At 40.8% G+C, this 72089-nt stretch overlaps 3 protein-coding genes, 4 long non-coding RNA genes and 1 pseudogene across 7 annotated transcripts; 7 read left to right on the forward strand and 1 right to left on the reverse strand.

Moving 5' to 3' along the window:
- Window positions 1–10797: 10797 nt before the first annotated feature.
- LOC134217306 (probable cytosolic Fe-S cluster assembly factor AAEL012261) lies at window positions 10798–13162 on the reverse strand. The gene is made up of 5 exons (XM_062696061.1): window positions 12925–13162; window positions 12768–12863; window positions 12050–12317; window positions 11585–11977; window positions 10798–11523 (listed from the first exon to the last, which is right to left on the reverse strand). Exons 1-5 carry the CDS (start codon window positions 12985–12987, stop codon window positions 10907–10909), a joined length of 1437 nt encoding a protein of 478 aa, XP_062552045.1. The 5' UTR covers window positions 12988–13162; the 3' UTR covers window positions 10798–10906.
- A 414-nt stretch (window positions 13163–13576) lies between these two features.
- Window positions 13577–14622, forward strand: LOC134217307 (uncharacterized). Its single transcript, XR_009980987.1, has 4 exons — window positions 13577–13680; window positions 13752–14074; window positions 14145–14193; window positions 14253–14622. It is a non-coding gene; the product is annotated as an uncharacterized LOC134217307 (long non-coding RNA).
- A 2249-nt stretch (window positions 14623–16871) lies between these two features.
- On the forward strand, window positions 16872–28593 carry LOC134217309 (uncharacterized). The gene is made up of 3 exons (XR_009980989.1): window positions 16872–17114; window positions 28270–28381; window positions 28457–28593. It is a non-coding gene; the product is annotated as an uncharacterized LOC134217309 (long non-coding RNA).
- Window positions 17313–27762, forward strand: LOC134217308 (uncharacterized). The gene is made up of 4 exons (XR_009980988.1): window positions 17313–18412; window positions 18529–18749; window positions 18849–18953; window positions 27285–27762. It is a non-coding gene; the product is annotated as an uncharacterized LOC134217308 (long non-coding RNA).
- A 2092-nt stretch (window positions 28594–30685) lies between the features above and the next one.
- LOC134217312 (uncharacterized) lies at window positions 30686–39043 on the forward strand. The gene is made up of 4 exons (XR_009980990.1): window positions 30686–30795; window positions 38135–38564; window positions 38640–38790; window positions 38907–39043. It is a non-coding gene; the product is annotated as an uncharacterized LOC134217312 (long non-coding RNA).
- A 4573-nt stretch (window positions 39044–43616) lies between these two features.
- LOC134210158 (uncharacterized) lies at window positions 43617–45371 on the forward strand (annotated as a pseudogene).
- Window positions 45372–46596: 1225 nt separating this feature from the next.
- LOC134213145 (RNA polymerase I-specific transcription initiation factor RRN3) lies at window positions 46597–48826 on the forward strand. Its single transcript, XM_062691786.1, has 3 exons — window positions 46597–47350; window positions 47418–48035; window positions 48101–48826. Exons 1-3 carry the CDS (start codon window positions 46812–46814, stop codon window positions 48759–48761), a joined length of 1818 nt encoding a protein of 605 aa, XP_062547770.1. The 5' UTR covers window positions 46597–46811; the 3' UTR covers window positions 48762–48826.
- Window positions 48827–50773: 1947 nt separating this feature from the next.
- LOC134210160 (uncharacterized protein K02A2.6-like) lies at window positions 50774–51742 on the forward strand. The gene has a single exon (XM_062686181.1). The coding sequence runs from the start codon at window positions 50774–50776 to the stop codon at window positions 51740–51742; it is 969 nt and encodes a 322-aa protein (XP_062542165.1).
- Window positions 51743–72089: the final 20347 nt, after the last annotated feature.

A 72089-nucleotide genomic window follows, 5' to 3' on the forward strand; every position in this document is an offset into this window, starting at 1 on the left:
ATATTTTGCCACATTTTCACTTCAGAACGCTAGACAAAGCTATAATCTTTAGATATCTGCCAAGAAATCTGAAGTAAACTTTATTATAGATCTGTAATAATCGAAAGAGAATGGAGGCAAAGAGAGACTCTCTTTTGCACATACGACCACACGCTTAAAGTAAATTACACATCGCATGAATAATTTTCACACATGACGACGATGACACGAGAAAATAGCAATCTGTGTGAAAATTATGTGTAAGACATGCACAGTCGTTGTGTAATGTCTTTTATTCCTTTAATATGTGTAAGAAACTTTGCTTCGAACTGTCAAGTCCATTTTGAACGCCATGATGGCGGTCGCGTCCGGCATGCACCGCAACGAAAATGACTTTTTGTGGATTTTCGTTATGCTTCGATACGATACAACTAAAATGTGCGACTATATATGTTTGTAAATATCGCACTTTAGTTTGGTCATATCGAAACAAATGGGGACTCCTCTGAAATAGTATAAAAATGTTGCGATAATTTTCAATTTACATGAAAAAATATAATTGAGGTTAGGTCCGTTTTCCGACCGCTCTCTCACTGTGTGAAATGAACTCATCAAAAATCGTTAACCGTCAATTACACTAAAATGACTAACATGGCAGTTACACATAATATGTGTTGTTCCAGGTTAGGCCCGTTTTGTGTGAACGAAACACAAAATTGTGTGAATGACTTTAAGCGTGCAATTCTCACAGCATTCTAGACTTTTTGTATTGATACTTCAGCATAGGCGTAACTAGAGTCTCGGTCTAGGGGGTCCAGCTGGTGGGATGTAATTTTCAAAGGCGATTTAAAGCACTGTGCGCATGGATTGCAATAGAAATTGTTTGACTAAGTTTATCGCTCATTCGTGCTAGAACTAACATAAAAAAATCGCGAATAATACAATTGATTTCCAATGATGCTGTGATTGGGTCAAATTGCTGTGTCTGTGTCAACTTGTCTTCTCCATGTTACTAAATGTGGATAAGTGTGTAATCTAAGATTCAAGAATCTTTTCGAATTATCTATAAATGAAATTCGATATGAGTATATTTCTGAAAGTTTTCAAGCATTTCCATGCTTACTTAATGCATCAAGATCCCAATTTTTTTAAAACTTGAAATTTTTAAAACTCTTTAGATGTGTAATAAAATCCAAGAAATTTCGTAATAATCAATATAAGTATTCATGCACTTCCGAAATGTATGCTATGTGCTGAAATAGTTAAGTACCGATGAACACAAATTTGGAATCCTAAAGTGTTTTTTATGAGTCATAAAAAAATCAAATTCCAGAATAACATGGGGTTTTTGTTGTTGCTGACGTTAGGAAGAGGCTTTATTATGGTTTTCTGAATAGGTGAGAGATTTCTCTGCAAAAATCAAAGAGACTTGAGAAGCAACCAAATCGATCTGAATTGTGCTGCAAAAGAAATGTTTTCTGATACGAACTGGTTTCTAAATCTATTTTTTTTATCCTAAAAAACAAATTCTAACTAAAGCAGGCACAAAAGAGTTTTCCGGTGATCCTTATGAAATCGCCAAAAAATTAAATGGAACAAGATCTTTTGAGGATTATAAAAATATTTCTTTAATGCAATCTCTGTTGTGAGTGCGAAGGTTGCCTAAGTTTTATCCTAATACTTTCAATGGAATGCGTTGTTGATTTTTCTGTCATTGTAACAAAGATTCTTAAGTTTTATAATTTTATATCTTTCTGTGCCAGAATTATATAGCGAGAGCAAAAAGCTCCATAGGAATTTGATCAACTGTTTTGCGGCATATAGGGGAACTGTTCCATTTTCCATCTCACTGAACATATATCCATCTCATCGCGGAACAAAGAAATATGGCACCAATTTCGTCGCTTCTTTTTGCTAACATGCGTGCTTACTGGTGAAAAAAATCACAAAAATAATAAACAAACCAAATACCTCTTCATTGCTTTGTTTTTCGTGAGACCAATATCGGAGCTATGAGATGAAGTCCAGGAGCAGTAACCCTACCTTGCAATTAACTCGAAGATTTTCGAAAGAATGGTCGTTCGAAATTTCATTGACCGGATTTGTGTACATGTGCTCATTTTGATGTTGTTGCTTCAGTCTTTTTTGAAGCGGATGGTAGTTTAATAAAACAGAAATATTTATATCTTAATACAATTATGTTTTTATGTTTCTGCGACCAGGATACTAGTCAAACAAATGCAGAACAAATTTATTTTTTGAAGGTAGCGACTGAAATGGCAGCCGCTTTGATTTTAGCTTAAACATCGAGAAAATATTGCCAGGGGTCCAACTTAAATATTTCGATGCTTTGCTGAACAAATAGTCATAGACGTGATAACGCAACAAAAAATATGTTTATGGAATTCATAATCAAAATTAAGAAATATGTAGAAAATTTGTGAATGAAATAAAAATTGACTAAGTTGGAATTACTTTTCAAAATTTGGTGGGGGGGAGAGGGGGCACATGTAGGTCTGGAGGGGGCCAGCCCCCCCCCGGCCCCCCTTATTTACGCCAATGTACTTCAGCTAGCTTTAGCTGAAAGAGGATTCCTCGCCAACTGACTGCAGTAATAAAAACATTATTTGATATCAGTGAGGTTTCAATACTGAAATAATGAAAGAGCAGAGAACACTTGATCATTTTTTTAAAAAAAGTTCGACTTTGAATCACAAGTTGGCGCTGCTGTCGGAACAGTCTGTTCGCTAAATGGTGGTATGGGATATTGAATAGTGGACTATTTTGTACTTAAATATCTTTGCCTAAGGTGTTCCAAGTAGTTCCCGCTTGCAAACAGTCAGAACGAACTCCACAGTTCTTTATAGAATGTATGCGTTCGATCACTTTGTTTGCCTAAGTTATTGGTTCGTCAATGTTTTCAAGCTGTGTCAATACTATCAAAATCAATGTAAGATATGCCATGTAAAAGTGGAAACTGTTAAAAAATTTAGTTTATTTTATCATCATTTCTTTGTCAAGGTTTCCTATAACTTTAAACTGTTCTAACAAGTAGCTTTATCGTTTCTAAACTACGGTTCCGAACTGAAGTTCTAATGAAGAAGTCAACTATAGGATTCACTTTTCGGAGGCAAAGTGAAGCTTCCTATTTATTAGTAAGAAAAAAAAACCCTGATTAATCCACTTTAGTAACAGTTGGTTATAGTCATTGCAAGAGTTATCGCTACTTCTTCTTCTTCTTCTTATTGGCATTACATCCCCACACTGGGACAGAGCCGCCTCGCAGCTTAGTGTTCATTGAGCACTTCCACAGTTATTAACTGCGAGGTTTCTAAGCCAAGTTACCATTTTTGCATTCGTATATCATGAGGCTAACACGATGATACTCATATACCCAGGGAAGTCGAGACAATTTCCAATCCGAAAATTCCCTAGACCGGCACCGGGAATCGAACCCAGCCACCCTCAGCATGGTGTTGCTTTGTAGTCGCGTGTCTTACCACATGGCTAAGGAGGGCTCCAGTATCGCTACTTGTTGCGTGCAAATCAGATGAGTATAAGTGCCAAAATGGCAATTTTTCTCCTACTTGTTTGAAAAGTAGTATTTTGGCAATAATTAATCACATTGTTGTGAAAAAGGTACCATTATCGTTAGGTGGTTTCATCAGCGTTTAAAAAAAGTTTTCAACTTGTTCCACGTTCCAACTTGTTCCCACGCTCGCCAAGTCGTTCTGTATCTAGTCAGCCCACCTTTCTCGCTGCGCTCCACGCCGTCTCGTACCTGCCGAATCGGAAGCAAAAACCATTTTTGTAGGGTAGCTGTCCGGCATTCTTGCAACATGCCTTGTCCATCGTACCCTTCCAGCTTTAGCTACCTTCTGGACGCTGGGTTCGCCATAAAGCTGGGCGAGCTCGTGGTTCATCCTTCGCCGCCACACACCGTCTTCTTGCATACTGCCAAAAATAGTCCTAAGCACCCGGCTCTCGAATACTCCGAGTGCTTGCAAGTCCTCCTCGACCATTGTCCAAGTTTTATGTCCGTATAGAGAACGACCGGTCTTTTCAGCGTTTTGTACATTACACATTTGGTGCGGTGGTCATTTTTTTTTACCCGTAGCCCGTAGTAGGCCCGACTTCCACAGATGATGCGCCTTCGTATTTCACGACTAACGTTGTTGTCAGCCGTTAGCAAGGATCCAAGGTAGATGAATTCCTCGACCATCTCGAAGGTATCCCCGTCTATCGTAACACTGCTTCCCATACGGGCCGTGTCGCTCTCGGCTCCGCCCATAAGCATGTACTTTGTTTCGATGCATTCACCACCAGTCCAATTTTTGTTGCTTCACGTTTCAGGCGGGTGTACAGTTCTGCCACCTTTGAAAATGTTCGGCCGACAATGTCCATGTCATCCACGAAACAAATAAATTGACTGGATCTGTTGAAAATCGAACCCCGGTTGTTACACCCGGCTCTCCACACGACACCTTCTAGCGCAATGTTGAACAACAGGCACAAAAGTCTATCACCTTGTCTTAGTCCCCGGTGCAATTCGAACGAACTGGAGTTATCGCCCGAAATCTCCACACCACATCATCCACCGTCGCTTTGATCAGGCGGTTAAGCTTCCCAGGGAAGCTGTTCTCGTCCATAATTTTGCATAGCTCTACGCGGTCTATACTGTCGTATGCCGCCTTGAAATCAACTAACAGATGGTGCGTAGGGACCTGGTATTAACGACATTTTTGAAGGATTTTATGTACAGTAAAGCTCTGGTCCGTTGCCGAGCGGTCGTCAACAAAGCCGGCTTGGTAACTGGTTACAGACGATGGAAGATGATCTGGGATATCACTTTGTAGGCGCCATTAAGGATGGTGATCGCTCAAAAGTTCTCACACTGCAGCTCGTCGCCTTTCTTGTAGATGGGGCATATGACCCCTTTCTTCCACTCCTCCGGTAGCTGTTCAGTATCCCAGATTCTGACTATCAGTTTGTGCACGTAAGTGGCCAGCTACTCCAGGCCCATCTTGATGAGCTCAGCTCCGATACCATCCTTACCAGCTGCTTTATTGGTCTTTAGCTGTTGGATGACATCCTTAACTTCCCTCAAGGGTGGGGATGGTTGGCATCCATCGTTCGCTGAACTGACGTAGTCATCTCCTCCGCTGCCTTAACTTTCACTGCCTGAACACATTCTCTTGACCAACCTGAGCGTTTAAATCTTTTATGATGGTTTTGACGTCGTAACTTGGGCAGCTGTCGTACTCACGTTCCAGCTGAGCGTAGAATGCGTCCTTATCATCATCACTGCTTCCGGAGTATGGGCTATGGACGTTGATTATGCTGAAGTTGAAGAACCGGCCTTTGATCCTCAACCTGCACATTCTCTCGTTGATCGGCCACCACTCGATCACGCGCCTTTGCATGTCTCCCATCACCATGAAAGCAGTTCCCAGCTCGTGTGTGTTGCCGCAGCTCTGGTAGATGGTATGATTACCTCTAAACGTTCGCACCATTGATCCCTTCCAACAAACCTCCTGCAGCGCTACGATGCCGAATCCACGGTCGGTGAGTATGCGTGTGTTCCCGATGAAGGTGAGAGATTTGCAGTTCCACGAACCGAATTTCCAATCGCTAGTCCCTTTTCATCGCAATGGTCTTTGCCTATTGTTTCGGTCCATACTCTTTGGTTGATTATAATCGTTGCGTTGCGACAACGGGGAAATACCCAGTCCAAGAGTTGGTGTGTTCGACATACGAGGCCTTCGTCATTGCCAAAGTCAACAGGGTCTTCTTCTGCAGCTGCTATGCGCCTCCTCGATAGTCGATCGAGCAGTTCGGTCGTATGCTGGATTTTTTGACGGCTAACTTGATGAGGCGTAGGCCTAGGAAGGTGAACTCTAGCAAATGCAAACCTGCGCGGCGCCTGCCTACGGGCACGGAGGCTGATGCAGCGAGCACGCACAGAAGAGGAGCGAATTGAACGACGGGTGGCGTTCGTGGCTGTTAGAGCCGCTCTGAAGACTGAAATTAGATCAAGCATGCGGTGCATCGCGCCTCCTCTGCTTGTAGTATGAAGCAAATGTAAATAAACAATCCCACAATTTTTTCGTTAGTCAGCAGTAGTGTAGGTTAACCAATATCCTACAAGATTCCAGTTCGAAAAATGTTACATTTGCCAAGCGGGGTGGCCCAGGGTGGCCCGCCTTTCCCAAGCGGCGAGGTCCGGATAATACATCTTAGGTAGGCTTGATTTGTTCGTGGATGACAGGCTTACTCCCCCCCCCCTAGCTTCGAGGGCCTATGTCAAAGTGCCAACGCGAATCCATGGGGTGACGGCTATAGGGTCGTAATGGCCAAGACACGTGGGGCGATGGCCCCTACCGAGCGGTCTCCAGAGATGCTGGAGAGGATCAAAGCGGGGCTCTTCCCACGTCATGACCCAAGTCCTTGGCCTCACTTTGTGGAGCTACCAGGAGCCAGGGTGGCCGACGAGGGAAGAGTAACCGTGGCGGAACTTGCGGGGATTGCACAATCCTTTAGTGTAAGTAAGGCGCCAGGACCGGATGGTATTCCGAACCTGGCCATCAAAGTGGCCATTGCTGAGGCTCCCGAGATGTTCAGATCTGTCATGCAGAGATGCCTGGACGAAGAAGTCTTTCCTGAAGCATGGAAAAGGCAGAGCTTGGTCCTATTGCCAAAGGCGGGAAAACCACCGGGGGATCCGTTGGCATATAGACCAATATGCCTGCTTGATACGGCGGGGAAGGTGCTCGAGAAGATCATCCTCAACAGGTTGTTGATACGCACGGAGGGTGCGGATGGTCTATCGAGTAACCAGTTTGGCTTCCGTTCGAAATCGCGATCGTACGTAAACAAGAATAAGGCTACATGGCTCCAAAAAAAAAAGGTTCACATCCGTAAAATCAGTGCGTCAATGCCAGATTACGTGACGCGGCATCGATCAAGAATAGTTCAGATGTGATACCACCACGACAGGATACGTCTTTGGTGCCAATGGCGTAAGCACACCCATCGCATCAAGATCACATATAGGAGAGGGATCAGGGTTTGCAGAAATCGCTCTCAATACATAACGAACAACGATAAAAGAGAGGCAAAAACTGTTCCGAATCATAACAAGCCATGATAACAAATTTATCAAACTTGTATACAAGTGCAAAAAAAACAGAAGCGAATAGGCAGCCCCCACAGAAAAATGGTGATTCTCGCTTTGTTTTCGCTCCTTTCGTGTTGGTTACTGCACAGCTGTGTAGAACAAGTTGAAATACATCATCAGAGCCAGTGCTCCCCGCATTTGGTGCTTTCTAATGTCGTTTTCGTTTTTGTGGTGTAGCTACACCGGAAAGTGCATAATTTTGCACCACATAAACGAACATTTTCAGTGCAGTCCCAATAAGATTGCGAAAGTATGTGTGACATCGGTCATCTTCCATGCTTCTGTCATATTTGTTTTTGTTCTTGCTGCCTGCTTTGAAATATGTATGTTATTCCAATCATTCTTTTTGGGATTAAATTGAAATTGTATGAATAGTGTCACTCTTATAGACATTTTACTTTTACTTTCTGGTTAATTGCATCGATTATCTAAAGCTGAACACAGTACTCACTGTCTGACAGATCATGAATTTTCATGCATGATATTTCAAAACGAATCAAATATTGCAAAATTTCACGGCCAATGATTCATTAAAAGCTTCTTTGTTTCTGATGGAAGTATTAAAATATGCAAAAGCATATTCCAATTAATCACAATACAAAACTACAAGTAGATTGATTTTTCGGTTTTCATTGGGAATTCTTGGGCCATTTCAGGTTTTTGAGAAGAATGTTGGATTCTTAGGGAAACGTTTGTTTGTACTAATCTTTAATTTGCTATTATATAACAATGCGGCGAACTTCGGTTCGTAAGAGACATACATTTTTCTTAGCACTCACAAATTAAGTGGAAAGTAGAACGTGTTATAAATGAAATTGGTTTCCAAAGTTTTCCAGTTTTATAAAATATTACTTTGCAAAGATATTTATTAAACGAATTAAAAAAGCTCGAATCAGTTTATACATTCTAAGCTCGATTCTAAACTAATCTTGTTATACATGTACATTCGTGATATGCTGATTGAGCTAATAGCCGTTTAAAATTACGCCATTTATTATAATAAATATGATACAGAGTAACTTGATGCCCATCCACATACATTCAATTTTCAATTCCACTTGTACACGATATTTATTAAGATTAATGGCGTAATCTGAATAGGCTATAACACATCGCCTCATCTATTGAATTTTATTTCTAAGAGGTGACCTGTCAGCCATTTGAACATATCCCAAGTAACAATTTCCATGCTTCTTGGATTTATCTAATTCTTATTGCGGACTTATGACAGCAATCACCAAGCTGCTTGCTCAGTTTTATTGGCGCTCTTATTGCTATCAATAAACCTCTCATAAATCTGCTGAAAAAAGCTTCAAACGTCAAATGCCTATTGACCATATGAACAGATCTATGGTAGTGATGAAGAGCGTAATAAATCCAATTTTCAACGCTCGAATAAAGCTACAATTTTTGGTCATAATGTGGTCAAATGAATTTCCCCCATAAGAATGTTTGTATTGCAAAGAGTTTATGACGGTGTTATATAAAAGCAAAATTTTTCTGATCAAATTCCATGATGGCCATATTGAAAACGGAACAGCATTTCGCAGTCAGTGAAATATATCACTGAAATGCATGATTTAACGAAATTTTAACCGTTTGTCATACTTTTTCCGATAAATGATTTTATAAATTAATAGTTTGGGCAAAAATACTAATCGATTTAGTGGACATCCCAGATGTTGTGGCAATCAATATTTTCGATTTATTTCCCTGAACTACGTTATATGGCCGGAGCATGGTTTTCAACCTTATTTTTTTTCACAACATTTGACCATAAAATCGGAAGCGCACTTCTTTTCCATGGTACTGAATCGAAAAAAAACAACCTGAAATAAAATATTATGTTGTTGTCATCATCATAATTTTCATCAACAATCCATTTTGTTATTATTTTTCTTCAAAGATTTGTTTCTCTTTTTTTAATGCAACATTTTGACAGCTGCCGCAGCCAAATTCCCTTTTTTGCGGGTGGTTTAAAAAGGGTTTCTAAGAGCTTCATTATCGGTCGCGAGCATTTCAATCACCCGCGCGGCGCTTTCATTTTAATTTCGTCACTCGTTTCCATATCGGTCACTATTTTCGGCTCTCAATTTGGTTGCTGTATTCCGTACCGGTGACGTTTGACAGTTGACAGTTCATCAAATAGCAGCGCTCTTATCGCGCTACCAAATTTGGTCACCTGTCAGTCGCGCTACTGTTATAGCAGCGCGTTTAGTAGCGACCGGTAAAGTGTCAAGTAATGATACTGCGCTGCCAAACGGCTTAAACTCACCACCGGTAATCTTGCTCTAAATGCTCTTATAATAGGTTTATAGTGGTTATCTGGAGAGGGCCACTTGACAATATCTTACTCTTATAGTGGTCATCAGAAGGTTGCCGTGTATTACTCGGTTTTATTGTTAGATCTTATAAATTGATCTTGAAAACCATTCTTAGAGCCGAATAAAACTTAAAATGTTACTTGGGATGTTCTGCGACTTAAACATTACAATTCACAAATTATGTTCAATTATGCTAAATATGCTCAACTACGTTTTCAATTCCATGGATTAACCAGCAAAGGCTCAACTAAAAGGTGGCCCATGTAATAAAATGTGAGCTAGCAAAGCAAGACTGTAATTATTGCTATTGAGTCATTAGATTCTATAAGATAATAAAAATTAACAAAATCTCAATAGATCAAAGCTGAATATTCAAAATCTGAAAAGGTTGTAAAAATCCTTATACCAAAGCAAATACCAAAAACTTGGAATTCAAAAGAGTTTATGGAATGATTCTTCACCTCAAGCTAGTTGATTTTTCCAAAAGATACTTCGAAGAACAAGTTCTGATGTTGGTTCAAAATTTTGGAACTATTTTCAAGTTCCACAAAAGTGTCAAAAGTTGTTTATTAGAATAATTTCATGACTAATAATATATTCAAACCGATGGTCAAGGTAACGAAAGATAAAATTTAATAGCAGTTGAATGTAAGCAATTTCTTATACCTTGATTCATCGCCTAACTTTTATAAACTAATCGATTAGTAAATGTCCTTCACTGTTTTTAATTATCCTTCTCTTATGACATACGTAAAACTACATTTTTATTTATTTTGTATTAGATAAATAGAATTAAAACGCGCAATTACCATTCCCACTTTTTAAAAAAAATCTAAAGAGCCCCACACATAGGATACGTTTGCGTTGCGTTTGACAGTTTTCCCATGGGAAATGTGTCAAACGTATCCTATGTGCGAGGCTCTTAACTCCAACGCGCACCCGGTACATCAAAACCGAAGCCAAAACAAAACAGAATTTGACAGCAACAAGCACGTGGCATGCGGCTGTATTGGTAACACCACCATTCGAACAAGCTACACTCTCGATTTTATGCGTGCTACACTTTCCGTACGGTGCACGAAAAAGTGGGGTTTGAGTGTAGAGCGAAAACCAAAAACGAACAATTTCAGTGCAGAAAGTGTACACCCGGTGCAGCTACACCGCAAAAACGAAAACGACATAAAAGAAATTTATCATGGGGTATAACATCCCGAATCAGTTCTCTATCATGACAGCTTGCGAAAAAAGTCTCTCGCGGTACGCTACATATCTTACATGTATACAGAGATGATAAGTGAGAGACTTGTTCTTTCTCTTTAGGATTCAATCCCTGAGAGGGATTGAAGCTATTATTTATTGCATATTTATTTCTTATTAGGTGGATTTAATACAATATAACAAAACAAATATTTATTATAACAAAAAATCACCATTTTATGTTTAGTGCAGTATTCATTTTCTCAATTTGGTGATAGCTCGTGTGTAGAAACTCTTTCCTCTTATTGTTATCTCCGTCATTGTCAAGGAAAGTCGTGTACACAGTTTCCACGACTTCATTCTCAGGGTTAGACTGCGGCAACATCCTATAAATCGCTTCCAGCTCTCCCGTCAGCTCTCGGGGCGTTTGTCCATTCACAGGTCTTACCTGTGCACCTCCGTTTAAGCAACCGGATGGGCAAGCCATTATTTCTATAAAGTGATAATTACACTTCCCACGTTTCAGCTTCTGAACGATGTTTTGGATATTCCTAAAACCGTTGGCAATTGCAAACCGAAGCAGCACTTCTCCATTTTGTTCGAGTACTGCTTCCCGAAGGTCATTATTACGAAGAATTTTAAACTCTACTCGATCGACGGCTATGTTGAACAGCTTCCAGGCTGCGTATTTGAAGATGTACTCGCTGTATCCACCAGATCCAGAACTCTCGTGCGACCACACAAATATAGCCGGACGTGGTGTTGGCCATGGCCAATCTATTGGCGATCTTTCCACAGATTGAAGCATCTGAATTTCCGTTGCATCCAGCATTTGTTCGATTTCAACTGTAAGATAGCAGAACAATAATTACAATTTTCTTACATAACAATTCACTCGGGAACTCACTGGATGTTATAACACAATCCACATCTCGACAATTATCAACTTCTGAGAAGAAATCCTCTCGAGAAGCTTCCAGTTTCTTATCGTAGCAAGGCATTACTGTCACATGATAGATTCTATCACCGCTAGTACCCATAATTTTAGCTAGATACTTCTTCACCAAAACCCCCATTATCTGTTGCGGTGATCTCGTTGTGGCAATGTAGGGGAGAATAAAATTGCCGTGAGTTTTCTCCGCATAACAAACCCACCCGGGGCACGAAGAAGCCAGCATTGGTAGCAATTGTTTGTTTGTGTTTAAACGCTCAACAAACTCGTTCCGACTCTCAATAAGCGCCAGGTCATCCGCTATTTTTGTGTCCAGAACCATGTCCGCGCCGAGTTTTTTGAAGTATCCTGTAAGATAACATGTTCTGTAATTTTTTTTTGTCTTTATTAGCGAGACTTTTAGCCCTATTAGCAACTTACCTGCAACACGCTCAAATGTTTCATCCGGGCTGAGATTGTACCGCTTGGCCAGCGAAAGAATGGGCTGTTGCGCGACAGTGAACACAATGTATCGCACCGAATCTAGCTGATTGTTCAACTTTGCTAGATTATTCTCGTTCATTACCCTCAGAAGCTCTTCCTGGCTTTGTTGCGTGATGAGAACACCTTCGGCAGACGTAATGCAGCCGGAGCACGCCAGACAGTCGGCCAGAGTGATTTCCACTTTTTCCAGCTTTTGCAGACCGCTCTGAAAAATAAATATTTAAGTTTAATTCAAAGTAAAATTATAATAAACTACACGTTTTGACGAAGGCCTCTGTTTTTCTTTTCCATTATAGATTTACAGATCGATTAATATGCGGATTTTATTACGTCGAACAGATTAAACATCATCTACCTAGATTAGAAAAACTTATACTTGACGACGCTGATATAGATGTTCGGTTAAATATCTTAAAACCTGTAAGATTTAGAGAGCTGGAGTGTTTTATAAAGTTGTCTAATACCATTGTTAATGAGGTAAATGATCAAGACTCTGAAATACAATAATTCAGGCCAGATAGCACTTAGTTAAAAGTTAGGGCCAAACATTACTTTCTTATAATGCATGCGAAAGGCACTTTTACCACTAAGTGAATAAGTAGGTAAAGGTATGTTTATTTAAACGATACGAATTAATCAGGGTTTTGATACGTACAGAAGTAGCCTGCATGTAAGATCCATCGTCTTGGATAGTAATTTTGGACCCGGTTTTCCCCTTGTTGGTTTCGATTTTTACCGGTTTTATACATTCCTACATAGGAAAAAAAATAATGTAAAGACGGTATTTATTGGGAAATCAAAGTGTTACTCACTTGTGACGGCGTAATAAAATCATCCAAGTCAGTTAGTTGTAATGCCCCACTAAAACGCGACATAATGAAAGATTTATCAATAGACAACCTCTTCTAACTAAACTCCTTGTAAATATTATAAATTAAAAATATTAGGTGTAAATTTGTTTTTTTTTTCTTTGTTGTGTGACTGCTATGGTGTAAAAATTAATATGAATCTCTGTTTTTCTGATTTGCTTTCTCCATTTGATATCAGCTGACTTTGACAACAAATTGGACTGGCATCCCTGTCACGAACAGATTTTGACGTTTTCTTTTGAAAGGCTTTTTCTTGTCACACGCTTGTCTGGCTCAACTCAAATTTGGGTCAGTTTAACTCATAATCACATAAACTGCACGCTAACCCTTGTGCTAACCCGTTTGAATTTACCATGCGCGCAGTAAAAATCAACTGTGGCCCATGCGGAATGTTGTCACCCCACACTCTTAGTTTGGTTTACCTATTCATGGGTACTTCATTCACCCATATTTGGGTATAATAAGGATAATATGCATCACCTATATTATGAGTGAATTTTACTAATAAAATTAGTAAAGTTAACTGATATTATCAGTAAAGCGTGTTTTCCTAAATATGGGTGACCGAAATTCACTCATATATGGGTGAAAAAATCTTCTTGTGCATTTCTCGAATCTTTGAAAATTTGGATCATATTTAATATGTCCGAAAGCGGAAGCACATATTCATGCAGGAAACAAAACTCAGCGTTCATTGCGGTAAGTATTTTCCTCTGGAAATTTGCATAACATGTTTTACATTTTCGTTCGTCGCTGTTGTCTCGGAACAGGTAACCGCCGGATCCCTATTAGTAAGATGGAAATACAAGCGGAAGCAGTCCAGAGCTGACGTCTTTTCCAACTGCCGTAAAATGGCCAGCAGAACCAAAAACTCGACAATAACATGAAACTTAAAACTATAAGCTCGACGGATCCATATCAAAGACATCACGGAGACCGATAGAGCCCTCTTGCCACTTTTTCCATCTCCGCTAGGTCTTGAGGATGTGTCGAAAGACTCTGGGATTTCTTGGAAACCAGTTGACCGCTGCATCAGGAAGCACTTGACTTCACCAATCGTGAAGTGACATAGGACCTTGGATTTTAGAGCAAAGTAAATGGATCATATAATAATCTATATTATAGATTTAAAAAGCTACAATTATCATCTGAATCACTTTCAGTTCCAGTTCGGATCCGGTAGAATCCAGATAGCAGGTTTTGATTCAGAAGGTTGGTTATTTGGTAAATGGAATGTTAAGGATTTTATTATGATTTATATTATTTTTTAGGTCTTTATTAATTCTGATAACAAAGCCTTGTTGGGAAATTATGAGGATTAAAACGGAGCCGTCAGTAAAGATTCTGAGAAGCGGGGAGATGCTGTCTCGACGGATCTAATCAGCCGCACCCTCGACATTTCAGAACAGGCTGATCATGAGGAATTTCCAAGAAGAATAAGAAGCAAGTGCGAAAGACAGACATTGAGCGATCGGTGGGTTTCGGATAATATCGAGGAAATACCAATTCCGATCAAACAAATAGGAATTGGATTCAACAAAGAGAAGCAACAAGCACAGACGACGCAATTGATCAAGAATGAATTCGCGGAAGCAACGGGAACATGAGTGCAAACTCGAATTTACCTTGCTGCTGAAATATAATCTGAATTAAAGCTTTTGATTTGAAAGGTAAGTTTTGGTCAAAATTTTATTGTACGCAATGAAATAATTTTTGATTTGGTTTTAGATATTTTTCCGATCTTTGTGTCGTTTGCTCCACTGTACTAATCTGAAGTTGCTGCTAACGGATCTTTTAGTTCATCCGGTGTTATTAAAAACTTTATCCGTATTTCTTACGACGGCATTAACCATGGTTATTGCAATAATAGTTAGTAAAATACGACCTCTTTTATGTTTCCTGTACCGAGGATGTACCGCAACTAGTGTGGTCCCCAGCTCAGCGGATAGTTGACATTGAACTATCTAGCAACCCAACCCCGGAACTGTGACTACGCTATATAGCTGTATAGGTACCGTTAAGGTAAGTTTTAATAAATTACACTAACTTGAACATCTTTGTTCCAATCCGTATAATGGATCATTGAACCACAGCCGGAGGTTGATAGCATAATGTCAACCAGTACCAGCGGCACCAGCAGACCACCAGTTAGCTGTCGGGTTCTCCAGCGGCCCCAGGGTAAGCCCAGGACTATTTTTCAATGGCATGCGATGGCAAACCGGCATCCAAATCTGCAGTATATGAGTAACGCCCCCCGTCCCCCCAACCTCCTACCTGGTAAGCAACAGTTGGCTCGACAATGAGGTCTCCGAAACAACTGTTTTTATGCACCGTGGCAACCACCGATATCCAACTGTATCTGCAATTCCAACGCGTTCCAGCGGGCGTTGGTTTTTATGAACAAAATGCCCTGTGTTTGAACGGATTATCGCTGGCGAGATTGTTGGTTTTACAATCGAGCAGTGCTGGATTATGAGCACCCGAAAGGTAAGGTATTTCTTTATAACGAACAATAACAATAATAGATAACTTTGAACAATAATTCTCAGGTATTCGACTGAACGGTTCCAGCATACCCGATTGAACTGAATCAGAGAATATGGCCGCTATACCTTGAGATTCTGGAGCAATTATTTAATGTCATGATTCCCTTTCAAACACTCAGATTCTGTCAGTTTCTCCATCAGTTCAAGTTGCACCGACAGGTCCAATACAACGCTAGCTGCCATTGCATTCTAGATTATATCATGCTTAATTGTATTTATTTCAAGTATTGTAATAAATTTATTTGTTCTGTTGTTTGTAATACTGTTATTTATTATTTATAAATTTAAAGGTACATTCTGAATGTAAAGCACAATAAACGACGAAAAAATTACCCAAATTTGGGTGAATTTTACCAATAAATTTGCCATATTAAAGTTCACTCATATATGGGTAAAGGGCATTTCACCCATATCTAGGTATGTGCACTTTTTGGCGATTTTAGGTACTCTTCACCCATATTTGGGTGAACTGAACTAAGCGTGTATATTGTCGGGCCACCACCAAACCGGACCGCGCGATTGAGCACTCGCGCTGCGCGGCGAGCCGCGACAATTTGAAATATTTCATTAGTAGTGCGCATCATGCACGCATGGATGTACTATCATGCACACTAATCAGAAATGAGTTGCGACGTCTGATAACTGCAGATATTTCATTTTATTGAAAACAAATTTTCGATTTTCTACTATACACGGAATATATGAACTGAAACATTGGTGAATTTCTCTGAAACCATGGTAAAATTTAGTGAAATTTCATGGTAGTTTTAAAAAACAGAACGTAGTCTACAAAATAGTAGCTTTTAACGGAATTTTTTTCTCTGTATAAAATAACAAGTAAATCAGTGAACGATGAGAATTTCATGAGTGTTATGTCTGTTGTCTGTGGTTCTACACTCAAAAAAATGTTGCGGTAGAAACTACCCGGATAAAAATTTACAGTAACTTGTATGACATAACCCATTGAAATACAATAGATTGTGTGGCAAACAATACAAACTATTGTATGCTTATTGTAAAATGTTCACGGTTGTAAAAGATCTTTATTGTACGTACATTAAAATAACAATATATTTAAATGTTTCCGATATATTCTATTATATTTTTATTGTTCGCTTATGTTTAGTATTGCTCATCCAAAAACTAAACTATTTTTAAAAGTATTCGGCTTGAATGATCTGGAAATCCGTCTAATGTTATTGAATTAATATAATTTTGGAATATTTCATAGATTTATTATATTGATGAAATAACAATTGAAAACAATAAAATTACAATAGCTTTGTTTGTTAAATAAATAAAAATGTTATACCGGTTCTCAAGTATATATTTTCATATTGCAGGTCTTGTTGCAGGTCTAGAAATGTTTTGCAATAAAAAATTGATTTCAAAAAAATGAAAGGGAACAAAAACTTTTGCTTATAATTTTACTCGGAGAATGGCTGGATTCATTTGAGCGTGTACAGTTTTGTTTATAATTAGTGAAGAGATGAAAATAATGAAACTGCATGGTGCAGAAAGTGTTTTTTTTTCATTGCAGTTTCTGCTGCTGGGAAAGCGGTAGATCACTATGGCTTCTGTACCGTGGTGAGTATCTAAAGTGTTGAAGCGCGTTAGAGCATCATTACTGGGCGCGAGTATTTTGATCACTCTCACTGTACTGTCATTTTAGATTAGTCACTCTTTTTCGCATCGGTCACTATTTTCGGTATTTTCGGTTATCATTTCGGTGGCTGCATTCCGTATCGGTGACGCTCGACGTTTGATAGTTCATCAAATAGTACACAGCAAAAAATAATGTAATCTGCATCGATGTAATTCAAGCGATGTACGAAAATTTCTATGTAACTCAAAAATCATAATGCATAATAACATTCATTTTGATGTAATTTCACATTGCCTTGAAATTACACAAAACAAATTGATCATCTTCCCATTACGTCGCTTTTGTGTAATATTCGATTGTCAAAACATTTAATATCACACAGAAAATGATGCAACCAATAAGATCCAACAGACTTGTGTAAAATTACACAAATTCGATACAATATTATGTATCATTGATATTTAATTTCCTCGCAACACTGCGGACTTGACATCTCGAACTTCTGCAACGTTGATTCTGTTTTGTCGCCATGTTGTGTTGGAAGCAAAGTTGTTTGACGGCAATATTCAAGGTTTTCCAGGTTTTCTCGCGGCTAGTTTGATATATTTCGTGTGCATTTGGTCAATTGTGGTCAAAAGAATGTGTTAAAAATAAACGGGAGATCCGAACGTTTTTCCTGGATTTTTCACTGAAGTGTCAGTTTGATTTTCGATGGTGACGGCAAAGCAAAATAAGAAGAAGAGTGGATTTCAGGCCATGGAATTCAGCATGCCGATTCTGACTGCAATCCTTAATATGGGATATGTACAAAGTGCCGATCGTTTGGTATGTTCGCGGATTTCGATGACGACGGCAATGAAGAAAAAGGACGCATGAGGATCCTGAAGGCAATTCTTAAAAATGTGATGCAAAGTGCCACTTCAAATCCTTCGCCCGGGTTTTTGCATTCCGCTGTTCGAGAAACTAAAACGACGAGCGATCAAGTTCTCCATGGAACGTTAATATTGGCTCACGATGAGAAATTTTCGGATCTTAAAACGATTCTACCACTTGCTGCCGAATGTGATCGTTTCTATGCCAAAGTTCAGCGGTGTTGCACTGTGCGTTTGACGAAGGGGACCTCTTTTCGTGATGGGTTGCGGCGAGACGGAGACACATTGTGAAAGTTGCCCCAAACGAAACAGATGGTCTGGTTCTTCCCAAGCTGTTGGTCGACTTTAAGAAGGAAGGCTTGAGCGAACTAACGCTTATCCGGTTGGAGAATAATGTAATGAATAAGGTAAGTATTGATTAGGATATAATTTGAAATAGGGGCATAATCACAATATTACAGTATAATAACATTTTTCTATAAAATTTCATAATGGGAGATCTTTTTTATTTATTTATTATCAGACTAAGGCCGGAGTGGCCTGTGCTACACATAAAAGTCTTCTCCATTCAGCTCGGTCCATGGCTGCACTTCGCCAACCACGCAGTATACGGAGGGTCCGCAAATCGTCCTCCGCCTGATCGATCCACCTTGCCCGCTGTGCACCTCGCCTTCTTGTTCCCGTCGGATCGTTGTCGAGAACCATTTTCACCGGATTACTGTCCGACATTCTGGCTACGTGGAGGTAGGAAATAGGAGATCTACTGTTAACTATTTTACGCGATTTTACCCTAATTATTTTGATTATAAATAGTTATATTTTTTATTTTATCCACTTTTTTAGGCTGAAGATGGAGTGGCATCTGCATTGTTTTCTTTTCGCTCGGTCCATAACTGCACGTCATCTTCCTGATCGTTATTCTCAAGTCCGTCAAAGAGCGGGCGTAACGTAAGTACATAGTAATAAGTTAGGGCCAATGCCCACGTAGGTCTTTCCAAATAACGCAGGTGTGCATCGAAGCGGCAACGCAGCGTTACCGCTTTTTCCCGATGCACATCTGCGTTTTTTTGACGCCGCTTGCTTGCACGCAGTGTTGAAAAAGCAATACGTGTGCATCGAGCCTTAGGCTTACATACCCAAATGATTTTCTCAATATATTCGATTATGAAAGGATTACTTTTAATATTCTAAACAGAAATGGGTCATAACGGATGGTACCCGTATAGAAATCCTATCATTTTGCACTGCATTTTTTTTTGGGGATCCCGAAACGAAATCCTCCTTTGAAGAAAATGAAATCCATCATGGATTCTAAAGAAACTCCGGATTCCGAGCTGTTTCGTTGTGCATTCCAAGAGGATTCGGATTTAGAACCCTCGAATAGTTTAGGGACTCCAAACGGAGTTTGTTGGCTATTCCAAAGGGAATCCTTGGGAAATTCCTAGTGGAACAATTTAAGGTTTCCGAGCAAAATCCTGTAGTGATTTTGAACGAAATACTTTGGAAATGATGATCCTTTGTGTGTTCTGAATGGAATAACTTGAATGTTCTGAGCAGAATAGTTTGAAGATTTGGAGCGGAGTGCTTTGGAGATTCTGAGCGAAATACTTTGGTGAAATATTTTGGGAAGATTTTCTTGAAGAATCCATTCGTGATTCATTGGGGAATCCTTTCGGGATTCCTTGGGGAATCCTTTCGGGATTCCTTGGGGAATCCTTTCGGGATTCCTTGGGGAATCCTTTCGGGATTCCTTGGGGAATCCTTTCGGGATTCCTTGGGGAATCCTTTCGGGATTCCTTGGGGAATCCTTTCGGGATTCCTTGGGGAATCCTTTCAGGATTCCTTGGGGAATCCTTTTCGATTCCTTGGGGAATCCTTTCGATTCCTTGGGGAATCCTTTCGATTCCTTGGGGAATCCTTTCTGATTCCTTTGGGAATCCTTTTCGATTCCTTGGGGAATCCTTTCGGGATTCCTTGGGAATCCTTTCAGATTCCTTGGGAATCCTTTCGGGATTCCTTGGGGAATCCTTTCGATTCCTTGGGGAATCCTTTTCGATTCCTTGGGGAATCCTTTCGGGATTCCTTGGGGAATCCTTTCGATTCCTTGGGGAATCCTTTCAGGATTCCTTGGGGAATCCTTTCGGGATTCCTTGGGGAATCCTTTCCGGGATTCCTTGGGAATCCTTTCAGGGATTCCTTGGGGAATCCTTTCAGGATTCCTTGGGGAATCCTTTCAGGATTCCTTGGGGAATCCTTTCGGGATTCCGTGGGGAATCCTTTCGGGATTCCTTTGGGAATCCTTTTGGATTCCTTGGGGAATCCTTCCGGGATTCCTTGGGGAATCCTTTCGATTCCTTGGGAATCCTTTCGGGATTCCTTGGGGAATCCTTTCGATTCCTTGGGGAATCCTTTTCGATTCCTTGGGGAATCCTTTCGGGATTCCTTGGGGAATCCTTTCGGGATTCCTTGGGGAATCCTTTCGATTCCTTGGGGAATCCTTTTCGATTCCTTGGGAATCCTTTCAGATTCCTTGGGGAATCCTTTCGATTCCTTGGGGAATCCTTTCGGGATTCCTTTGGGGAACTTTTCGATTCCTTGGGGAATCCTTCTTTCGGGATTCCTTGGGAATCCTTTCGATTCCTTGGGAATCCTTTCGGGATTCCTTTGAGAATCCTTTCGGGATTCCGTGGGGAATCCTTTAGGGATTCCTTAGGGAATCCTTCCGGGATTCCTTGGGGAATCCTTCCGGGATTCCTTGGGGAAACCTTTCTAGATTCCTTTGAGAATCCTTTCGGGATTCCTTGGGGAATCCTTTCGGGACTCCTTGGGGATTCCTTGGGAAATCCTTTGGGGATTCCTTGAGAAATCGTTTTGGGATACCTTGGGGAATGCTTTCGGGATTCCTAGGGAATCCTTTCCGGGATTCCTTGAGAATCCTTTCGATTCCTTGGGGAATCCTTTCAGGATTCCTTGGGAATCCTGTCGGGATTATTCGGGAATCCTTTCGATTCTTCGGGGAATCCTTTCGGGATTCCTTTGGGAATCTTTCAGGATTCCTTGGGGAATCCTTTCGGATTCCTTGGGAATCCTTTCAGATTCCTTGGGGAATCCTTTCGGATTCCTTGGGGGAATCCTTTCGATTCCTTAGAGGAATCCTTTCGGGATCCTTGGGGAATCCTTTCGGGATTCCTTGGGGAATCCTTTCAGGATTCCTTGGGGAATCCTTTCGGATTCCTTGGGAATCCTTTCAGGATTCCTTGAGAATCCTTTCAGGGGTTCCTTGGGAATCCTTTCAGGATTCCTTGGGGAATCCTTTCCGGGATTCCTTGGGGAATCCTTTCCAGGATTCCTTGGGGAATCCTTTCAGGGATTCCTTGGGGAATCCTTTCAGGATTCCTTGGTGAATCCTTTCCGGGATTCCTTGGGGAATCCTTTCGAGAGTCCTTGGGAGTTCCTTGGGAATCCTTTCAGGGATTCCTTGGGGAATCTTTCGGGATTCCTTGGGAATCCTTTCCGGGATTCCTTGGGGAATCCTTTCGGGATTCCTTGGGAATCCTTTCGGGATTCCTTGGGGAATCCTTTCGATTCCTGGGAATCCTTTCGGGATTCCTTGGGAATCCTTTCGATTCCTTGGGGAATCCTTTCGGATTCCTTGGGGAATCCTTTCGAGTTCCTTGGGGAATCCTTTCGGGATTCCTTGGGGAATCCTTTCGGGATCCCTTGGGCGATCCTTTCGGGGATTCCTTGGGGAATCCTTTTCGGGATTCCTTGAGAATCCTTTCGGGAGTTCCTTGGGGAATCCTTTCCAGGATTCCTTGGGGAATCCTTTCGATTCCTTGGGGAATCCTTTCAAGATTCTTTTCGATTCCTCAGAATCCTTCCGGGATCCTTGGGGAATCCTGGGATTCCTTGAGGGAATCCTTTCGGGATTCCTTGGGGAATCTTCCTCAGATTCCTTGAGAGTCCTTCGGGATTCCTTGGGGAATCCTTTCCGGGATTCCTTGGGGAATCCTTTCAGGATTCCTTGGGAATCCTTTCAGGATTCCTTGGGAATCCTTTCCTTGGGAATCCTTTCGGGATTCCTTAGAATCCTTTCTTCCTTGGGAATCCTTTCGGGATTCTTGGGAATCCTTTTCGATTCCTTGGGGAATCCTTTCGGATTCCTTGGGGAATCCTGGGAATCCTCGATTCCTTGGGAATCCTTTCGGGATTCCTTGGGAATCCTTTCGATTCCTTGGGGAATCTCGATCTCCTTTCGATTCCTTGGGGAATCCTTCGATTCCTTGGGGAATCCTTTCGATTCCTTGGGAATCCTTTCGATTCCTTGGGAATCCTTTCGGGATTCCTTGGGGAATCCTTCGATTCCTTGGGGAATCCTTTCGGGATCCTTGGGAACTTTCGATTCCTTGGGGAATCCTTTCGATTCCTTGGGGAATCCTTTCGATTCCTTGGGGAATCCTTTCAGGATTCCTTGGGAATCCTTTCGATCCTCGGGATTCCTTGGGAATCCTTTCGATTCCTTGGGAATCCTTTCGGGATTCCTTGGGAAATCCTTTCGGGATTCCTTGGGGAATCCTTTCGGGATTCCTTGGGGAATCCTTTCGGGGTTCCTTTGGGCATCCTTTCGATTCCTTGGGAATCCTTTCGGGATTCCGCTTGGGAATCCTTTCGGGATTCCGCTTGGGAATCCTTTCGGGATTCCGCTTGGGAATCCTTTCGGGATTCCGCTTGGGAATCCTTTCGGGATTCCGCTTGGGAATCCTTTCGGGATTCCGTTGGGAATCCTTTCGATTCCTTGGGAATCCTTTCGATTCCTTGGGAATCCTTTGGATTCCTTGGGGAATCCTTTCGGGATTCCTTGGGGAATCCTTTCGGGATTCCTTGGGGAATCCTTTCGGGATTCCTTGGGGAATCCTTTCGGGATTCCTTGGGGAATCCTTTCGGGATTCCTTGAGGAATCCTTTCGGGATTCCTTGGGGAATCCTTTCGGGATTTTATGGGGAATCCTTTCGGGATTTCTTGGGGAATCCTTTCGGGATTCCTTTCGGGATTTCTTGGGGAATCCTTTCGGGATTCCTTTCGGGATTTCTTGGGTAATCCTTTCGGGATTCCTTGGGGAATCTTTTCAGGAAAGGATTCTCGGAAGACATACCGAAAGTAATCCCGAAAAGATTCCCGAAAGGAATCCCGAAAGGATTCCCGAAAGGAATACCGAAAGGATTCCCGAAAGGAATCCCGAAAGGATTCCCGAAAGGATTCCCCAAGGAATCCCGAAAGGATATCCGAAAGGAATCCCGAAAGGATTCCCGAAAGGAATCCCGAAAGGAATCCCGAAAGGAGTCCCGAAAGGAATCCCGAAAGGATTCTCGAAAGGAATCCCGAAAGGATTCTCGAAAGGAATCCTGAAAGATTTCCCAAGGAATCCCGAAAGGACTCCGCAAGGAATCCCGGAAGGATTTCCCAAGGAAACCCAACAGGATTTCCCAAGGAATCCCGACAGGATTCCTCAAGGAATCACGGCAGGATTCCTCAAGGAATCCCGACATGATTCTCCAAGGAATCCTGAAAGGACTCCGCAATGAATCGCGAAAGGACTCCGCAAGGAATCACTAAAGGACTCCGCAAGGAATCCCGAAAGGGCTCCGTAAGGAATCCCGAAAGGACTTCGCAAGAAATCCTGAAAGGATTCCCCAAGGAATCCCGACAGGATTCCCCAAGGAATCCCGACAGGATTCCCCAAGGAATCCCGACAGGATTCCCCAAGGAATCCCGACAGGATTCCCCAAGGAATCCCGACAGGATTCCCCAAGGAATCCCGACAGGATTCCCCAAGGAATCCCGACAGGATTCCCCAAGGAATCCCGACAGGATTCCCCAAGGAATCCCGACAGGATTCCCCAAGGAATCCCGACAGGATTCCCCAAGGAATCCCGACAGGATTCCCCAAGGAATCCCGACAGGATTCCCCAAGGAATCCCGGGAGGATGCCCAAGAAATCCCGGGAGGATGCCCAAGAAATCCCGGGAGGATTCCCAAGAAATCCCGGGAGGATTCCCCAAGGAATCCCGGGAGGATTCCCAAGAAATCCTGGGAGGAATCCCGAGAGGATTCCCAAGGAATCCCGGGAGGATTCTCAAGGAATCCCGGGAGGATTCTCAAGGAATCCCGGGAGGATTCTCAAGGAATCCCGGGAGGATTCTCAAGGAATCCCGGGAGGATTCCCCAAGGAATCCCGGGGGGATTCCCCAAGGAATTTCGAAAGGATTCCCCAAGGAATTCCGAAAGGATTCCCCAAGGAATTCCGAAAGGATTCCCCAAGGAATCCCGAAAGGATTCCCCAAGAAATCCCGAATTGATTCCCCAAGGAATCCCGAAAGTATTCCCCAAGGAATCCCGAAAGAAATACCGAAAGGAATCCCGAAAGAAATACCGAAAGGAATCCCGAAAGGATTCCCCAAGGAATCCCGAAAGGATTCCCCAAGGAATCCCGAAAGGATTCCCCAAGGAATCCCGAAAGGATTCCCCAAGGAATCCCGAAAGGATTCCCCAAGGAATCCCGAAAGGATTCCCCAAGGAATCCCGAAAGGATTCCCCAAGGAATCCTGAAAGGATTCCCCAAGGAATCCCGAAAGGATTCCCCAAGGAATCCCGAAAAGATTCCCCAAGGAATCCCGAAAGGATTCCCCAAGGAATCCCGAAAGGATTCCCCAAAGAATCCCGAAAGGATTCCCCAAAGAATCCCGAAAGGATTCCCCAAAGAATCCCGAAAGGATTCCCCAAGGAATCCCGAAAGGATTCCCCAAGGAATCCCGAAAGGATTCCCCAAGGAATCCCGAAAGGATTCCCCAAGGAATTCCGAAAGGATTCTCCAAGGAATCCCGAAAGGATTCCCCAAGGAATCCCGAAAGGATTCCCCAAGGAATCCCGAAAGGATTCCCCAAGAATCCTGAAAGGATTCCCCAAGGAATCCCGAAAGGATTCCCAAGGAACTCGAAAGGATTCCCCAAGGAATCCCGGAAAGGATTCCCAAGGAATCCTGAAAGGTGATTCCCCAAGGAATCCTGAAAAGGATTCCCAAGGAATCCTGAAAGGATTCCCAAGGAATCCCGAAAGGATTCCCAATGAACTCGAAAGGATTCCCCAAGGAATCCTGAAAGGATTCCCAAGGAATCCTGAAAGGATTCTGAATCCTGAAAGGATTCCCCAAGGAATCCCTGAAAGGATTCCCCAAGGAATCCTGAAAGGATTCCCCAAGGAATCTGAAAGGATTCCCCAAGGAATCTGAAAGGATTCCTCAAGGAATCCTGAAAGGATTCCCAAGGAATCCTGAAAGGATTCCCCAAGGATTCTCCCAAGGAATCCCGAAAGGATTCCCCAAGGAATCCCGAAAGGATTCCCCAAGGAATCCCGAAAGGATTCCCCAAGGAATCCCGAAAGGATTCCCCAAGGAATCCCGACAGGATTCCCCAAGGAATCCCGAAAGGATTCCCCAAGGAATCCCGAAAGGATTCCCCAAGGAATCCCGAAAGGATTTCCGTCGGAATCCCGAATGCTTTCTCGTCAGAAATCCGAAAGGATTCCCGTCGGAATCCCGAAAGGATTCCCGTCGGAATCCCGAAAGGATTCCCGTCGGAATCCCGAAAGGATTCCCGTCGGAATCCCGAAAGGATTCCCGTCGGAATCCCGAAAGGATTCCCGTCGGAATCTCGAAAGGATTCCCGTCGGAATCCCGAAAGGATTCCAGTCGGAATCCCGAAAGGATTCCCGTTGGAATCCCGAAAGGATTCCCGTCGGAATCCCGAATGCTTTCCCGTCAGAATACCGAATGGCTTCCCGTAGGAATCCCGAAAGGATTTCCGTCGGAATCCCGAATGCTTTCTCGTCAGAAATCCGAAAGGATTCCCGTCGGAATCCCGAAAGGATTCCCGTCGGAATCCCGAAAGGATTCCCGTCGGAATCCCGAAAGGATTCCCGTCGGAATCCCGAAAGGATTCCCGTCGGAATCTCGAAAGGATTCCCGTCGGAATCCCGAAAGGATTCCCGTCGGAATCCCGAAAGGATTCCCGTCGGAATCCCGGAAGGATTCCCGTCGGAATCCCGGAAGGATTCCCGTCGGAATCCCGGAAGGATTGCCGTCGGAATCTCGGAAGGATTCCCGTCGGAATCCCGGAAGGATTCCCGTCGGAATCCCGGAAGGATTCCCGTCGGAATCCCGGAAGGATTCCCGTCGGAATTCCGGAAGGATTCCCGAAAGGATTTCCGTCGGAATCCCGGAAGGATTCCCGTCGGAATCTCGACTGCTTTCCCGTCAGAATCCCGAATGGCTTCCCGTAGGAATCCCGAAAGGATTTCCGTCGGATTCCCGAATGCTTTCTCGTCAGAATTCCGAAAGGATTCCCGTCGGAATCCCGAAAGGATTCCCGTCGGAATCCCGAAAGGATTCCCGTCGGAATCCCGAAAGGATTCCCGTCGGAATCCCGAAAGGATTCCAGTCGGAATCCCGAAAGGATTCCCTTTGGAATCCCGAAAGGATTCCCTTTGGAATCCCGAAAGGATTCCCGTCGGAATCCCGAATGCTTTCTCGTCAGAATTCCGAATGGCTTCCCGTCGAAATCCCGAATGGCTTACCGTGGGAATCGCAAAAATATTCCTGTTGAAATCCTGAGAAGATTTTTGTCGGAATACAAAAAGATTTGTGTCAAAATCCGGGCAGGATTCTTGACGAAATTCTGAGAAGATTCTTGTCGGAATAACGAAAAGATGCTTGTCGAAATCCAAAAAGGGCTCCCGTTGAAATTTCGATAGGTTTTTTTGTTGGTATCCTAGAGAGGATTTCCGTCGGAATCCCGAAAGGATTCACGTTGAAATCCCGAAAGGAGTCCCGTCGGAATTCTGAAAAAAGTCCGGTCGTAATCTCGAAAGGATTTTTGCCAGGATTCCGGAAGAGTTTCATCGGATTTGCGTAAGGATATCTGACGGATTCCCGAAAGCCTGATGAAGATTCCTATCGAAATCCAGGCAAAATCTTGTCGGAATCCCGAAAAGATTCTTGTCGGCATCCGGAAAGGATTCCCGTCTCAAACTTTAAAGGACTCCCGGTGGAAACCGAATTGGATTCTCGTCGGAATCCCTATAGAATATTCGCCGGAATCCAGAAAGGATTTCTTTCGCAATTCGGATAGGTTTCCCGTCGTCTTCGATTCAGATTAAGTTATATATTTTCCTATGTCATACACCCGCATACCAGATCTGCATGCTAACATATTTCATTATTTTCAGCGGCTTCGAAGCGCCTCTGAACGCGATGGGATTCCAGCAAGACATGAGCCACCCTGGGTCTGCCGATCGATACTGGATTCCTGATGCTCTTCAATATACTCGCTTCAATATGTATCGCCGTTGCATTTGATCTACCGGCGATAGATCTGCTGATGCAGTAAAAAAAATATAGTATGTTTTTATCTTGTATTCACGAATCATTTAAAAAACTTGACCAAACAATTATTGATGAAAGAAATCCACCAAAAGAAAACTCAATGGTATAAATGCCTTGTACCTTACACTATTTTACATAGTTTAACTTTACATCGCCTCGCTTACGTTGAATAATTTTTACGTCGGGAAAAAATTACATCGTTACTGTTTATTACACAGCAAGCTCTCGGGTACATCGTGCAGTGTAATATTCAACAATCGACGGATTCGATGGGTTGCATCGATTTCGATGTAATATTCAACAACTTTTTTTGCTGTGTAGCGCTGTTATTTGGTCACCTGTCAGCTGCGCTACTGTTTTAGCAGCGCGTTTAGTAGCGACCGGTAAAGTGTCAAGTAATGATACTGCGCTGACAAACGGTTCATACTCACCACCGGTAATCGTAATCTTATACTACACTGCCAAAAATATCTGTATAAGATATATGTGTCGCCGTTATACATTTTTGCAATAGCTCCACCCTAATATAATCGATATAGAACCACACATAAATTAAATAATTGCTAATTCGAGACCACACATAAAGTTTATTTGGATATCTATTTTATTAGTAGATCGCGTTGAGAATGTTTATGTGTGTGCTGATATATATCATAAGTTAAATCTATGGATTTTTTCCAATAAAAATGTGTGGAATTTTTGTAGTGTACAAAAGTTCAATGTACATAATGAACGCAGTGGTTCATCCCGAACAAAAAATAAATGAAAATTTTATCATCATAATACCTGATGACATGCCTGGTAACATGTATCCTTGTTCCTTTACAGAAATAAAGCTTATGATAAATAAAATACTGCTGCTTGCCGGTCACTGATCGTTCATTGGCTACCATTGGCATTGGCCAATCTCACCAACGGAATGTAATAAGAACTGATGCAGGTATTTTTCTCTTTTCTTCAGGACGTATTTTTTCTAATAAAACTGACATTCTTCTATAATTTACATTTTTCACAGGTTTATATTTCTATGTATTGTCTATTCGGAACAAAGTTAGTACGCTTTTTAAACCGATGTTGGATTTTTCTCCACAAACAGGCAACCCACTTAACTTTGGAAGTAGTGCGCTGGATTCGTCTAAAGATATGCTAAACAACCGGAGGAAAATAAAATAATTTGTAGAACAATTAATTGTATTGTATTTTTATTGTAATATTGAAGTATAATGTATTCTAAATCCTGTTGTATTTCTATTGTAAAACAATAGAAACAGTAATTGAAAACATTTAAAACACAATGTTTTCTATTGTTTTGTCGCTCGAAATCATCCCATTGAAGAACGTAAAATCAATTGTTTTGCTCCGAATTTTGTATGGAAAATTTTCGATTTTTTTATTGTAAAGATACATAACAACCCCCATTTTTAATTGTAAAAGTCCCATTTACCATTCATTTTATCGTGGAAAACCATTATTTCTCATGTGATTTTATTGTCAAAATTCCATTATATTCAATGGTAAAATTATGTTTTAAATGGTGTTGTAACAATAAAATTTATGATATTTTAATGATATTTTTTATCCGGGTACCATTCCGAGGGTTAATTTAAGAATACGCACCGACAAGGCACCGACGATTTTCAGCAGACAACAAACCCGTTTGATTTTACCCTGAGACGAGACCGGCAAAGACAGCTTCTTTTTCCTTGTTTTGACACTTGTTCTTCTTTTTATCACAGTTGATTATCGAGTTTCAACTGTTTCCTTGACTGTTTCACCTAAGCCCCGGGTGGACTCTTCTGAGCACAATAAAAGTGTATCCAATTCACGAATTAGTAAATTCATTTTCATAAGGATTTTTATACCGGGAACAAAACACAAGTTTCTAACTGATTATTAATAAGCTAAACGGATGATTTGGAATACTCGTTTAAGTAAAAAAGTCTTCGTAAAACAAAATTCATGCGGAATATTTTATTTGGGATACCAATATTATCAATTTCCCACCTTATCGGCCGCGACGATTTGAAATCGTCGCAAAGCAAATCGTCGCCGAAATCGTCGCCAGCAAAAATGGCCATAAGATCTGTCAGATCAACTGTGAACAAAATTGTTTGATTTCAATAATCACATTATTTCCCAAAATTTAGTACAATTTTTCATGCATATTTTCATAATTTGGCTTAGAACTACCACAGATTGAAAATAATGATATTGGCGACGATTTTAAAGGTACTTAAAAAGTGATCGGCGCGTTTTGTTACCAGCGAAACTGACAATACTTTCACACAAAAAGCTGCTGGCTGCACCTGACAGTTCGTGACAGCAGTTGACTGGCAGCAGCTGAAGTTACATTTTTTCCTCTTTGCAAGTCCCGTCCCAGATTTTACCATGCGCGTAGTAAAAATCAACTGTGGTCCTGGCGGAATGTTGTTAGGGTTCATTCACAAATTACATAACGCTAAAATTGACCATTTTTAACCCCCACCCACCCCCTCGTAACGTTTTTTGTATGGAATGGTTCTAAAATTTGTATGGGCCGTAACGCTCGTACAGACACCCTCCCACCCCCAAAAGCGTTATGTAATTTGTGAATGGGCCCTTACATGAATTGAATCAGTGGTGAATTTGTCCGAATGCATGGTTAATTCGACACGGTTGTTTCATAAGGGCCAATGTCACAAACGTAAACAATGCCTTTTCCTGCAAATTCCTCGACAACTGGGACCGCTCCCAGCTAACAACCACTTGAAACGGGTGGCGCTCCGCGCCTTCTATCGAACGGAAGTGGAAAATACCGCCAGAAATCTCTCTCCCAGAAATCAGCAGAAGAAGGCAATGTTTACGTTTGCGACTTTCGCCCTTTTGAAACAACAATGTCGAATTTAACTGAAAATTTGTGGTTGTTTTGAAAACATGGCGTAGTCTACAAAATAGTAATTGCTACCATGGATTTTTTTTTCTGTGTACACGGACAGATAAATCAACCCAAACTTTGAGTTCAATATACGCACTGATGCACACAAAAAACAAAAATTGTTTTAATAAATATTTTCAACTTTACATTTAAAAGTTGTTTTATTTTCTTAAAATTAAAAGTTTATTTTTTACTGTCAAAGTGAATTTATGATTTTAAAAGTATTTTTCTCCTGTGCAGAGTGTGAATTTGAAAGTATTTTCTTTCAGTGTTAAAATGTTAAAAATGTCAACACAACCTATCAAAAACAAAACTTTTTGTGATTGTGTGGTTCAGTCAAGCATCCATCACAAATCAAAACATCAATAAAAGTTTTGTTTTAAAACTGCGTTTTTTATGTTTTCTTAAATTGTTGGAGTTTTTCAATCATTTAACGAAAGGTAGGTCTTAAAAACTGGGAGCAACAATTATACTAATGACCAGGGTAGAAATATTTCACAGTCAATGCAGTGACAAACATGGATCTCAGTAAAATCTGCAGTCGCCTTCATCGCCGCCGCGGTGAGTGCGACTGGGTGCAGCCGAAAAATCATTTCCAACACCGACTGTTCAATTTCGCATTCAGCCACTCACAAGTCGCTCTGACACGCTGCTCAGTTCGCGCCTTACCGTATGACTGTGAGTGGCCCATTTAAACGCGTGTTGAATTTTTTCAATTTGCTGGGTGAATGTGTGCATTTTGCTGTGGAGGCATTCCACGGGGGCATGTCAGTCGATCCTGAGCGACCATTTCGAAAATATTTGAAACTCTGCACAGTTTTTCAATTTCATCTAAATCGTCATTTTTCGATATCAAATCTTCATATTGAGTCACGACTAACTTTTCAAAAGGGTGTATGTGAAAATGGTTCAAAAATATTTATATAAAAATAAAATATAAAAACGGAATGTTCGATTGTTATGATTTTTTCAGCAAAGTTAGACAACTAAATGGTGATTCTTAAGAAAATGTGCACAGTAAAAAAAAATTTTTTTTGCCTTTAAAAATATCATTTTTGTCACAAAAACTCAAATATCTCAAAACCCTATCTTTTTTCGAACGTAATTTTAAAAAAAAAAAAACGTTCCATTAGATTAGCTATCTACCATAAAAATTTGGTGATGGTAAACTAATAAACAAAAAAGTTATGACATTTCAAACATTTCACAATTTTCACATTTAGTAAAAAAAAATTTTTTTCTGTGTAAGTTATTTCGAGAATTGCAGTTTGATGCAGATTTTATTGTTAAGGGACGTGATTTAAACAAGTTGTTTTCATGATATTTTGATTTAATTATTCATAGCATCTATAAGAAACTTAGACACGATCCAGTGTTGTGATCAAAAGTATTGATAGTGTCATAATTTTCATTGCACGTGACTGGCGAAAAATTCTTTTAATAGTGTTGAAACCTGTTGATAATAACGTTGATAGAAACACATCAGAAATGTTATTTTTAAGACAAAAGCTGCAAAATCAAAGATTTATATACACGTGTACGTCTATAGTTTACCTGCAAAAAATATACCTCTTAGAGAATAGACTTTATGATCGGGAGGAAACGGGTATCTTCAACAACAACAAATGCATGATAGGTACATACCATGACAATGTTTCACGAAAAAGCAAAAAATTACTACTACTAAGGTTGTTAAAGATCTTATAGTAATTTTTTCTTCAGTCAAGCAAATGACACCAAACTAGTCAGTAAAAACTTAAAAGTGATTTTGTTTATTGAAATATTACGAACAACATGAGTAGCCGCTTTCTCAACTGTTGTAGGCCGTTTGATGGAAAAAGTGTTCAAAAGAGTTACGAAATCTCACCGAAAGCACCATAGATAAACTGAAAGCGACTGGTTATGCTCCAATGTCCACATTGAATACAAATTTACGCATTTGCACGTCCTGCCGTCTAAACGTTGACAAAAGAGCAATCTGTATATCATCGGTTGAGCAGAGCGCAGGAAGTTCGAAAACGACAGCAACTGAGGAATTGCCAGATGTATCGACAACAACTGAGGAATTACCAGAAGTATTAAGTGCTGAGAGCCTTGCCACCGTACCATCAGCGAAATCTGTTTCAACAAATCAATCGGAAGATGAGTGTATCCAAAAGGTCAACATCGAACGCTTTAACGAGGACATAGCTGGGACAAAAGTGACCTGATTAAATGGAGTAAGATGGACTACGTTTATTACCCGGAGAAAAATATCGTGAAATAAACGAAGCTGTACGAAGAAACCTCTTCAAATTAGGGACCTGATGATGTGGAAAATACAGACTACGATGAGGTAATTATAAATATGAAGGAAAGGTTCTCGAATGCAGCCACGACAAGGAAAGAAAAATTATTGATTTTGTCGATGCTGCCAAGTTCGTGGTCTATTCAGGATGCCATTGATGAGTTCAAAACCAATAGAAATACAGTAAAAGAGGCAAAACAATTGAAGAATAACTGTCTTTCAACCAAAAATACTAGGTCTAGTACTGCATTAACAAATGAGACAAAAGAAATAGTAGTTCAATATTTTGAAGATGATGAAGTAAGTCGAGCTATGCCTGGTCAAAAAGATTATGTATCAGTAAAAAAAGATGGAAAGCGTCAAGCAATCCAAAAACGATTAATGATGACGACTTTGAAAGAAGCGTACACACGCTTCAAGGAAATTCACGATAATATTAAAATAGGTTTTTCCTCATTTGCAAGCCTTCGGCCAAGGCAATGTAAGCTTCTTTCCAATTCAGGAACACATAATGTGTGTGTTCACAACCCATGAGAATATTAATCTTATTTTACATAGTTTGAAAAGAATCAATTTAACAAAGGATATTAAAATGTTAACTGGTAGTCTTTTGTGTGAAAATACAACATCAAATTGCTATCTACGATCTTGTTCGGATTGTCCAGATTCTTCATCATTGGAAAATACTTTATTCGCTGAGTTTAAAGAAAAATATATTGATCAGTTATCATTTGAGCAATGGGTGACCACGGATAGGTGTGACATAGAAACTATTCCCAACAAACATTCACTAGTTGAACTAACATCAGTGTGATGATTTAATTCAGCGCTGTGTTGAATTATGTCTGTACTATTTTTTATCACAACTTCTGTTCAAGCTTTGTTCACACAATTTTGGCGAAGTTATACAACTACAACATCTCATTTTGAAAAACAACTTTATTAACTGATTTTATTCTTCGAAAATAATAACGCTTAGAAGGTAACATCAGTAAGATCTCCAATGAACGTATTTTGAAGCAATTGCTATTTTCATGTAATCATTTTAAAATTTTCCTAAATCGGGTCTCGAACTGCTGTCATTTGATCATCCGCCGGTAACGTTGTCATCCGCGCCATCCTTGATTTGTTAGATATGGCTCACTCAATGTATAACATAAATAATCTTATTGCTGAATATGAATCATAATTGGACTCTTATTCAATAAGTCGATCTGTCAAACTACAGTTTGTTAATAACTGTACAAGATTTTTATTTCAACCATTGTTCAGCCAGTCATAACCATCGCACACTAGGAAAAGAACGTAAAAATAATGTCGATAAACGATAAAATAAAATCCGTCCCCAATGCTATTTATGAATTTATGAAAAAAAAATCAATGTATATTCGGCCTTCCTCAGATCTCTTGATAATTGATTGCGATATGATTGTCAAATGCTAAGATTATTCCAATTTCGCCGCAATAAAGATCAACATCCATACGATAATATTGGGATTCCACACATCAAAGATTCAATAATTTCCCGATGTTATTCAACGGCGTTATGTCCGGCTTTTAGTAAATTTCGTTGGTTAGTTTTTATTGCTCCAGCAGTTTTGTTCGTTATAATCTCCGACACTTTAATAAATCACGAAAATAAAAAGCATGTCTTGAAAATAAATCATTATTTTCGTTTCCCTAAATCAAATTTTCCAGATCTAGAATCCAGATTTTCTCTCAAACTGAAAAAAGCATGTTTTTTCCCACTGTGCGATAGATCAGATAAATGTGAAATCCAATGGTTAAGAAGGACAAAGGTTAAGAAGGATGTCTAATGCCTGCTTATTAACTTACTATTCAAACTCAATTCGACCACCCTTTCAGAGCATCACATCATAGTCGAACAGAGAACTTTAAAAATCATTAGTTCAGTACATTGTTAAACTTCCCCAATGTGCTGAAATGTGATAAAACGAAAACGTAAGTTCGACTTCAAATAAAGGTAGTAAACAAATAAATAGGCCATGTCGAATATTAGTTTGATTAAATGCTGAAATGAAATCTGTCTAGCAAATTATTCAGCATCCATTTTATTCAGCTATGAAGATCACTAATAAACAATAGTTCAACCTAGATGCTTATTTGTAGCTTGTCGTTGTTTGTTGGGTTGTAAAACCTGTAGATGAGTTTGTGTCATATTTTTGCTTGAAATTAGAAAGTTTAATCCCTCACGATTTCATTAAAACAGAACAATCCAGCTTTTTAAAAATACGAAAAATACATTACAAAATGGTGAATTTTTAGTCATTTGTGATTTTTCTGAAAATTACAGCTTTGTATTGCAAGATGAAGTGCAGTCCCATCACTGGAATGTACAACAAGCTACAATTCATCCATTCGTTATTTATTTTAATGGAAGTACGCAAATTGAACACTTAAGTTTTATTATAATTTCCGAAGATTTAAGACACGATTCAGTATCCATAAATTTGTTCATTGAAAAATGATTAACTTTTACGCGTTGATAAGCATAAAGAAGTCAAAAGATATATTTCATGTCTGATGGAGCAGCGTCGCAGTACAAAAATCGTAAGAATTTTTCGAGCCTATGTCAATTTAAATCAATGTACGGAATTGATGCAGAATGGCATTTTTTGCTACATCACATGGCAAAGGTCCTTGTGATGCTATTGGAGGAACAATAAAGCGCATGGCCACAAGAGCAAGTTTAGCCAAAGACGTGAGCATCCAATTAAAACTGCGAAAGAACTTTTTGATTGGGCAAATCGTAGAAAAGAAAAGATTTAACCAAATTATCATTTTGTTTTACTACTACTGAAGAGTACGAAATAAAGGCTTCAGAGCTCAGCGAGCAATTTAATAACGCGAAAACGATCCAAGGAACCCAAAAATTTCACTGTTTCATTCCATTGTCGGAAAATAAAATTAAAGCAAAACTATACTCAAACTGTGCTGATAATAATTCAAAAGTGTTCGATATTTTAAAAAATTTGAATAAAAATAAATAAAAATAAGTATTAATAAACTGTTTTCATGATATCATAACCCATACCAAAATTCAAACCCAAAACTCTTAGAGTTTCTATAACAACATTGTGTAACTGCCACATTTAATTTAATACTTAGGATAATATTAATTCATTTTTATTTATTTATACATATAATATTTATACATATAATATACATAATATCGATGAATACATAAATATGGAATATCATACAAACAACTTGTTTAACTCACGCAAGGCCCTTAACAATAAAATCAGCATCAAACTGCGATTCTTGAAAAAAAAATACACGGAAATTTTTTTTGTTTACTATATGTAAAAATTGTGAAATGTTTGAAATGTCATAACTTTTTGTTTATTAGTTTACCATCACCAAATTTTTATGGTAGATATTGCTTTTTGCATTGAAACTTTTCGTTTCGTCACTGAAACCATTGACACTTGTCTTCAGCGACTGCTTCCGCGATAGAGCATTTGCACATTTCATTCACTCATACATCTATATTGCTGTCAAAATGTGCATTTGACAACTAAATTTTCAGCTAAAAGCTCTATTTTTTGACACCGGTGCACTCACACAACCAATCGACATCAGTTGTCAAAAAATCAGGAGTACCAACTTGACCACTATCTCCTTGTCGCCGAGTCTGGCGCTGAGTGCTCGGCGCGGAAACCCAAAGGTGGGAATAAAATTTTGGGGCTTATGCGCAATATCTAATATAATGGACCGTTTTCCCTAAAAAATTACGTTCAAAAAAAGATAGGGTTTTGAGATATTTGAGTTTTGTGACAAAATGATATTTTTAAAGGCAAAAATTTTTTTTTACTGTGCACATTTTCTTAAGAATCACCATTTAGTTGTCTAACTTTGCTGAAAAACGAGCAATGGGTAATGTTTTAAACATAACCGCGAGTAGACGTAGGACTTATATAAACGTAAGATATTATTATTTTGTGTAGAATTATTAGCGATTTATGTATTCAAAACTTCAGGAAATAAGACTAATAATCGCAACCGACACCACTGCATACGACCATCATTAAGCATAGAATGACAAAAAATATGTCCACTTCTTTCATGCATATTCTCCTGCTGGTGACTGCATGCTGTGCACGTAAACACAGCGAACGAACGAGAAAAAATAATACTGGCAGATCCACCGACCGGCAGGGCAGCTCGCTGGCGACTGTACGCAAACACAGCGAACGGACGAAAAGAAAATGCAAAAACAAAAAGCACGTCAGTACGCGCTGCTGTCACAAACTGAAATGACTCACACACGGCAGGCACAGCTTCTTTTATACACAAAGAAAATATTGCGACGGACCTGAAGACCCGTTGGATACTGCATTCTGATGTCCGTGTTAGGAATGTACGGGATTGATGATATATGAAATTGCCATTGGCTTTGACAAGAATTGAAAATTTCAATAGCTAATCGTTAATAATCTAATGTTTCAATGAACATAGCAAATTGCTGGAGAGTGTCCGAGTCGATTGATATATAAATCTTCAAAATCCACCGAAAGATAAAGGCGCTAGTAACGTTCGAAATCTTCCCTTGTAGCGTAACGCTCTCGATTTCCAAAAATCTAAATGACACCCAGTATAGTAAAGAAAGACGTAAGTCCTACGTCAAAATCATAACAATCGAACATTCCGTTTTTGCTGTGCAGCTTTTTAAATATTTTTGAACCATTTTCACATACAGTCGGGATTCGCTGGTTGGGATTTTAACACTTGGGTTGGGCTTCCGCTGGTTGGGCCATGGCCCAACTAAAAAGCAACCGTACGTCAAAATTCAATGTAAACACGGAAAACGGGATTGGGCGTCACTGGACATCATTTGTGATGTTCAAGTCGAAATACACGTGTTCAAATGTCTGTCAGTTGGCCCAACTAAAAACCGAATTCGTTAGTTGGGCCGAGGTCGTGGCCCAACCAGCGAATCGCGACTGTACACCCTTTTGAAAAGTTAGTCGTGACTCAATATGAAGATTTGATATCGAAAAATGGCGATTTAGATGAAATTGAAAAACTGTGCAAAGTTTCAACTCAATAGAAAATCATGAATTAAAAATTTTCTTAAATTTTGATGCTGTTGCTTGGAATCGCTCTGTGGTAGATTTCATCTTCGCGGCGCAGTGGGTGATGTGAGTTCTGTTGTTTACTTTTCTGCCTCTCCGGGAATGTGAGGCTGATTTCAAAGCAGAAAGAAAATAAAAACATGATATAAAAAAACAGCACCTTGATCCAGTGCTGCCGAAAATTTACAACCCTGCTAATGACACACTGGTGGTATAAGTACCATGGTACAAGAATCTTGAAATGAGTACCATACCAATTATTGTCTTTATCAAAGTTATTCTTGGAATAATTTTCTTGTTCTCTTGTACCATGGTACAAGTACCACAGGTGTGTCCTTAGTATTACAAAGAATTCTGATTTTATTGCTCATAAATATTATTAACTTTATCTAGATTTTGTGGAGGTGTCGTTATGAGCGATGATCAACCGTTATCACGCAGATCTGCCGTTTTCACCAGGTTTTCACGCAAAACTAAGTGTTTATCTTCTTCTTCTCTTCTTATTGGCATTACATCCCCACACTGGGACAGAGCCGCCTCGTAGCTTATTGTTCATTAAGCACTTCCACAGTTATTAACTACGAGGTTTCTAAGCCAGGTTACCATTTTTGCATTCGTATATCATGAGGCTAGCACGATGATACTTTTATGCCCAGGGAAGTCGAGACAATTTCCAATCCGAAAATTGCCTAGACCGGCACCGGGAATCGAACCCAGCCACCCTCAGCATGGCATTGCTTTGTAGCCGTGCGTCCTACCGCACGGCTAAGGAGTGTTTATAGCGAATCATAAATTGGCGCGGGCTGCTACCAAAATATGTAGAGTAAGTTTTTAATCGAAGGCTTGCAAAAGTGTTTTCTCGACCGGTAACTAATAATTTGTTTTCTCTTTTATCCAGTTTCTCTCATGGCTCATCGCGGAAGGAATACCAGCAGGAAGTTGAGTTCTCTTCTTGCCCAGCAGATATATTGACCAATGGTTCCCGAATGGACCTTTGCTTTAAGCCTCATATCACTGGTCATATTCCGGATCCTACAAGTATTTCAATAGTAGGTACTTATTTGTTGACTGCAATAATCGCGCCATGTTTTCATTTTTCACATTATCACCGATGAATATTTCTGTATAAATATATACTAATGTTTATTCATATGATCTGTTTCAGTGATATGGTCCCGATCAGTCTCATTTCTACCAGCGATTCGGCTTAAATTATGCATCGAGTTCGGTAGATTTACCGTCATAGCATCAATCGGAAGGTCTTCCTGGAGGACGGCAATGGAAAGATCCTGGAAATTTAGAGTCGAGATTTTGTATAAGTCAATTGTAATGTAATTTGTTTATTTCCAATCCGTCAATTAAAATAATTCAAAATATATCCAAATATTTTCTTGACTTGATTATTTCAATTTTAATAAAAACCCAATAATAATAAGGACATCGTCATTCGAAACAAAAATATTTCACTTTTATTTTTTACAGTGTATCATTTTTGATTTGACAGTACAAAAACTTTTAATTTCAGAGCGCAATGCCACTTTTGAAGCATGATTGTTCCAAAAGCTGGCGTACTTTTGTTCTGAACATATACAACTCTCTACGAAAAAGAACCAACGCAACTTTTTATTTTTACCAACGGTTTTTTGCCTTTCTCGTATACTAAGTATACGGTAAAGGCTGCCTTACACCTCGGGAAAATTTTCCGCCGGAATTTGGTCCCCGTGTATTTTAAAGGGGGCCGGGATTTTGATTTTCCGTGTCCAAATCCCAAAAACATCGCATATGCAAAAATGCATGGGGAAAAAATCCGCGGATCAAATTCCCGAGGTGTGAGGCTACCTTAAAGGCTATATGATCGCTCCAAAAACAAACTTTTTTTAGAAGGCCCGGAGACCCATAGTGTTATATACCAATAGACTCAGTTCGACGAATTGAGGTGATGTCTGTGTGTGTGTGTGTGTATGTGTGTGTGTGTGTGTGCGCAAAACTACTCAAAAAATGTCACTCATTTTTCGGGCACTTATCTTCAACCGATTTGCTCGCAACAAGTTGCATTCGACGCAGAATCCTGTCCCATTGTTTCCTATTTGAAATTGGCCAGATCGGACTATGGGATCGAAAATTATGGCCAAAATATAAATTCATACGAAAAAATCGCGTAAAAAATGTCACTCATTTTTTGGGCACTTATCCTCAACCGATTTGCAAGCAACAAGTTGCATTCGACGCAGAATTCTGTCCCATTGTTTTCTATTTGAAATTGGCCAGATCGGACTATGGGATCGAGAGTTATGGCCAAAATACAAATTCATACGAAAAAATCGCGTAAAAAATGTCACTCATTTTTCGGGCACTTATCCTCAACTGATTTGCAAGCAACAAGTTGCATTCGACGCAGAATCTTGTCTCATTGTTTCGTATTTGAAATTGGCCAGATCGGACTATGGAATCGTGAGTTATGGCCAAAATACAAATTCATACGAAAAAATCGCGTAAAAAATGTCACTCATTTTTCGGGCATTTATCCTCAACCGATTTGCTCGCAACAAGCTGCATTCGACGCAGAATCCTGTCCCATTATTTCCTATTTGAAATTGGCTAGATCGGACTATGGGATCGAAAATTATGGCCAAAATACAAATTCATACGAAAAAATCGCGTAAAAAATGTCACCCATTTTTCGGGCGCTTATCCTCAACCGATTTGCAAGCAACAAGTTGCATTCAACGCAGAATCCTGTCCCATTGTTTCCTATTTGAAATTGGCCAGATCGGACTATGGGATTGAAAGTTATGGCCAAAATACAAATTCGTACGAAAAAATCGCGTAAAAAATGTCACCCATTTTTTGGGCACTTATCCTCAACCGATTTGTTCGCAACAAGTTGCATTTGACGCAGAATCTTGTCTCATTGTTTCCTATTTGGAATTGGCCAGATCGAACTATGGGATGGAAAGTTATGGTTAAAATACAAATTCGTACGAAAAAATCGCGTAAAAATGTCACTCATTTTTCGGGTAGGGTAAAATGCCCAATAGTGGACCCCCTAGTAGCGAAATTTTTCTCTTCCTGGCATAAGGAGTGGAACATTTTAAAATAATTATTCTGCGTGCTATCTAATATCAAGCCCTTCATCTCCTCTTCACGATACATGCATAAAACACTCAAATACACGACGTTATTCATTGAAATTAACATTGTAAAGTCGGACTAAATATGCCCTATAGTAGACCCCCTGGGGGTCCATAATAGGAAATTGCTTCCCTATAGCCGACACTTCATTTGATTTTCATGTTTCGTTTCGGAACGTTCTTCTTCCCTATTATGGACCCCCCAAAATATTCCTATAATGGACACTCTTGTGTTTATTTTCTTTAGAATTGTAAAAAATCAACCAATTTTACTTTCCATAGCATTTTCAATGCATGTAATCAAATCATAGGACTGTAAGGTAGGTTCTCCCGATGGAATTTCATAGTCAAATGTTTTCATTTTGCTGTAATAATGAAAAAATGTCAGGAGGGTCCACTATTGGTTGGGGGTCCACTATTGGGCACTTTACCCTACTTATTCTCAACCGATTTGCTCGCAACAAGTTGCATTCAATGTAGAATCCTGTTGCATTATTTCCTATTTGAAATTGGCCAGATCGGACTTTGGGATCGAAAGTTATGGCCAAAATACAAATTCGTACGAAAAAATCGCGTAAAAAATGTCACCCATTTTTTGGGCACTTATCCTCAACCGATTTGTTCGCAACAAGTTGCATTTGACGCAGAATTTTGTCTCATTGTTTCCTATTTGGAATTGGCCAGATCGAACTATGGGATGGAAAGTTATGGTTAAAATACAAATTCGTACGAAAAAATCGCGTAAAAAATGTCACTCATTTTTCGGGTACTTATTCTCAACCGATTAGTTCTCAACAAGTTGCATTTGACGTAGAATCCTGTCGCATTGTTTCCTATTTGAAATTGGCCAGATCAGACTATGGGATCGAGAGTTATGGCCAAAATACAAATTCATACGAAAAAGTCGCGAAAAAAATGTCACTCATTTTTCGGGCACTTATCCTCAACCGATTTGCTCGCAACAAGTTGCATTCGACGCAGAATCCTGTCCCATTGTTTCCTATTTGAAATTGGCCAGATCGGACTATGGGATCGAAGTTTATGGCCAAAGTACAAATTCATACGGGTACAATTGGGTCAAAAGGTATGGCGAAAATACTAATTTTATAACTACAAAATCAAATGCCATTTTTTGCTCTTATGCTCATCCGATTTGTTTGCAACAAATTGCGTTTGGCGAGAATTTTTTTCATGCATATAAACAAATATGAAAAATAAGACCAATCTACATATTGGTGTTATTTTAGATTTTTCCAAACCTTTTGAACGATCGAGAAAGGCACCATCACCGCTAGGTGGATTAATCTGGGTTTTTAATTTTACTAACGATTTTTCTTTCTGTGTGAGAATACCGCAGAAAAAAATTACCCAAAATTGGGTAGCTTTCCCTTTCTTTCCCATGATTGCTATCAAAACTAGAGCAAGATGCAAACACCTCACCGAGGTTGCTCAGCCCAATAACCCAAATTTGAGTAAATTCAATATTCTCTATTTTGGGTTGATTAAGGTCCGCTTTGGATGAATTAAACACAGTTTTGGGTAAATTATTTACATGGGATTAAAGGCAAACTACCTACACGTAAAAAAATTTAATGTTATATATTATTATCAATTTCCCACCTTATCGGCCGCGACGATTTGAAATCGTCGCAAAGCAAATCGTCGCCGAAATCGTCGCCAGCAAAAATGACCATAAGATCTGTCAGATCTGTGAACAAACTTGTTTGATTTCAATAATCCCATTATTTCCCAAAATTTAGTACAATTTTTCATGCATATTTTCATAATTTGGCTTAGAACTACCACAGATTGAAAATAATGATATTGGCGACGATTTTAAAGGTACTTAAAAAGTGATCGGCGCGTTTTGTTACCAGCGAAACTGACAATATTAAGATTTCTAATACTTTTTTGCCGAAGCAGGCGCTGAATGATATGTACACAGAGAAACAGACGTCTCACTTAGAACAAAATGCAATCAAAATCATCGTCACGAAAACATTACCGCTCAATGCTAAAAGCACTCTAGGTGGACAAGCGGCAACCAGGTGGCGGTAGTGAGCAAACGTCAAACACAAGCAAAACCGATTGAAGCGCCATCGGTGGCCGATCGACCACCTACAAAAAATTGAATCCACCGTTAAAAAGATGAACGATGATACATGTGTAGAGTGAGACGTCTGTTTCTCTGTGATATGTATAAGAAAAAACTTATACATCGCATTAGTCACATACATTCCGAAACTTATACTTTTCATTAACTTATAAATGTTATTAGCTTTTTGATATGGGATCATTCATTAGATGGCATAATGAAGAGTATTAGTATTTTCGAATGGTTTTTTGCCATAACATATAAGGTTATTTTTTTACGTGTAGTGCCAAAAAAGTCATTTTACTCAAATTTAGGTTATTGGCCCAAACTAGAGTGTCTATAAGGAGAGTGGCGCCATGAGATCACCTGTCAAATTAATGTTTTCGGCAACACTGATAGTCAAAGCTGACAACACTGACAATGCTTCAGCCTCATAGTGACTTTTGTTAAATATATAATTTTGTTGATATCTCGTTGTGCTTTTGCTTACTGGTAATTCAAGTCTCAGTGTTTCTATTTCTATAAATATCTACGGTTCGTCCCGGAGCAAACGAAAGAGTTTTTTCGAAAATGAAGTGTCTCGCCAAGTTCTGTACAAATAAGACGACACAAGGATTTAAGAACATTGGGTTCTTCCGGTTTCCAGCGGATGATGACCTGCAAAATATTTGGAAAAAGTTTTGCGGGTTTTCTGATAGTTTCGAGGTCACGTCTAGTTGCAGAGTATGCAGCGTAGGTCAAAATTATTGCATACAAAGAATACATAGTAAATAAAATAGAAAAACAGTTCCATTTTCTGCAGGAAGATGTATATTTTGCATCCAGCAAGGGGAAAATTATGAGGCGCCGAACGGCATATCCGGTGTACGAATTCGTTCCACAAATTGCCGACTTTGATCTTGAAACAGACGATATTCCGGGAGACACTTCGGCATTTAGTGCTGATGCGTCTATGCAAAACATGATCCCAGTTATGTGCAGCCCTCATGATGAACATCAGGCTGTGTGTGCCGCAACAAAAAGGAATTTCGAGAGGTAAAAAATGATATAAGTAGTCCGTATGTATGCTTATAATTTGGAGAAAATTCTAGCCGTTTGATCAATCTAAACCTGGAAGTATTGTCAGTTTCGCTGGTAACAAAACGCGCCGATCACTTTTTAAGTACCTTTAAAATCGTCGCCAATATCATTATTTTCAATCTGTGGTAGTTCTAAGCCAAATTATGAAAATATGCATGAAAAATTGTACTAAATTTTGGGAAATAATGTGATTATTGAAATCAAACAATTTTGTTCACAGTTGATCTGACAGATCTTATGGCCATTTTTGCTGGCGACGATTTCGGCGACGATTTGCTTTATGACGATTTCAAATCGTCGCGGCCGATAAGGTGGGAAATTGATAATAACTAACTTGAAGAAACGCTGCAATGGTCTCGAGGGCGTCGTCAAAGAACAGGAGCAAAAATTCAAGCACAGGAAAAACGCCTGAGCTCGCCCTAAACGCGCTGAACAGGACGTTTAACTCCGACCAAGTGGACATGCTTTTGTACCAAAAGAAACGTCCGAGAGAATGGAGTGATGAAACGGTAACGGAAAGCCTTAAAACGAAATTCGTGTGTGGGAAGAAGGGATATGAGCACCAGCGGAGTAAGTATCCACTGCCATCGGAACGGACGTTACAACGTAAGGTAGAAGATTTGGATTTTAACCCTGGAATACTATACGACGTATTGGAGCTTTTGAAACTGAAAGTTGGCACAATGCTACCAGAAGATCTCGACTGTGGACTCGTATTCGATGAAATGTCTATCGAAGAAGCAAGAAGTTTTGTATTTCGGACAGTAAGTTCTACGGAGATATAACCATAGATGGTCAAACCGGACTGGCAAGTCATGCACTAGTTTTTGTATTGGTCGGAGTCAGGGGCAGGTGGAAGCAAACTGTTGGTTACCATTTGACGGGAAATAGTATACCTGAAAATGATCTGAAAGAAGTCGCCTACAAAATTATCCGAGAAGTAGAATCTTTTGGTTGCAAAGTCCATTTCCTCACATCGGATTGTGGTCCGAATAACAAAAAACTGTGGAATGCTCTGAAACTGAAGTTCCATAGGAACAACGTCATGGAAAGTGTTCCCATTGAACACCCTACGGATTCGACCAGAAAGCTGGAAATCATTCCGGATGTGGTGCATGTCTTCAAATCAACAGTGCAAGGGTGGTTAAATAACGAAGTGCTGTGGCTACCACCAGACGTGGTGAAATCTAACGGATTTTGCACGAACGAAGTCAACGTGCAACACCTGGCGGACCTTGTAAACTATGAACGTGAAAATTTACTTAAAGTGGCACACAGTCTAAAGCCTGAGGATGTGGAATTTGGAAAGACTCTACACGCTTAGATAGGAGTATCTAAAAGTCGGTAAAAAATACCGATAATCGAACTAAAGTGCACATACCTAAAATGTAGGTAATCATTGATTACCTAAAGTTAGGTAATGGTGATAAGCAAGAATTATCGTTAAACAGTACCGATTTCCGATCGTTACTTTTTACCGAAAATTAGGTTTTTGACGTTTGTTTTGATTTTGCAAAAACGTTAAAAATTACCGATTATTCGGTTATTATTTAATGTTTTGTTTAAAGAAAACAAAATACTTCAATTGATTCATTTTTTTAATGTTTATTAAGATAAATTTGGAAACTGGCTATTTTTTCCGGCGGATTATGGTCCCTATTGTATGGCATTACAAATGCTAGGCCCTTAGCCATATACGCAGCAACTTCTATCACTACCTCTCCGTGGTGCTGGCCGAGATACGAGCAACCTTAGGGGAGATCAGGTAACTAATCCCGGCGGGAACTATGGTCGTATGCTAACAGGGAATGGGGATTTGCTCCTCTCCGGAGGTGTTAATCCGATCGAGCGTCTGTTCCTCATGTTAGGAGCGTCCATTGCCCACGTTGAGGACGGCTGCTCATCGTCCGAATACCAGCGAGGGGCTCTAAGCAGACCCGTGACAAACATTCCCAACCAACACGTGCACTGCCAAGCAGACCTTATTGAAGGTTACAGGTGTTCAAGTCTTGATCCATCCTGAAAGTTTTTCGGAGACCAAAAAAACAAATTTTCCGGAATTCTGTAATTAAACACAAGTTCATGTATTGTTCCCGGAAGTTGGCCCTTTTCAATCAACCACTTACCATCAGTTTTAAATCGTTGAATATCTTGATATTGCCCGAAGGATTCAGCGGCAGGAACAGGAAGGCACAGCAAAGACCCAGCAGAAACACTTGTTTTCACAAAGTCAAGAAAAATCTAATTTTAGGTAAAAAATAACGTCATCGTCTAAAAATGTCAAATACTTAAAAGTAGGTAAAAAGAAACGAGAGTTATCGCTAGTTTTTACCGATATTTGTAGTGAAGATCCATTACCTAATTTTAGGTAAAATAAAAACCTAATTTTAGGTAATCTTCTCTAAGCGTGTAGGGCTCGGTTTTGAGTGCAAACAACCCACTTTTGGGTAGTTTTGGTTTTCAGTGTACGTAAAAAAAAGATGTTTTTATTGGTCAACTGTGGTACTTGGTGGAGCGTCACCGTCACTATATAGAAAAAGGCCTTTTAAAAGAGAACGTCAAAATTTCTTCGTGATTCGTGAATAAATTTTTCTGCGAAACGTGTGAAAACCTGTTAAAACGTGCTCGCTAGTAAAATTTGTGTGTATTTTTTAAGGGAAGAAATTTGAATTAATAATCACTTTTATTAGTGCCAATAGTGAGCGTCCGTTGGCTATTAAATTCTGTCTTCGGTTCGCCGGTTTCACAAATTTGTCATGTTAGAATGTCGATCACAACAGAAAAACGTCGTGTTTCGTCAATATTAAAACCGTACCCAAATCTGGACGGATCAAAACTGAACGCAAGCTTGTCGCAGAATAAGGTCCGTTTCGATGACCTGTCCATCGAATCGGTACTCCAAGATGCGCTGGAAAACAATCGTCTGCAGAGGTTTGAGCACCTTTTGGCCGCTTTGAAAGGAGAACAGTTTGACGAAGGCAAGTTCCAGCAGGTTTTCATCGAGTCGAAGCGGTGTGTGCATATGCTGAATGCCAACTTTGGGATGCTGGTGGAAACTCTGATGTCTGTTAAATGGTTAGCTAGAAACCAAACTTCCCGGGAGATTTACATGGACTTTGTGATTGAACTGCTGGTGGCACATAGCAATTATACGGCATTGGCTGTTGCGAAACTGGTGCAACTTTTCGTGCCAAAAGATGAGGAGAAAATCGGCTGGACTAATGGAGTTCCGAATGAAAAAATTTTGGAGGAACTGGCCCCGATTCATGATTTGATAGTAAGACTGAAGAATGTCATTCCTATGTAAGTATAAAAAAAAGTCCATTCTATCTTCTCAGAAGTAAATATTTTATAATTATCAAATTCGTAGGATATTCAATGTTATTTTGGTGCAGCTGAGGAAGCAATTCCCTTACTTTAAGAAGCCAACGCATGTGATTTGTGGATATTTACATAATTTGTTGTGGATAACGGAACATACGTCTATGTTTTCCGAAGAGCTATTTGAGATAATATTCAATCGATTGCTCATTATAGATGTGAATACTCCACGTAACGAAATTGAGGATGCAGAGTATCCAGAGGATGACGAGCAGATTTTCTCAATGGATGATGATTCGCCAGTGTTCGATGAGGAAAACAAAGATAATCTTATGAAGTTGCCAATAGCCGAAACTCTTGATTGCTGCATGCAGCAAATTTTTTCGTATATTCACCAACGGGCATCCTCAGAAAATTCGAGTGACGCAGATCGACTGTTCAAGGTTTTGCTAACTTTGTTCGACAAGCATATTTTGCCCACGCACAATACGCATCATGTGCAATTTCTAATTTTTTATGTCTGTAGTTTCAAGCAATCTTATGTAGAGTATTTCATTACCTACTTGTGGAAACAAGTGTGTAATCCGAACGTGTCGACTCCGATGCGTCAAGCCGCTGTAGGATATATTGCGAGCATGCTGGCCCGTGCGAAATATGTTACTTTAAAGTAAGTACATTTGAACATTTTAATAATTTCAAAACTTCTATATTTAGTATTTTTTTTCTTCACAGTCTCCTAAAATCTACTTTAAAAGAATTTTCTTCCTGGGTGTACAATTACATTCAGAGGACGGACTCAATGCAGTATAATCAATCGCTGAAAGCTCACATGGTATTCTATTCGGTCTGCCAGGCTATCTTCTATGTTGTCGCATTCCGCAGCAAACAACTAACATCAAACGCAAAAAATCTCACCTTTCTACAAACGATGCAGCTATCTTCAATTGTCACTTGCCATCTAAACCCGTTGAGGGTTTGCTTGCCGGCTGTGGCTACTGCATTTGCGGGGGTAACGCGTGCTCACCAACTCGCCTATTGCCACACGATCCTAGAACGGAATGCCCGTCGAAAGCTAGCAACAGTCTACAAAAATGAATCCCAAACGCCGGAAGAATGTTTGGACACTTTCTTCCCGTTCGATCCTTACATGTTGAAGAAATCGGGGAAGCACATCGAGCCGATATTTCTGCAGTATCAAGCGAGCGAAATTGAGGAGAATCATGAAGTTAGTTCACCGGAGTCGCGCGGACGCAAACGTTATGAATCGATTTCGGAGGATGTGGACGATTTCATTCATGAAAGCAAACGACTGAGACACGGCCAAGGCGGCCAGGAATCAGGTGAGATGCACTTTACCTACTCCTACGGAGTATCACCCGGGTTTCATAGCTAGGTGCGTTAATTTATTAGGTATTTTCTGCTTTGTACAATTTATTCAATACAAATCAACAACAAGAACATATTTTGTTTGATATAATTATATCACAATAAATTGAATTTTCCTTCTCTCGGATATGTGATTTTGATGTGATGGGTGGGCTAACGCCATTACCTCTGAGATGGCAGTTAAAGACATCTTGTTGTAGTAGTATCACATCTCGCGTAACATATGATTACGGCTTATAAACCAGAACCATGATTTTTGTTATTCTAGCATCAACGATTGCTTTGTAAATGATTCTTCATCCTAGGTACAACTCCATACTTGATATTTCTTAAGAAACACATTTATTGCTGTTTTGAGTGAACGTCTCATGAACCATTTGCACTATAGTGGTATTTAAGTCCTTTGTTGGCGCCCTCTACTACCATGCGGAATGTTTGCTTTGGTTTTCAGGCCGTTCACTTTATATTGTTTATTTAGAAAAACTAGCTTCAAGTTATTTTAAAATGTATATTCTTACTAGGTATTCAATATATCGCATAGCAGAACTGCTCTGGCTAGCAAATCGAAACAAATCTGATGATGTTACTTGTAACGATGTGTGAATCGAGTTAGCATTGAAGCACCCCTCGTGCAGAGAGTTTAGTGAGAAGAAACATGATGTATAACGTTGTAACATTGATAGTCGAATAAAACATAAGTTAAGACGTATAATTATCGGATAATTAATCGTGTACATCACATTGGCGACTGGACGGGATACGGATCATTCGTAAAAGAACGGATGTGGTCAGCCAACGGCGCAGAGAAACACGCAAAGTGACAAAACCAGCGGCCAGCTGGAAGTTTTCGGCGTTTTCAAGATGGCGGCGCCGGCAAGCTTCCGATGTTTCGACGGAGAGTCTGAAGAATGGGAACTGTACAAAGAACAGTTTTAGCAGTTTTTGTATCCAATAAGATTGCCAACGATATAAAAAAAGCCGTTCTAATCAACCATTTGAGTGCGACGACATACAAGCTGCTGAGAGATTTGTGTACACCGCACCAACCAAAAGAGAAAGATTATGATTTCTTGTGCAAGGCTCTGTCAACGCATTTCACACCGCCGGTAATTGTTCACAAAGAAAGACGAGTGTTTTTTCGAGCACAACGTGGAGAAAATGGCCACGAAACTGCAAACCAATGGATAGTGAGGATCAAGAACTTGGCGGCGAATTGCAAGTTCGGAGACCAGCTGCAGAATGTTTTGGTAAACAAATTTATAGATGGTTTGAGCGGAAAGGCTTTCGATCGGGTCTGCGAAGAAGACGAGAAGCTATCGTTGGACAAGGCTCAGGAAATAGCATTGAAATACGAGCTGGATACGTATGCAAGCGTTAATTATACCAGAGGAGTACGACACCCGGGAAAGCAAGCAACGGAATATGGATCAAAGGAACCTCAGCGAACGGACAAACGTTTTGATGGCGTACCAAAAGTGTGCAACAAAATGGGCCACCAGCGAAAGGACTGTCGCTATCGGAGTCTAACATGCAGGGTATGCAATAAAAGGGTCATCTGCAAGCGGCCTGCGGCAAACAGCAAGCATTTTATATGCCAACCAACCAGGAAAACGTTCCCGAAGTGAGTCGGAAATCCAGTTGGAACAAAATTATATCAGTGAGTCAATTGTTCTTGTGAACAAAATAAGTTCTAAAGAAGAAGAAGAATTTAAGGTAGAAGTGAGAATAGCGAATCAGACATATAACATTGAAATAGATTCAGGGGCAGGAGTGTGTGTTTTTCCTGAATCTTTGTACCAAAGTGCTTTGAGTAGTTATAGGCTAGAGGACACGTCTTTGAAGCTAATGCTCTATTCGGGAGAAAAATTGAATGTGCTAGGGGCTATCAAACCAGTGATTGAGTATAAGGGGATTTCCAAAACAGTGTTGGTAGTAATAGTGCAAGAAGCTGGTCCTCCCTTGCTAGGGAAGAATTTCATGAAAGCCTTCGGAATTCGTTTGGCACTAATAAACAAGATAATGTCAGGTACTGAACGAAAACTGATGGAATTGTTGGAGAAGTACAAAGGCCTTTTTGCCGATGAGTTGGGGAAGTATAAGTATGAAACTATTACCCTTGAAATAGAACCAGAGGCAAGTCCGATTTTCAAGAAACCTCGACAGGTTCCGTTTAAGTTCCATGAGAAGATGGTGAAGGAATTGGATGACATGGAACAGTCTGGCATTATTACGAAATGTGATAGTTCTCCATGGGGTACCCCGTTGGTACCAGTTCTCAAGCCAGGAGGAAGATTAAGGCTTTGTGGAGACTATAAAGTGACGGTCAACAAGCATATCAAGGATGTAAAGCATCCACTTCCAACGGCGGACGAAATCTTTGCAAAACTTAACGGAGGAAAAAAATTTTCTAAGCTTGATCTGTCGAAAGCTTACAATCAGTTTGAATTGTCTGAATCTTCAAAAGAACTGTGTGCAATTTCAACCGTGAAAGGGGTTTACAAGATGAACCGGTTACCGTTTGGTGTTAAACCGGCTTCCGGTATCGTACAACGGGAACTTGAGAAACTTTTCTGTGGTATTCCCGGAGTACAAAACTTTTTGGATGACGCGGTGATTACGGGAGATAATGATGAGGAGCATTTGGAAAGGCTCGAAAAAGTGTTCGAAGTGCTCGATAAAGCGGGTTTGAAACTGAATAGACAAAAGTGCCAGTTCTTCAAAAATGATGTTAATTTTCTGGGATATGTGATAAATGAGAATGGGCTGAAGAAAACGGACGAACGTATCCGAGCGATACGAGACGCACCGGAGCCGAAGAATGTTAGTGAAGTCAGGGCGTTTGCTGGTTTAGTCAACTACTATGCTAAGTTCGTGGATAATTTAGCTACGATGATGATTCCGATCTATAAATTATTGAAAAAGGAAATAAAGTTTAAGTGGAGCGAAGAGTGCAGGATTGCTTTCAACCGAGTGAAAGCGGAAATTTGACGTGATGTCACTTTGGCGCACTTTGACCCGACAGCGAAACTAATCCTTACGTGTGACGCCTCTAATGTAGGAGTCTCCGCTGTCTTATGCCAGGAAATAAACGGAATCGAACGACCAGTTGCTTTTGCATCCCGGATTTTACATGCTTCGGAGGTCAACTACAGTGTAATCGACCGCGAGGCACTGGCAATCATGTATGGAGTGAACAAGTACTTCTTGTATTTGGTGGGGAATAAGTTCACAATTAGAACGGATCACAAACCCTTGCTGAGTTTATTTCATCCTCGCAAAGGCATTCCAACGATCGCAGCCAGTCGAATGCAAAGGTGGGCGCATTTTTTGTCTGGATTTAACTACGAGATTGGACATGTCAAATCCAAAATGAATGTGGCTGATTTTCCATCGCGTTTCCCTACGGAGTCATGGAAGCTATGGAAAGAAGAAGATTCGTATTTGAATTTTATTAATCGAGAAGAATGTGGTTTACTATCGTTGGAGGAATTGAAAGTGGTTTCTGAAAATGATGTACACTTACAGAACATTATGCAGTATCTGAAAGGACAGACAGATAGAGAAACGCTGAAGGCGGGGCCTTACTGCAGGTTCATTGACGAATTGTCTTTGGAAGGTGGCATTGTTATGCGAGGGCATAGGGTCGTTGTACCTGATGCCGCAAGAAGTAAAGTTTTGAACCAGATTCATAGTTCTCATTTGGGTATAGTCAAGACCAAAAGCATCGCAAGAGCAAATGTGTGGTGGCCCAACATTGATGGCGATATCGAGATGCTAATCAAAAGCTGCTCAGCATGTGTCTTACATAACCAATCACCACCCAAGGCGCCACTGATTCCATGGGAACCTCCATCAAATGTATGGAGTCGTGTGCACGTAGATTTTGCAGGGCCTGTGCATGGTTGGAGTTATCTTATTATTATTGATGCATTCTCCAAATGGGCTGAAGTATTTCCAACAAAAAGTAGCACATCAGATTTTGTCTTAGAAAAGTTAATGGAATGTATCGCGCGGTTCGGTTTGTTCGACGAAATGGTAAGCGACAATGGAACCCAGTTTGTATCAGGTGTAGTAAAAACATTTCTAGCGGCTAATGGCATCAAGCAGACGCTGTCCGGGGCACCCTTCAAGTAATGGCGAAGCTGAGAATATGGTCAAAACGTTTAAAGCTGCTTTGATTAAGAGTCTTTCGACGAGTAAAAATGATGTGCGAGGTATCGTGGCCAATTTTTTGATGGGCTATCGCAAAGCAACACACTGTACAACACAAATAGCTCCTGTCGAAGCGATGTTGGGGCGAGACATAAAATCATCGCTAGATCGATTCAATCCACGACAGTTACCAAACGACAAAATAACGAAAGCTTATATTACCCGAAACATCCTGAGACAACAGAAATCTCAAATAAAGAATTACGGAGGTACAAGGAATACAACTTTCGTCGTTGGCGATAAGGTAATTGTAAGAGACTACAAGGATCCAAATAAACCAGCTTGGACTTCTGCAATAGTGCGCAATGTTTTGGGACAACGGAACTACAGGGTGGAGTTAACTGCAAACGGAAGAATGATCAAACGTCATTTGGATCAAATGAGACGAGACACTCGGCCAACCACTGAGACATTGGAAAAGGAAAACGAAAGGCATGTTGACAGCAGTAATCGTCGCAGTATTGTCGGAAATTCAGCATTCGTTCCAGTAAAGCGAATGTGGGAAGGCGTGTCCCATGGACACATGCAAGACATCTCCGTCCGAACGTTGTATCACAACGACCCAAATATTTCAGTTTTACACGCAGGAAACTCACGTACTGTGGAGAACACGGGTCCCACGGAAAACGATATAGCGGACCTTTCGAATAGCCTAGAGAGTTTGCACTTAGATGAAAACCTTAGGGGAGAGCAAAATGAATCTGACGGTTCTGAATTCTTTGAGGCATCTGATGGTGACTTTGAACCAAACATTTCAAGGGACAGTGATGAAGATTTAGTCGTTAGTGGTTTCGATAGAGGTTTCTGGCGGCTCAGAGATTCGGAAGGCAGAATTTTCAAAAAGTAGATCATTAACCTTAAAATTTATGTTACAGATGTTGCATACTAAAGGATTCCATGATGTTATAATACGGTATAAGTTTTGAAATAATAAAAGTCTTACAAGGAGGGTGTAACGATGTGTGAATCGAGTTAGCATTGAAGCACCCCTCGTGCAGAGAGTTGAGTGAGAAGAAACATGATGTATAACGTTGTAACATTGATAGTCGAATAAAACATAAGTTAAGACGTATAATTATCGAGTAATTATTCGTGTACATCACATTACTAGTTTTGAGCAACCGGCTTAAAAACCAGACGTGTTGCCGGTAGTGCGAGTAAACGGCGCAATTTTGGTTTTAGCTGAAATGTTGTAGATTTCGAATGGTTTTTCAATTAATCTTAATCTGCTGTTATAATATAACCATTTACGTATAGCATTGGCATGGTTTTGGCCATGAAATGAGTTTCAAATTCAATAAATGAATTAAATTAGTCATAGAAAACTTGAACCTCATTTTTCTCTGTTCAGCATTGTTGGTTTTTCGGCCCTAATCATATGTTGCTCGAGACATGTTGTATATTTTTGTTTAGTGCCGCGTCACATATCTGGTAGTGCAGTCAGGCAGTACTTTTAATACTTTTCTAATATGTTCCCTGTGACGATGAGTCGTAGCCACGCTTACATTTAGCTAGCTAGGCATTTATTGATACGCAATGTGTTCCAGACATTTTGTTGAAGATATTAGCGTCAAGAAATTAGATCGTAGTAGTCATTATTATTAACGTCATGTCATTCAGCTAAAATAAATTTCCATTCCTTTCTGAACCACAGTACATACAACTTGTTCTTTCTACGGCTCTCAGATAATTAACCAACAGGTTATGGGTCCAGCCCACGGCATACAAAAAACAAGGCAGGCTCATCACGTATGTAAACATTCAGTTTGAATGTAAACATGTGACGTCACTGCTATCTTCGCACAAGCTGGACCGAGACGATGCTCTACGGTCGCAGCATGCTTACTTCTGTACTCCGTGGCGATAAAATATGCGTCACATTCGAAGTGTCATTTTTCTAACGAGCCTACCTTGTTTTCTGTATACCGTGGGTCCAGCCTAGAATTAAATTAATACTGTAGGAAGACGTATGTGATACATCGAAATAATTGAAAAAAATAAATATTCCAAACGGCGGAGGTGACGCAGTTGCTGCTGCTCCAAGTTGAAGCCATAACTCATTAAATTTGCCGTCCATTCAGCTGCTCCAAGGTCGCGAAAATTGGTCTACCTGAAGGTTTGCTGTGCAGACATTTTTGGACTTGGAATACTTGTGGGAAGCAGTAAAACCTGCACAGAATCCCGATGGACGGTTTGCGGCAGTAGATGCATCGAAAAACAGAAGAGCTCGAGGCAAGATTATATTGTTACTGGACCCGGTGAACTATGTCCATGTTAAGGATGTTACGACTGCCCAGGAAACCTGGTCGCGATTAGAAGCAGCATTCGAGGACTCTGGTTTGGTCTGCTGAGGAAGCTCATCTCAACGTCTCTTGGATCTTGTGAGTCGATGGAGGTCTACGTGAACAGTATCATTGCATGGTATTGGTTTCGATATTAGCGATGAATGGATCGCTACGTTGCTCCTTGCCGGATTGCCCGAAGACTATCGTCCAATGATAATGGCAATCGAAAATTCCGGTTTAAAGATTGGCGCTGATGTTATCAAAACCAAACTGCTCCAAGAAATCAGTATACCAAGTGGATCTGCATTCGTTGGGAAGAAACAAAACTGAAAACAAAGGCAAGATACGAATTCGGAAACAATAAGCAACGGTCCAAAATGCTGAAACTGTAAGAAGTTCGGGCACATCGCGAAGAATTGCACAATTAAATTACCGAAAAATGAACACGGAAATGCATGGTGTACTGTATAGTCAGCCATGAGTGAAGACGATCAGAATTGGTACTTCGATTCCGGTATTTCAAATCGTTTTACAAAAACGGAAGTATTACTGGAAAATTTAATCAAGTGAGGTGGAAAAGTAATCGCGGCAAATAAAGTTGTTATGTCCGTCATTGCAAAGGGAACTATCAAGATTTACCCTGAGTGCTGCCCAGATGAGAAACCCATCGAAATGCATCAAGTCCAGGTAATACCGGAGTTATCCGCTAATTTGATATATGTAAACCAAATAGTGAAGCGAGGATATACCGTTACATTTTACCAGCATGGTGTGAAAGTTGTCAACCAAACAGGAAAACTTATTGCTACAGGCACAAGAATTAACGATCTTCTCAAGTTGGATGAAATGACATTATGCAAAGCACTATAATGCTCTACGGAGAATCTGGATCTATGGCATAGAAGAATGGGACACCTCAATATCAAGAGTCTGAACCGTTTAACAAACGGAATGGTCAGCGGTATCCAAGGTATTGACACAAATGCAACAAGTGATGTAAAATGCAAAATCTGTGCAATGGGAAAACAAACACGTTTACCGTTTCCAAAGATTGGATCAAGGGCAACAGAAATACTGGAACTAGTACATTCAGATATCTGCGGACCAATGGAGGCAGAATCATTGGGTGGAAGTCGATATTATCTGATGTTCACGGATGATAAAACCCGCAGAATTTTCATCTATTTTCTGTCCTAGAAGTCTGGTGAACATGTATTCGGTGGTGGCTGGCCCCATGATTACTTCCGGTCTTTTACTATACTTAGTATAGTAATAGTCAAGCATTCGTTGTACATATCGCAGGGTTTCGACTTTTCGTTTCAATGAGACCAAAGCAAGCGTTTTTTCGGGTCAAGGGAAAATATTTTTTCGTTGTTTATGTTGAGGGTCATCTTTCACCCATCAATCTTTTCTCTAGAATTAGCATTGGAAGATGAACGATAATCTTGCCTATTAGATGAAAATCTTTTTCGTTTCATTACTTTTCACCTCTCACTCACTTTTCGCGAGAATTATCGCAGAACAATTACAAAATTGTATGGCCGCGCCGGGATTCGAACCCAGAATAGTAACAATAATAGCTGTGGGGATGCGCTTACTTTAGCCACACCACCACGCTATCTGTATGAAAGCGTTAAGTTATTTGTTCCACATAAGCTACTACCAGTTGCATTGATGATGCCACGAAAAGACTCGAATATGAAAGAAAAAGAGCAAACCAACGTTTGGCGGCAATCAAAGTCGGCGAAAAATTGTTATCACTCTCCAGGCTATTTTTCTTTCCCGAAAAGCGATTTTTCCCCGAAAATTTTCGCGAGGGAAAATCATGTGCTCCTGAGATTGAGTGAGCATTATGAACCCTGCATATGACTAATATGGGGGGTAAGCGTGAAGAAATGTTGTAGAATTTAAAAAGAAAACGAATGTTAAGACCAAGTGCCACTGGATGACTCCAAACGGGCCAGCATAATGTGGTCTAGTCAGGGTTTAACTAAATTAGCTAATAGTATAACTTATTTTGCCACGAAACAATTTCAGTATAGGTAATTTGTTTCTACAAATCAAATTTCTAAAAGTTAGGTTTTCAGCATTTCCGCGCAAGAGAGGGTTTAAACTCTGCGGTACATTGCATTTTTCCCCGATTCGGTGCACAGTAAACTCAGATTACTGGGGTCGGTAAAATTTTACCGGGTTTTCAAACAGCTGAGCGTTCGGTAATGAGCCCGGTAATTTTTTGGATTACCGAACGCTCAGCAAACAAAAATCAATATGAACTGTCAAAAATTACAGTTTGTTCGGTAAAAAATTGACGACGTGTTCAGTAATTTCGGAGACTGTTTCTTCACCGTGGCTGTCAATAAAATAACAGGACGCCGGTAAAATTTTACCAATATTTTCGGTAAAACTTTATTTGTATTACCGATCGATCGGTAAAAAGATGTTTTTTTGGGTTCAAAATTCAAAATAGAAAATAATATTTGAAATAATATACTAAATAGGAAATAAGTATTATTTGTAACAACAAATAGATTTTTAAATGTAAGCGTATGGAGGAAATTACGCGATTATAAAATCACTTTTTTCCCTTTTGAAAAAAAAAGAAGGAAGAAGGGAGCGACAGAAAGAATAAATTGCGATCTTATATTTCTGTGCTTCGCTTAAGAACTCTCTAAGAAAGACCCATTGTTTAACACAAAATACCGGAAGGCATTATTTTATTATGCTGAATATTTATATTTGTCCTGTTCGGTATTGTCCACAGATTATTTTATTTTGAATTTAAAGTAAAAACTAAAAATGCAAAACTACGCTAGAGATAAAACTGCAACACCTTAGGTAATGCAAATGACGACTAAATTTGTTATCAAGTTGCAGTTGCTGGTTAACAGATGTGTTCGGTAATTTTGTAAGCATATTTGACACGTTCGATAAAAATATATTTTTACGGTCCATGACAGTATTTTTTTTGCCGAACAAAACATAATTGCCGAAAAAATCAGTATTTTTTTACAGTCGTCAGCAATTTTATTTCCATTAACTGAGTCACCGGTAAAAATATCATTTTTGACATTTGGTTTACTGATTTTTCAGTAAAATCATGTTTTACTGAGCTAGATAGCTAGAGCTAGAAATAATTACCGAACACCAGAACCCTGGTTAAGTGTGTGCGTTATCATGAGTGATCAGCACTCATGGAACACATTGTTTAACGCGAATGTCAGCCGGGATCGCTCGAAGTGTAAGATTTAGTGTAATTATTTTTATTTTTTAGGCATCAAATGTTAGGAGCATGTTTTCAGCGTCACATAGCCCAGGAGAGGGTGTAAGCTCTGTGTTGTAATGGTATATAGTGTAGGCCGTCCTCGATTGGGGTCCTGTGGGTCGCAGGTAGTGGCTGTGCTCGGGGCAGTTGTGTGTTGAAAGCAGTTTTGGGGCAGTTAGGATTGAGTTTGAATATAAACAGATGTAGGATTGAACAAGTTATAACCTTCAGGGTTCATATTGTGAAGACTATTGACAGCCAAAGCGTTGAGGATAATCTTTTAGTTAGGAATTGAATTAATTTATCCGATTTGGAATCCTAGATTGAATAGTAGGTATATATGGACAATAATAGAAACTATATACAGTTATCGTTTTATTAAGTATTGAGGATATGTTTTAGTTAACCCTCTAAGACCCGGGACGAACGGATTTTTTTCAAATGGCTCGTATTCAGCACCTGATCGTCGGAATTCCTCGCGGTTTCGTTTGTGCTCAATGGGAATAGCTATATTTTTGCTCTGATATATTTTCAAGTTTCTCGCGGTGATGAAACCTCATAAACAAGGAATCTAATTGGCAAAACAATGACAAATACGGTTCGTATTAGATCGCTTGGGCCAAGTAGGAACGTGTGAATTGTTGCGTGAAAAATTCCAATAAGTAGCGCCAATTTGCAGGAATATCTGAAAAATGCCACTGATCGCTAGAACTGTCTCCGAACGCCGAACAACATATCAGCAGGTTGAAATCGCTGTTATTTTGCCTGTCTTGGTAAGATAGTTCACACACTATCAGCCAAGCCGTTCCTGGGTGGACGTTAGGTAAAATAACAGCGATTTCAATTTCGTGTTGTTCTTCAATGGCCCTCTGCTTACGTTTCAACTTCTATTCAATTTCATACTTGTCGCTCGCTTGCGATAACTTTCAATTCTGTGCTTCATCGTGCTTTACAATCATGCTCCCTTCCACTTTGAGCTTAGGTAGTTCGATCTCACCGATAAAAGCCAATGAAAATCAATCAATATATTTTCAAATAGAATTTTTTGTTCAGGTCCGAGTTATTGCTAAAAATAAGTGTGCGCGGGGGTGTTTTTCCTATAATTCAAACATCTCTTCAATATTCTGGACGTGTTCATGCCCAAAATTTATCAAATCACTCATCAAACCAACCCAAAAAGATATTTGAAAAGATTTGTAGTCGATTCCGATGTTTTCACCATTTGAGTAGGGCAGGATTGACTGAATTCAGGGCCGCATTCAGGGGTTACAATGGTAGAGTATGGGCTAAAAATTCAATTACAATGAAATTTGCATGAGGTAATAAACATGCGGCTGCACAAATTTTACAAATCAGGAGTTTTAAATATTTAATTTTCAATTGAAATTGACCTTCTGAAATTCTTATCAGGGCCGGATTTAGGGATCAAAATGGGGGTGACCAGGGGCCATATCACCAATTGCAATGAAACAGGGCATGCGACTGCTCAAACTTCATGAAAACACATCAGGATCTCAAAGAACTCTGTTTGAATTTGAAATTGACCTTCTGAAATTTCAACCAGGGCCGGATTCAGGGGTGAAAATATGGAGAGCGGGCCATATCACCAATAGCAATAAAACTGGACATGCGACTGCTCAAACATCATGAAAACACATCAGGAGCTCGAAGTATTCTGTTTGAACTTGAAACTGCTCTTATACAAATTTCAGGAATTTCTCCGGAAAATCCTCCAGGAATTCCCAAAGAAGTTCCTCCAGGAATAACTCCAAAAGTTCCTCCAGGAATTCCTCCAGAAGTTCCTCCGTAAATTCCTCCGGAAGTTCCTCCAGAAGTTCCTCCGTAAATTCCTCCGGAAGTTCCTCCAGGAATTCCTCCGGCAGTTCCTCCAGTAATTCCTCCGGAAGTTCCTCCAGGGATTCCTCCGAAAGTTCCTTCAGGAATTCTTGCGGAAGTTCCTCCAGGAATTTCTGCGGAAGTTCCTCCAGAAATTACTGCGGAAGTTCCTCCAGGAATTCCTCCGGAAGTTCCTTCAGGAATTCCTCTGGAAGTTCTTTCAGGAGATCCTCTGGAAAATCCTCCAAGAATTTCTGCCATAGTTCTTCCGGGAATTCTTCCGGAAGATCCTTCAGGAACTCCTTCGGAAATTCTTCCAGGAATTCATTCGGAAATTCCTCCAGGAATTCATTCGGAAGTTCCTCCAGGAAATCCTATAGATGTTCCTCCATGAAATCATCCGGAAGTTCCTCCATGAATTCCTCCGGAAGTTCCTTCATGAATTCCTCGGGAAGTTCTGCCATGAGTTCTTCCAGAAGTTCCTCCAGGAATTCATCCGGATGTTCCTGCAAGAATTTCTCTCGAAGTTCTTCCAGGAATTTCTCCGAAAGTTCCTTCAGGAATTTTTCGAAAATTCTTCCAGGAATTCCTCCGGAAGTTCCTCCAAAAATTCCTCAGGGAGTTCCTCCAGGAATTCCTCCGGAAGTTCCTCCATGAATTCCTTCGGAAGTTCCTCCATGAATTCCTTCGGAAGTTCCTCCAGGAATTCCTCCGGAAGTTCCTCCAGGAATTTCTCCGGAAGTTCCTCCAGGAATTCCTCCGGAAGTTCCTCCAGGAATTCCTCCGGAAGTTCCTCCAGGAATTCCTCCGGAAGTTCCTTCAGGAATTCCTCCGGAAAATCATCCAGGAATTCCTTCCGGAAGAATTCCTGGAGGAACTTCCGGAGGAATTCCTGGAGGAACTTTCGGTGGAATTCCTGGAGGAACTTCCGGTGGAATTCCTGGAGGAACTTCCGGAGGAATTCCTGGAGGAACTTCCGGAGGAATTCCTGGATGAACTTCCGGAAGAATTCCTGGAGGAACTTCCGGAGCAATTCCTGGAGGAACTTCCGGAGCAATTTCTGGAGGAACTTCCTGAGGAATTCCTGGAGGAACTTCCGGAGAATTCCTGAAGGAATTTCCGGAGGACTTCCTGGAGGAGCTTCCGGAGGAATTCCTGGAGAAACTTCCGGAGGAATTCCTTGAGGAACTTCCGGAGGAATTCCTGGAGGAACTTCCGGAGGAATTCCTGGATGAACTTCCAGAGGAATTCCTGGAGGAACTTCCGGAGGAATTCCTGGAGGAACTTCCGGAGGAGTACCTGGAGAGACTTCCGGAGGAGTTCTCGAGGACCTTCCGGAGGAATTCCTGGAGGAACTTCCGGAGGAATTCCTGGAGGAACTTCCGGAGGAATTCCTGGAGGAACTTCCGGAGGAATTCCTGGAGGAACTTCCGGAGGAATCCCTGGAGGAACTTCCGGAGGAATTCCTGGAGGAACTTCCGGAGGAATTCCTGGAGGAACTTCCGGAGGAATTCCTGGAGGAACTTCGGAGGAATTCCTGGAGGAACTTCCGGAGGAATTCCTGGAGGAACTTCCGGAGGAATTCCTGGAGGAACTTCCGGAGGAATTCCTGGAGGAACTTCCGGAGGAATTCCTGGAGGAACTTCCGGAGGAATTCCTGGAGGAACTTCCGGAGGAATTCCTGGAGGAACTTCCGGAGGAATTCCTGGAGGAACTTCCGGAGGAATTCCTGGAGGAACTTCGGAGGAATTCCTGGAGGAACTTCGGAGGAATTCCTGGAGGAACTTCCGGAGGAATTCCTGGAGGAACTTCCGGAGGAATTCCTGGAGGAACTTCGGAGGAAATACTGGAAGAACTTCCAGAGTAATTCCTGGAGGAACTTCCGGAGGAATTCCTGGAGGAACTTCCGGAGGAATTCCTGGAGGAACTTCCGGAGGAATTCCTGGAGGAACTTCCGGAGGAATTCCTGGAGGAACTTCCGGAGGTATTCCTGTACGAACCTCCGGAGGCGTTCCTGGAAGAACTTCCGGAGGAATTCCTGGAGGAACCGGAGGAATTCCTGGAGGAACTTACGGAGGAATTCCTGGAGGAACTTCCGGAGGAATTCCTGGAGGAACTTCCGGAGGAATTCCTGGAGGAACTTCCGGAGAAATTCCTGAAGGATCTCCCGGAGGAATTCCTGAAGGGACTTCCGGAGGAATTTCTGAAGGAACTTCTGGAGGAATTCCTAAAGGAACCTTCGGAGGAATTATAAAAGGAACCTCCGGAGGAATTCCTTTAGGAACTTCCAGAGGAATTCGTGAAGGAACTTCCGGAGAAATTCCTGGAGGAACTTCGAGAGAAATTCTTGCAGGAACATCCGGATGAATTCTTGGAGGAACATCCGGATGAATTCATTGCGGAACTTCCCGAGGAATTCATGAAGGAACTTCCGGAGGAATTCATGGAGGAACTTACGGAGGATTTCCTGGAGGAACTTCCGGAGGAATTCACGAAGGAACTTCCGGAGGAATTCATGGAGGAACTTCCGGAGGAATTCATGGAGGAACTTCCGGAGGAATTCATGGAGGAACTTCCGGAGGAATTCATGGAGGAATTCCTTGAGGAACTTCCGTAGGATTCCTTGGGGGAATTTCCGGATGAATTCCTGGAGGTACTTCCAAAGGATTTTCTTGTATAAGAGAAGTTTCAAGTTCAAACAGAATACTTCGAGCTCCTGATGTGTTTTCATGATGTTTGAGCAGTCGCATGTCCAGTTTCATTGCTATTGGTGATATGGCCCGCTCTCCATATTTTCACCCCTGAATCCAGCCCTGGTTGAAATTTCAGAAGGTCAATTTCAAATTCAAACAGAGTTCTTTGAGATCCTGATGTGTTTTCATGAAGTTTGAGCAGTCGCATGCCCACTGCCCAGTTTCATTGCTATTGGTGATATGGCCCTTACTCTTCCCATTTAGACCCCTGAATCCGGCCCTGGTCAAAATTTCGGAAAGACAATTTGAAGTTCGAGCAGAATTCTTTGAGCTCCTGATGTATTTTCATGAAGTTTGAGCAGTCGCATGCCCTGTTTCATTGCAATTGGTGATATGGCCCCTGCACTCCCCATTTTCACTCCTAAATCCGGCCCTGGTTGAAATTTCAGAAGATCAATTTCCATTTGAAACAGATTTCTTTGAGCTGCTGATGTGTTTCCATGATGTTTGAGCATTCGCATGCCCAGTTTCATTGCTTTTGGTGACATGGCCCTTGCTCTCCCCATTTGGACCCCTGAACCCGGCCCTGGTCAAAATTTCAGAAGGTCAATTTCAAATTCAAACAGAGTTCTTTGAGCTCCTGATGTGTTTTCATGAAGTTTGAGCAGTCGCATGCCCAGTTTCATTGCAATTGGTGATATGTCCCCTGGTCACCCCCATTTTGATCCCTAAATCCGGCCCTGATAAGAATTTCAGAAGGTCAATTTCAATTGAAAACTAAATATTTAAACCTCCTGATTATTACCTCATGCAAATTTTATTGCAATTGAATTTTTAGCCCATACTCTACCATTGTAACCCCTGAATGCGGTCCTGAATTCAGTCAATCCTGCCCTACTCAAATGGTGAAAACATCGGAATCGACTAAAAATCTTTACAAATATCTTTTTGGGTTGGTTTGATGGGTGATTTGATAAATTTTGGGCATGAACACGTCCAGAATATTGAAGAGATGTTTGAATTATAGGAAAAACACCCCCGCGCACACTTATTTTTAGCAATAACTCGGATCTGAACAAAAATTTCTATTTGAAAATGTATCAGAGCAAAAATATAGCTATTCCCATTGAGCATAAACGAAACCGCGAGGAATTCCGACGATCAGGTGCTGAATGCGAGCCATTTGAAAAAAATCCGTTCGTCCCGGGTCTTAGAGGGTTAAGTTAAATAGCAGATATGCATGTGTGATAACCATTAATAAGGCAGAATTATAAGAACTGTATATTTGTCTTTGTAGTAAGATTAATTACTTACTAATGTTTTGTGGGCCGGCGAGTGAAAGCGGCCCAATTCGTTTAATCTACCTCTTTCCAGACGACCAATGATGAAGAATTTACTTCAAGAAAATCTCATAGTTCCGGTATCAGCAGTGGTATTCATAACTAATACTACCTACAACCACCGTCAATACAGGAAGTCTGTGTTCACAACGAGATTACTTCAAGGACAATCCCAACATCCTCTATGAATTGTAGATAAGTATTGCGTTTATATTTTAATTGCACTGAGCTCGTTCTAATCTGATCGGTGAATGAATTGACTTGCCACATATTTAGATACATCGTGAATAATCAATATCATTAGTAAATTTAAATGTTCCCGTAGATTAGAAAAGCAAGTGCATAAATTACTATTTTATGGCAACATATCACAACGAAACGGGACCCGTTAAGTAAGATCTCGGTCCGGTTGCATCTAAGGAAATCTTAGTGCAGTGCACACCGGCCGTGTTACCCGGTAGACGTATCGCTCAGCGGTATTTAAATACAACGCAGATAGGCTATGGTCAGAGGGTGCGTTGATATTACAAGATTACAAGATTAGAAGTCTGGTGAACATGTATTCAAGGCTTTTGAAAGTTTTCGAAGCATGGCAGAGAAGCAAACTGGCCAGAAGCTTAAAATTCTACGTACGGACAACGGTAAAGTATTTATGAACAAGCAATTAGAAGATCATCTGTGTATGGGCATTCGTCATCAAACTTCGGCGGATTATACTCCAGAGCAAAACAGAATGGCGGAAAGAGGTAACCGAATTATCGTTGAACGGGAAAGATGCATGCTATTTGAAACCAATCTTCCCAAAGTGTTCTGGGTCGAAGCAACTGCAACAGATGTATATTTGATCAATCGATCGCCAACTAAAGGACATCAAATGACCCCTGAAGAAGTTTGGAGTGGTAGGAAGCCAGATTTAGTCCGTGTTCGTGTTTTCGCATCACCTGCGATGGTACACATACCAAAACAAAAGCGGAACAAGCTGGATGCAAAAGCTTTCGCATGCATACTCACTGGATTCCAAGAAGATACGAAAGCTTATTTATGGGACTCAAAATCAAAAAAGCTGATTGACTCTTGTAATGCAATTTTTCTGAGCGAACAATCATATATGACGATTCAGGTAAAGCCAACTTCTATAGAAAATTCGAGAAAACTAGTCTGGTCTGGGATGAAGTAGCGTCGTTTGAAATGGAAACAATGAAAAATCAAGTTCCGGCCGATGCACCAATAGAAACTGCAGAAGCTGTTTTTTTCCTTGTCATGGATTGCCGTCCAATCGTTTTCTAGATTGCGATGATGTTACTGGCAATGAGTTCTCCCAACGACGACCTCGACAACAGTGATGGATAGTCAACATCGAATATCGCAAGTTACCAGAAACAATTCCTCTAGCAATGGTGATCCTGATACAGCGATAAAAGCTCTTGAAAGTTCCAAGTCAGAATTATGGAAGGCTGCTATGGATGAAGAATATAATATCTCTAGTTAAAAATGGAACGTGAGATCTGGTAGAACTGCCACCGGACAGGAAAGCAATAGGTTGCAAACTGTTATTCAAGTCGAAACGAGCAATGTTGTACGTCACAAGGCCAGGTTGGTGGCGCAAGGATTAACCCAGAAATTTGGCGTTGATTTCGATGAAGTATTAGCTGCTGTAGCTAAACAAGTAAATGATTATTTTAAATACTTTGAAGAGAAAAGACGCATAAACTATACCAAATTTGATCACGAATTTGATCGGTCCGAAAAGCAAAATGCGGATGGAACGTACGAAGCTGTGGACCCTGCGAAGGACCGAAAGGCAAGAGCTAAAGTGATTCTTCTTCTTGAGCCGATAAATTACGTTCACGTTAAGGAGGCGAAAACGGCACACGAAGTGTGGGAAAACCTGGAAAAAGCATTTGAGGATTCCGGTTTGACTAGAAGAATTGGCCTGCTTCATAAGCTGGTGAAATCGGAATTGGTAAGCTGTTCATCGATGGCCGAATATGTGAATCAGGTGATTTCCACAGCGCACCAGCTGAATGGAATCGGCTTCAATATTTCAGAAGAATGGATTGGTGCCCTACTGCTCTGTGGTCTTCCGGAGGAATACAGGCCGATGATCATGGCTCTGGAAAATTCCGGAACGAAAATCACTGGTGACGCCATAAAAACTAAGCTGCTGCAGGAAATACAAATTTCAACGGCGGACGCGGCGTTGTTGTCGAAAGGTAAACGTAACCATAGCAACCACAACCATGGTTACCAAAAGCTCGGACACGAAAATCACAGCAACAGATCCAAGCAAGCCAACCCACCGAAGGGACCGAGATGTAGAAAGTGTCAAAACTTTGGGCACATTGCGAAGGATTGCAGAATGTCTAAAAAAGGAGATGCCTTCTGTACAGTCCTGACGACGTTCGAAGCTGGCAGTGAACCTGACTGGTACTTCGATTCAGGAGCAACAACTCATATGACCCGGAACAAGGGTCTGTTGCAGAACGTAAAGTCATCCAACGGTGCTGTCGTGGCCGCAAACAAAGCTTCTATGAGGATTGAAGCAACAGGAACAACTGTACTCAAGCCTATCTGTCAGAAATCTGGGATCGAAATACCTGTGAATGATGTCCAATATATACCAGAGCTGTCGGTGAATCTCCTATCCGTCAACAAAATCGTAAGTAAGGGCTACACGATGGTGTTTGACAACGATGGCTGCAAAGTCATCAACACGAGCGGTGGCGTGGTGGCAACTGGGTGCCACGAGAACGAGCTTTTTAAGCTGGAACAGCGTGACCAAAGTGATTCCCTGGATGTTGGAAGCATTGGTCTGTCCGGCGAATGATTCCCTGGATGTGTGGCATCGGCGAATGGGACATCTCAGTACGGCGGGATTGAAAAAGCTATCAAGTGGCCTGGTGAGTGGAATTAAAATTAACACTAATAAATTTAGTAATGATTGCAGCGTGTGCGCAAAGGGAAAGCAAAGTCGGTTTCCCTTTGGGAAGAATGGTTCCCTTGCGAAAGAGCTACTGGAAATTGTTCACTCGGATATTTGTGATCCGATGTAGGTACCATCCCTAGCGGATAACAGGTACTACATCGTATTTGTGGACGATAGATCACGCCGCATGTTCGTATATTTTCTACGAACAAAATCCGAAGACGAAGTATTGAAGACAATTCAAGGCTTTCGCACAATGGCAGAGCCGCAAAACCAAGGTGATCAGAACCGACAACGGACTACAATATACGTACTAAAAATTCCAAACCTACCTGGAAAAGTTTGGTATTCGACATCAGCGAACCAACGAATACACCCTGCACCAGAACGGCATGGCAGAGAGAGCAAACCGAACGATCGTTGAGCGCGCCAGATGCATGCTGTTCGAAGCCAGCTTAATCAAGTCATTTTGGGCGGAAGCAGTTTCGACCGCGGTGTATTTAATCAACCGGTCACCAACCCGTGGCCACAGCATGACACCCGAAGAATGCTGGAGCGGCAAAAAGCCGGATTTATCACACGTACGAATCTTCGGTGCCAAAGTGATGGTTCATATTCCAAAACCGAAGCGACGCAAGTGGGATGCTAAAGCCCGCGAATGCAGACTGATTGGATTCGATGAAGATACGAAAGGCTATCGTGTCTACGATCCAGTGACGAAGAAGATTTCGAGAAGCCGTGATGTGACATTTATCGATGAGAACGATGTTGGTACCACCGTTTCGACAGCCAATAGCAGAAAACCAAAGTTCATCATACTGAATGAAGAAGAAGCAGTATCATTGTCTCTAAATCCCGAAGAAGCTACCGACAAGCATCCAATTTCCTTGGAGGGTGCGACTGGTCCAGTTGAGGTCGATGAAAGTGACTGGGACGAGGAAGATTTCGAAGAAGCTGAAAGCAACATTAGTAATTCTTCCGTTGATACCGTGACAAATGTGACTGTGCTCCCACCACGTCAAACTTCAAATCCACCTTTGTCACAGGTGTTGAGGCGCAGTGGTCGGGAGCACAAACTTCCAGGCAAGTATAATGATTTTGCTATTTCGAGCAAAGGCTTGCCCTCTTCTCATACTCCGCAGATTTTTACACCTGATGACAACATTCCATTACATCCCGATACGGCAAGCGGCGAAGGAAGTAGCTCGTCCTCGGGGCCTGAGAGGTCGCTACAATTTACTGGTGTGGTTTCCCAGCAACAAAGTGACGAGTGTCTCGTCGTTTCGGACGATCCAATTACGCATCAAGAAGCAATGTCGCGTGACGATGCCGACAAATGGAAAGTTGCTATGCAGGAGGAGTACGATGCACTGATGGACAACGAAACATGGACCCTAACGGAACTTCCTGTGGGTAAGAAGGCGATCCGTTGCAAGTGGATATACAAAAGCAAGCAGGACGTTAACGGAAACCTTGCACGACACAAGGCACGTCTCGTCATTAAGGGGTTTTCGCAGCGAAAGGGGGTAGATTATGACGAAACATATTCCCCGGTAGTTCGACACAGTTCGCTGCGATACTTGTTCGCAATGGCAGCGAAGCACAATCTGGTTGTTCATCAGATGGATGCGGTTACTGCATTTCTACAAAGTGAACTAACGGATGAAATCTATATGGAGCAACCTCCGCTCTTCGAAAATCGACGGAATCCAACCCTGGTGTGCCGCTTGAACAAAGCACTGTACGGACTGAAGCAATCCAGCCGCGTCTGGAACAAAAAGCTGGATCAAATGCTGAAGGAGTTTGGGCTGACCCAGGCAAAATACGACCCTTGTGTATATTATCACATCCAAGACGGTAGTATAATATTCGTGGCAGTATACGTAGACGACGTCATGCTATTTTCGAATGATAGTGGTTGGCTGGAGCAAACAAAAGCGTTCTTGAGTGGTAATTTCCATATGAAAGATCTTGGTGCGGCAAAGAACTGCCTTGGCATTCGGATTACACGCAAATCCGGATCGGTAGAGCTAGACCAAGAAGCATACGTGGAGGCGATGCTCACAAAGTTCAACATGGTGAACTGCAAACCAGCGAAAATTCCAATGACCGAAAGACTCTCAAAGGACATGTCTCCGAAAACGGAGCAGGAAGCGGCTCGGATGATGCAAATTCCGTACCAAGAAGCGGTGGGTAGCCTAATGTATCTGGCTCAATGCACTCGGCCGGATATTTTGTATGCCGTTAATCAACTCAGCCGGTACAATTCTAATCCCGGAATGCAGCATTGGATTGCGGTGAAAACCTTGTTTCGCTGCCTTCGCGGAACATCTTCGTTCAAGCGAAAATGACATAAATGGCTACCGTGACGCAGACTAGGCAGCCGACGTAGATGACAGGAAGTCCACCATTGGCTACATTTTTACGCTGCAAGGAGCAGCTATTTCGTGGTGCTGTAACCGCCAACCAACAATTGCCATATCGACATGCGAAGCAGAATATATGGCTCTGTCCGCTGCTGTTCAAGAAGCGTCGTGGTGGCAAGGGTTAACCGCACAATTTGCGCCTAGTTGTGCAATTACTACACACTGCGATAATCAAAGCGCTATTGCGATAGCGAAGAACGGCAGCTTCAATCCTCGAACCAAGCATATCGACATACACCACCACTACATACGGGATGCGCTAGAAAGAGAAGTTGTTAAAGTTAATTATATATAATCGGAAAACCAACTCGCCGATGGCCTCACAAAACCATTACCTCGTTTGAAATTTGAAGCAAATCGTGAAGCCATAGGAGTCGTAGCTTAAGGAGGAGTGTTAGGATCTAAGTAAGCCATGACTTTTTGCCTTTCTCGTACAACAAAGTTGTACCGAAAGGCTATCATTTCACTCCAAAATCGAATTTTTTATAGAAGTCTCGGAGACCCATGATGTTATATACCAATCGACTCAGCTCGTCGGACTGAACAAATGTCTGTCTGTCCGTGTGTATGTGTGTGTGTGTGTGCACACGAAAATCGAAAAACATTAGCCAATTTTTCATATAGTAATTCTTGACCGATTTTCTCGCAACAAGTTGCATTCGACAGGGGACAAAGCCTTGTTGATCACTATTGAATCTGATAACGATCGACCATTGCGTTTAAAAGTTATTAAGAAAATGGAATCGAACTATATAAGCGCCATATAAGGTTGGTGTCTTGGCTAAATGCGAGAAAGGCAGTATCACCACTCGGTGAATTAAGTTGAGTTTTTAAATAAAATTAATCAGTTATTAGTCACACGTGAAACAAACAAGTCGTTTCAATTAGATTGCTCTGAGAATACAAAAGTAATATTAGACAGCTTAGAAGGTAGAGGGGTATGAAGAATGTCCATGGTTCACACAAATTGATGGAAAATTGCATGAGCAGATGTGTACGCTGATAAGGGAAGTACACATCTAAAACTGTTCAACATCTGTCCACGTGATGTGAAAATAGCCCTTCCGAAAGAAAATTATTCATCAAAGGAATAAACTAAAAATAGAATAATTAATAATTGAGGAACGTTTAAATTATAAACTTCATTGTACAGACCCCATTTTTTGATATGTATGACATGCTAATTAGAAATGTGTATTAGCCGTCTAATCATCTCAGCATATTTCAATTTTCTGATTAACATATAACAATTAAGACACGTCTAACGCGGGATACCTTCGAGGTGGTCGAGGAATTCGTCTACCTCGGATCCTTGCTAACGGCTGATAGCAATGTTAGTCGTGAAATACGAAGGCGCATCATCTGTGGAAGTCGGGCCTACTACGGGCTCCAGAAGAAACTGCAGTCAAACAAGATTCTGGACTTGCAAGCACTCGGAGTATTCGAGAGACGGGTGCTTAGGCCCATCTTTGGCGATGCGCAAGAAGAGGGTGTGTGGCGGCGAAGAATGAACCACGAGCTCGCCCAGCCCTACGGCGAACCCAGTATCCAGAAGGTAGCTAAAGCCGGAAGGGTACGATGGGCAGGACATGTTGCAAGAATGCCGGACAGCAACCCTGCAAAGACGGTGTTCGCTTCCGATCCGGCAGGAACGAGACGGCGTGGAGCGCAGCGAGCGAGATGGGCAGACCAGGTGCAAAACGACTTGGCGACCGTGCATTGTGGCGTCAAATTGTTGATTCAGTGTTATCTGTTTAGATGTAGACTAAATAAATGAAATGAATGAATTTGTAGGGAATCGACTGCTGGATTTACTTAGTAGAAGTTTTCTCAAAACTAGGATCGTGGCCCAGTCTAATTTTGCCATGTCTCACTTGAAAGTGACATTATTTATTTTCGGCGAATAGATCAAAGTCAGCCCTGCCCAACCTTTTCAAGCCACGGGCCAATTTTCAAAATTAAAATCCGCCAGCTGATTTAATCAGAAAATCCGCCAGTCAGAAAATATTCGGCAAATATTTTTCAATTTATTTTCCGAATAATCAATGATTTATCTCATTTTTTCCAGCATGACCAAAAAATGCTTTTGAGAAAAACTAAACACGATTGTATTGCGTTCAACAATTCATTTTTTTATCGTAATAGGTCTTTTGATTAAAAATTTAATGCGAAAAATGGAATTGTTGCCTACTCTCCAATAATTTACGCAGTCGGCTACTAAAATTCGCAGACAGGAAGATTTTTATTGCTTTCATTCTTGAAAAGTGTTGTTCACACATATATGTACTTCCGAAGAGAGAAAATGCCTTATAAGAGATGTTTTCTTTCTGAAATATAGATTTGAGCTTGTCGTTG

The sequence above is a fragment of the Armigeres subalbatus genome, chromosome 2, assembly GCF_024139115.2.
Source record: "Armigeres subalbatus isolate Guangzhou_Male chromosome 2, GZ_Asu_2, whole genome shotgun sequence".
Taxonomy (NCBI): Eukaryota; Metazoa; Arthropoda; class Insecta; order Diptera; family Culicidae; genus Armigeres; species Armigeres subalbatus.

Excerpts from the sequence above, each read along its gene's own strand:
- LOC134210160 (XM_062686181.1), top strand. The coding sequence starts at position 50,774 with ATGTCAGGTACTGAACGAAAACTGATGGAATTGTTGGAGAAGTACAAA.
- LOC134213145 (XM_062691786.1), top strand. The coding sequence starts at position 46,812 with ATGTCGATCACAACAGAAAAACGTCGTGTTTCGTCAATATTAAAACCG. Across the intron at positions 47,351-47,417 it reads CTGAAGAATGTCATTCCTAT|GATATTCAATGTTATTTTGG; the intron begins GTAAGTATAAAA and ends TCAAATTCGTAG. Across the intron at positions 48,036-48,100 it reads GCGAAATATGTTACTTTAAA|TCTCCTAAAATCTACTTTAA; the intron begins GTAAGTACATTT and ends TTTTCTTCACAG.
- LOC134217306 (XM_062696061.1), bottom strand. The coding sequence starts at position 12,987 with ATGTCGCGTTTTAGTGGGGCATTACAACTAACTGACTTGGATGATTTT. Across the intron at positions 12,864-12,924 it reads ATTTTATTACGCCGTCACAA|GAATGTATAAAACCGGTAAA; the intron begins GTGAGTAACACT and ends TTTCCTATGTAG. Across the intron at positions 11,978-12,049 it reads AACATTTGAGCGTGTTGCAG|GATACTTCAAAAAACTCGGC; the intron begins GTAAGTTGCTAA and ends GTTATCTTACAG.